Source organism: Caloenas nicobarica, chromosome 2 (genome assembly GCF_036013445.1).
Source record: "Caloenas nicobarica isolate bCalNic1 chromosome 2, bCalNic1.hap1, whole genome shotgun sequence".
NCBI classification, from domain to species: domain Eukaryota; kingdom Metazoa; phylum Chordata; class Aves; order Columbiformes; family Columbidae; genus Caloenas; species Caloenas nicobarica.
In genome coordinates this window covers 126,371,787-126,443,875 of record NC_088246.1, presented here as the reverse complement: position 1 = coordinate 126,443,875, position 72,089 = coordinate 126,371,787, and the positions used below count along the sequence as shown (strand labels likewise).

Genomic DNA, 72,089 nt, shown 5'->3' with positions numbered 1-72,089 from the left:
AGTTCTATGGTTCCCATAGGATCTGCAGGAATAAAGAGTATATAAAAAGAAACAGAAGCACAAAATTCTCAGCCTTTCAGCCTTTCATTTCCCTGTGACTTTCAGACAATTCTGACTTGCACACTGGAGGGATGCAGAGGTGGTTTATTTATTTTTTTTTTTCATGAGAAGCAGATTGAATGCACAGGTTTTCATTGATCTCAGTGCAGGTGAAGTTCACCTCTCTGAAGAAATCCCCGTAGAGTCTGATGCATGGTGCCAGACATGGTCAGGACCTTCTACTCCAGTCTGTTCTCTGCTGTACTTCCATTCTCCTCAGCAGGTCGTGGGAAGACCTCTTTATTTTCCCTTACTATGTTTTTAAGGGTTGCAAATGATTTTGACCATTCTAGCCTTACTTTAACTTAGGCTGCCAAAGTGGAGCCCTGAGATGCCCTTTAATCCTGAACTGAGAGCAAAGTGGGAGGAGAAGCTGCTTACACAATAGTGGGGAAATCCGGTCTCAGAGAAGGAATTCTCCACAGGTGTACGTGGCGTTGCCTGAACACATTCCTCACCAGCGCTGCAGCGATGCATAAACCTGAGCTGGGCTGAACAGCTTGCACTCTGTACACATCTGAATTTCCATTGTCACGGTGTGAGTGCAAAAAACCCCTCCCTTGGAGATGCTGGTGACTCTTGGATGGCCCCGTGTGCCTGGGGTGGGCTGCATGTGCCTGGCTTTTGCTGGTGTCCGTGGGTAGCTCATATTTTCCTTGATGTGGAAGAGCTGCAGCTGCACATCTGCAAGATACTCCATGAGCAGCAGGTCACAGTTTGATTTTTGTAAATAGCCTCTCAAATCCAAGATTTGTGAAAGAAAATGCTGTCAATGCTTTTACTTAAATTCTATCCTTATTTTAGAACTTCAATTTTAACAAAAAATAATAAATGTCCTCTATTCCCTTTAGCATACAAATATAACAATAAATTTGTGCAGTCCCACTGAAGTCTGTGGAATTGCATCAAATATTCCAGCAGAGAATTTGGCCCATGAAGGGAAAAGAAGCCTCAATAATACTGCGCTCTCAACATGGACATTCATTTTCCTCATTGCCTGTACCAAGAGATAATTTTCTCTAGTCAGAACTCCAACTGCATTTTTTTACTATCAAGAATATTGCTTTTAAATAGAAAAAGAAAAAGTAAACTAAAATAATTTTCAATAACCATACTACTGTAGCCTTAATTTTCAAGGAAAAACATTACCAAACTCAATTTCAGATAACATTCTATTATGTGCAAACCACTGTTGATATAATAACTTCTATTTTAGGTTGCCAGTAAAGAGAAGAACAATGTGACCCATTTAAAAATGGGCTCACAGAAAAATATTAGCAAGCCATTTATCATTTCTATTTAATATTGTTGATAAGAACCATTTGATAGAAACATTTCTTTGTTACAGAACTAACAGTAGCATAGGACATATTTGACATGCACTTTGCAATGGTACTGAGAAATGGACTTCCTGTTTGTTGTAAATTGTTTGGAAAAGAAACAAAAAAGGAAAATGCTCACCTTTGAATTCCTCAACGGGTGGAGCCTAAATTTTTAGAAATCTTCAAATAATGGGTAAATCACACTCACACAACTGAAGTGCTGCAGTGGCTGGATACAGGCTCTTTGGGAAGGCCAGGAGGGGATGGTGAGGAGGGGGGGATGGTGAGGAAGGATGGTTGCCCTGTGTTTGAGAGAGGGGCAGGGATGCCTGGAGTTCTGCCATGGGCCGGCTGAGACCTGATGGGTCTGGGCTGGCTGGCAGAGCAACGTGGATGACCTTGGTGCGGGTGTCTGCTGCAGACTGCCTGATCAGGCAGAATAAGCAGATCAGGCCTCCTTCAGGCAAGCAGAAGAAATTTCATGTTCGCTGTCCCAGGTCTTCACAGGAGCACTTAACAACTCTGGTATCTTTTGGAGGGAGAACACGGCAGGGCAAAAGCAATCCGGGAGGTTTCTGGAGTGCACTGATGACAATTGCCTGATACAGGTTGCTGAGGAGATGAAGAGGGGAGATGCTCTGTAGGAGCTGATTTTTACAAACAAAGAAGAACTGGTTGGAAATGTGAAGGTCAGGGCAGCCCTGGCTACCTTGACCATGGGATGGTTGAGCTCAGGATCCTGAGAAAAGGCAAATAGTGGGTTAACAACTCTGGATATCAGGAGAGCAAACACTGGATTGTTCAGGGATTTACTTGGAAGAATCCCATGCGAGACCATCAGAAGAAGAGAGGAGGAGGCCAGGAGAGCTGTCTGATTTTCAAGCATCACCTTCTCCGGACTCAAGAGTGGTCCATCCACATGTGCCAGAAGTCAAGCAATGGTGGCAGGAGGCCTGCATGGATGAAAAAGAAGCTATTGACAAAACTCAAAGATAGAAAAAGAAACATTCAAGATGTGGATGTAGGGTTAGGTGAGATAGGAGAAATATAGAGACACTACCCAAGAATGCAGAGATCCAGTTAGGAAAGTCAAAGCCTGCCTGAAGTTGAATCTGGTCAGGGATTTGAAGGGCAGCAAGAGACGTTTCTAAGGGTACATCAGCAGCAAAAGAGAGACTGGAGAAAATGTGTGCCCACTGCTGAATGAGTCAGGGGACCTAGTGACTGAGGAGACAGAAAAGTCCAATGTACTCAGTGCCCTTTTCTCATTGGTCTTGACTACTAAGACTGAACTTCAGGAGTCCCAGGCCTCTGAGACCTACAGGAACATCCAGAACAAAGAAGAATTACCATTGTTGGAGAGGGACCAGGTTATGGAACACTTAAACAACTTTGACACACACAAGTCCATGGGATCTGATGGAATGCAACTATGAGTGCTGAGGGAAGGCCACTCTTGATAATCTTTGAAAGGTCATTACAATCTGGGAAGTTTCCCGAGGACTGGAAGAAAGCAAATAATGCTCCTTTCTTCAAGAGGGGACTACAGACCTCAGTCCTTGGGGAAGAGATGGAGCAAATAATCCTGGATGCCATTTGCAAACACATGAAGTAGAAGAGGTGATTAGGAGTAGTCAGCATGGGTCTAGGAAGGCAAAATCACTCTTGACCAACCTGGTAGCCTTTTATGACAAAATGACTAGTTAGGTGCATGAGGGGAGTGCAGTGGATGTTGTTTGTCTTGAGTTTAGCAAGATTTTTGACACCATCTGCCACAACATCATCACTGGCAAACTGATGAAATACAGAGTAGGTAAGAGGAAGGTGAGCTGGACTGAAAACTGGCTGAACTGCTGGGCTGAAAGGATTGTGATCAGCCATACAAAGTCCATCCGGAGGCCAGTCTCCAGAGGTGTACACCGGGCGTCGATGCTGGGGCCAACATTGTTTAGCATCTTCATAAGCTACCTACATGGTAGAACAGAGTGCACCCTCAGTAGGTTTGCAGATGATACAAAACTGGGAGGAGTGTCTGCTTCACCAGATGTTTGTGCTGTCATTCAGAGGGACCTTGACAGGCTAGAGAAATGGGCTGGCAGGAATCTCATGAAGCTCAACAAAGGGAAATACCAAGTCCTGCCTCTGGAGAGGAACAACCCCCGGTGCCAGGCAGTGGGGTCAACCAGCTGGAGAGCGTCTTTAACAAAAAAGACCTGAGGGTCCTGGTGGAAACCAGGTTGAACATGAGCCAGAAATGCACCTATGCAATGAAGGCCAACTGCCTCCTGGGAATAGTGTTGTCAGCAGGCTGAGGGAGATGTTCCTGTCTCTGTACTCAACACTAGTGAGGCCAAACCTGGAATACTGTGTCCAGTTCTGGGCTCCCCAGTATAAGAGACACTTTGACATAATGGAGAGCGTCCAACATAGGGGACATGATTAAGAGACTAGAGCATCCTTCCTATGAAGAATGGCTGTGAGAGATGGGACTGTTCAGCTGGAAGAGAAGGCTCAGGAAGATCTCATCAACATGAATAAATACCAGATGGAGGTGAGTAGAGAGGATGGAGCCAGGCTCTTTTCAGTGGTGCTCTGTGAAGGGACAAGAGGCAATAGGGCAATTGAAATACAGGAAATTCCACTTAAATATACAGAAAACCTCCTTTTTTACTCTGAAGGTAGTTAACCACTGCCACAGGTTGCCCAGAGAGGTGGTAGAGTCTCCATCCTTGGAGATACTCAAAACTCAATGGGACATGGCCTTGAGCTATCTTGAGCAAGGTCAGATATAGGCCCTGCTTTGAGCAGGGTGTTTGGACTAGGTGATCTCTAGAGGTGCTTTCCAACCTCAGCCATTCTGTGAAATCGTTGCTTGTATAAAAATGAATAAATAAATAATAAAAAAAAAATATATAATTAAAAACTTCCTTCTCTGTAGGAAGCCCCATATTGTAGGCATGGGTACAGTCATGCATTTCTATGATTAATAAGTTTGATAGGAAAGAATTCCTGCATAAGCCTGTGGGATGTGGGAGGATCCTGGCAACCAAACAGAGAGACAGAAGGGACCTTTTGGTACCTGATTTTGGGGAAGATGGAAGGCGCTGTGCCACTTGTCACCAGCTGCAGTCCTTAGAGGGTTGGCTGTCCCATTCCCAGGTAGGGAGCACATTGAGCATCACGACCTTGGTCCATCCAGCATGCTGGAGAGGAGTGAGCTGAGAGTGGGGAACAGCTGGCTGTGCTGGCACTGAGGCAGCTGTGGAGCCCTTCTCTCAAGGAGAACCTGCAGCTGATTTTTCCATCCTACTTTCGAGACCTTTTGTGCTGATCCCACAAAGCACAAAGGGAATAGAGCAGGGCTGGGAATATGTGTGAAAAAATATCTTCCTCAGCCTTTTAGGTACGGAATGGAAGGAATACGTAACAGCATGACTTTTGCACCAATTCCACAGAGAAAAAAACGCTTCTGAGAGCAGTTTTTGGTAGTTCAGGAAAACTCATTTTCTTCACAGGTTTGAATTAGACAAGGTCATTTTATTTTTTCATTAGCTTCCTATTATTGCTATGATTATTATCATCAATGAATTGTTTCGAATATCAAGCATATGGAGCAAAGTGCACTTTTTTTTTTTTTTTTTTTTTACATCAACCTTGTAATAGTACGTTTTGGTCTGCATTTTAATAAATGAGGAACCACCACTTACTCTGTTTAGGATTAATGCATTCATGAGTCTTGTTTTCAGTGGCTATGAGGGAAAGACAACATTTTAAAGCAAATCGAGGTAGCTGATATCTTCCCTAATGCTTTTTTAATGTATAAGACATGGTAAGGACCACAAAAGCATTCAGCACTCTGTAATACAATTTGACAACAACAATAAAAAACCCAAAGAAAGATAAAAACAAGCTAACACACTGTATGGAAGAAGGAAAGATACAGTCATGCTATTAGTCTCCAGTTAGATAATTTTATTGAGACTTCTGGCATACGATGAATGAATATGATAACTGGTGGGGGGATGAGGATGTTGTGATATTAATAAAATGTAATTCCGTATGAAACCGTCCTGTGATTTATAGCTAATACTACTGTAATGAGGATAATGAAGCCAATCAATCCTATATAATCTTTTGTTTTTGTAAATCTGATTCTCAAAGAATTTCTGATAGAAAAAGTACAGATTTGTCTTCTTTTCCCAGCAACTCCTTCCCTGCTGACATGAGAAGTCCCACTGAAATCAACTGACAAGCACTCTGGGGAGTAAATAAAACTTTGTGGAGGTGCCTCTGTTCTGCTCTACTTCTGTAGTTCCTCTCTCATGACAATGTCCTTAGAGCCACATTTTCTTTGAGTCAGAACTTCTTACTGTCATATTTTCCCACTCCAGCCTGCTTTCATCTAAGTAACGAAAATCCATCTTCAGTGAGATTGGGTAGATCCCTGAAAACTTACAGAGACAGGCACTTTTTGCCCTATTTGTTCTCCTTGCCTCTTTCCACTGTAGGTTCATTACCCATTTTCCTGGGAAAGGAGAATGGGATTTAGAATATATGTCTTTATAGCACTTGGAAGAACACCTATTTCTTCAGATAAATGTCATGGGATATATTTAAGAACACAGATATGTAAGAAATACTTGAAGTAATTTTACTTTGCTTTGCTTTGCTTCAAGTACAGAACTCATAGCTGTCCTTAAAGAGGAATGCCTACAACAAAATTACTAATCTCGTGAATAATTTTGACCACCATTTTTGGCAGAATGTGAAGAGAAGCTCCCATACGTATTTATCTCCTCAAGTCCAACACCTTCCTCTCTAGGATTCTGGAAGTGGGCAGTGTAGCAGAGGTTGCTGTCTCTGTCAGCATGCTCATTTAAGTCAATGGCAATAACCTTTTTGATGCCAGTGAGGCAGGATAAGATCTTGTGTAAACAGCCAGCACTCACATCTTTGTTTGTCTCAAGAACCTTGTTGATATCTGATTTAACACCTTATGCATCCACCTCACCCGAATACATGAGTAGGCACAGATATGTGACAGCAAGGAGCTGTGATGGTGAAGAAAAGGATGTGAATATAAAGTTGGAATAAAAGTATGGCATTATGGACAAGATCATACCACATCTTTTTCTGTGCAAGGCTCTTTTTTTTCTGGATCTCAGCTCCAAGCAGCTGCTGAGGCTAGTGGCATCACGCACAGGAGATGATTGTCAAAAATGCGTTTGAAATATCAGATGGCAGGAATAGCTGACATTTCATCTTGGTGAGAACAGTCTGAGATATGACATGGACTGGAGAAACACCAGCAACACAGCAAGCAAGTGGATGGCTACTGGTTTTGAAAGAAAAACAGTTGATTATGTTCTGTCAGAAAACAAAAGATTTTAGTTAGAGTCCTCACTGGTTATTTGTGTTTGAGGTTACTTATGAAAACCACTTACCACAGAGCAAATTAGATCCTAGCACTGTTATGCTGTCATCATTGTAAATTCATTAATGCTTCACTGAACTGTTCTAATGCCATTAGACTGCCCCATGTCACATGTGTTGTGTCTATGAATGCTCTCTTTGTCTCCTTGCTTAGCGTGGAAGGTGAAAGGCACTGGAATTGAACTGATTTTTCAAGCCAAGAATCTTTGCAATCATAAATAAAATAAGTCCCTTCAGCTTAACAGTCATTGCCTCCTTTCTCACATAGAAACAGATGGCAGCAAAAAGAGAAAGCAAGTGCAGAGTGCCTCTTTCAGCTGCTTTTGATGGAAAACAGAAAGTGAACAAGTCACAGTGAGGTGTGTTGTAGGTATATTTAGAAAGGCACTTACAACTTCTAGATACATTTCTGCTAATGAGGGTGTGAGACGCCAGCTCTTTGGAAGTTACAGCATACATTGTTGTGCTCTCATCAGCTCTGATGGATGTGGTTTGTATGGGAATATAATTTAAACATGAGGATATAAGGAATGATTTCTTAAATTACCAGAGAAAGTACTCACAAAAAAAGGCCTAATACTAGAAAAAATTTCTGCCTTATTTGAATGCTATTAGAGCTATAGATTTGTTATAAGCTGGAATACCCTAAATGGAAACCCTCCATACATTGCAGCACTGCTTGAATCTGCATATAAATATCCTGAAGTAGTATTTTTAAAATACTGCCATTCACAACAGTTTCTTAACTCCTGAATCTAATGGAAGGCCACAATCTTATTGTTGCCAATCATATTATTGCTGTTACAGTGAACTGCAATGTAATCTGAGCGCATGTTATGTTTGGGTGGGTAGTGAGGATTTGGATACTGCCATTTTCCTGCTAGGCCATCCAACTCTCATGCAAAACATCATTGTCTGTTTCCAATAAGGGAAAGATTAGACCCAATATGATCCGTAGTCTCTACAAGAAGCCAGACCGAGGTGAGTATAAAGGAATAAACAGTGCCATAGCCTCTCTTCCCCCTCTTACCACAACTATCAAGCAGAGCTGGTCTGATGTGGGTGGAAACAGGCTGTTCTTTGTGAAGAGCTGGCACAATTTGCCCTCATTAGCAGAGCATGCCCACTTTTATTTGCCGCTCTTGCAGTACCTCATTTAAACACCATGCCGCGGGGATTTTTGTAGAATCTCTGGGATTTTAACTATGAAAGGAGAAGTTTTTTCTTGTAAACTTCTGCAGCTTCCTGGGCTTGGTGCACTGCATTGCCTGGCATGGATTTAACTTTCTCCATGACGCTGAAAAAGCGCTAGCCCTCCTGTCACAGAACAACTGGCTTCAATGCCCTATGCTAGCAAAGAAGCTCTGTGATAAACAAGCTTTTAATCTTGTATTTCCACACATCTAGTTTGTAATTTGCAACTTGACAAAGCTGTGCGTCAATGACTGTGCCAAAAGCTCAGCCCTGAACAGAGACGCTAAAAGAAGTGTGAGGGTAGGGGAGAAAGCGCTCACAGGAAACTCACAGAAGAATTGTACTTTTAGAAGCTTTGTAGATGCTTTGATTTAGTGCCATCAGTCTTATTGCTGCAGGTCTTCTACTTAGTGCCAATGTAGACAGTCCAGGAAAAGCTGCAAGAAACTAAAATGATGCCTTTCAACCTGAAAAGTATCTTCTGCCTCCCCGAATTCCAAGGAGGGATCTGCCAGAGTCAAAAATGCGTGGGGACTCACGAGGAGCCTGTCCTTCCATATGATAACGTCTCTCTGGAACGAATTGTTGTTTAATCAAAGCATATAGGTAGTCAAATCTCATGGAGCACCAAATTTTCAGCAAAAAGCCCTGCTGGCTCCTTTGTATGACGCCAGCCCAAGCGTGTCAGGTAGAACTGCTGGAGATGGGCCACATTCTGCGTGAAGGGAATACCCGGTGCTCCAATGGGTATGTTAACATACTCAAGACAGGGCTTTTCAGTGCCAAAATGAGACTTTCAGTGCTAAGCAGGAATAAAAATAGAATTCAGGAGAATTTCAGTTTGCTATGAGGAATACTGACCCACAGCAGGGAGCCAAAAATCAGCTATTTCAGAGAAAGTGCTTACACACAGATGAGCAGTTTGGGAAGAAGCACAGGAACATAAATAGCAGAGGACCTTTTCACAGAATGAATGGGGTTGGAAGGGACCTCTGGAGATCATCTAGCCCAACCCACCTGCTAAAGCAGGTTCATGTAGAGCAAATCACACAGGAATGTGTCCAGGTGGGTTTTGAATGTCTCCAGAGAAGGAGACTCCAGAACCTCTCTGGGGCAGCCTGTTCCAGGGCTCTGGCACCCTCAAAGTAAAGAAGTTTCTCCTCATATTCAGATGGAACCTCCTGTGCTTCAGTCTGTGCCTGTTGCCCCTCATCCTATCTTTGGGCACCACTGAAAGGAGTCTGGTCCCATCCTCTTGACACCCACCCTTGAGATATTTATAAACATAAATAACATCCCCTCTCAGCCTTCTCTTCTCCAGGCTTACCTGACAGTCGTTTTGTTCCCTGAAATCTTCACCATAATCCTGATGGACCGCACTGTCTCCGGGTGCTCCTTTTCCAGATGAAGAGAGGCTGAACTCGTCTGTTTTGCCGATGCAGATCCAACAAAGCACATTGTGCTATGAACTAACTCCCTTCCTGTGGAACAAACATGAGGAAGCAGCTGAAGAGATATTTAAGATTCAGTGTAAACCAGAAAAATGCCTGTTTTCAGATACATAAACAGGAAGGTTGAGACTGTGAAATACAAAATCTTATAGGAAAAAAATAAAAAGGGTTACATCAATCTCTCAATCTCTCTTCTTTTTTTTTTTTTTTTTTTCCTGAAGGAGTCTTCTCTGACACCTTTTTCTTCCCCTCTTTTATATAAAACTGCCATATATGGATGTATCACAGGACATCGATAAAATATTAGAGCCACTGAATAATACTGCAATTCAGGGCATTTCGAGCAAAGATTTTTTATTCAGCGTGTAAAGGGATTTTTATTTTTACTGGCAGCTGCCTGTTGTTGTTCAGTGACTTTGAAAGTTGCCAGTCCCTTTGCACTTGTGAATATGAACATTTTTGTGCCTGCGTAAGATCTCAGTTTTTTGAGGTTTGGGATACAAAGATCCCTTTACTGATGCTTTTTACAACACATCTAATCTAAGGCAGGTATGATGACATTATTTTTGATGATATCATCACCCTGGAAGACTACTAATTCAAGAAATCATTGTTCAGTATTCCTACTCCAAAGATTTCAATTAGAACAAAAACAGTTGCTTCTTCCTGGTTATCCACATTGAAACATGATTAATAAATGGTAAATTTAAATCTGAAGGGAAACATGTCCTGTTCCAAGGTTCCAGTTGAAACGTTTTGAATTGCAAAATTGAGGATGTGAGCTAAGAGTCTTTCAAGCAGCATTACAGTGTTATCTCACACCGTCCTCTATCAGTTACTGCCTGGTCTCCCTTTAAATACTTGCTCCTTCATAATTATTATCTGCAGTTGACCACTGGACTTTGAAACTGCAAACCAAACTGCTTTCCGTATCTTTTGCTTCTTGCCATATATACTTTGAAATCATATGGTTTGTTTTCTGTCACTAAGATTGCAGGTGACAAGACTTGAGAGGAAAAAGGTAGGCAACATTGAATGCAAATAGGGAGCCCTATGATTGCTATAAAATGTGACAAATTGTCACAACTCTGCAACTAAAAGAAAAAAGAGCAGCTCTGCTTAGGATCTAGTGCTGATTCAGTGGTGAATAGAAAAAATATTTAGAAATAAAAAATATACTAAGTGGAAAAAGAAATAAACAAATATTGACATGAAGTAGAAAATGTGGACTATAAAAATATTGGTCAATACTTCGGGAAAAAAATCCATAACTAGGTTTCACACAAATAAGTAATAGTTTTCTAACCACATTAGTAAGAAAAGAAACCAAAAGTCAATTACTGTCTGAGACTCTGAATTTGTTAATGATGATAAAGAAAGAAAATATTCATAAATATTTTGGAGGTTCCATGTTTGGAGAGGAGTCTGATCTGCTTACATCATGTGTGGATAAAGAATTTTGCAGTTTATTAATAGCTAAGTGGTATTATACAATGTCATAAAACTTAGAATTTTAAAATCTTATTTAAATCTATGTACTCACACTCTAGAGTTCTATAAGAATTGGCTGAATGGATCTTCTGTCTTTTCTGTAAATTTTTGACAAATCCAGGAAAATGTTACAAGACTTAAAGAATTGTAACATGGTGTAAATATTAAAGAAAAAAGAGATAAATGAGATAATCTAGGTAGTTACTGTCTGGTTAGCCTGACAACAGTTCCAGGAAAAATACAAAAGACATAGATATGGGATTACAGTCTTAAAAGCTTGATGGAGAGGAGTATAATTAATGCTAGTGACAATACTTTTACTGAAAACATGTCTTGTCAAACAAACATCTATAATGAGCTTAGAGATTTTTATGAGGTATATGATTTACTAGTGTACAAGATTGTAGTTAAAAATGGACACTAGGAATCTTTCAAATGAATGTCATTTTAGGTCAACTAAATGCAAACCGATAATGCAGGCTGTGTCCACATTCCATAGACTGGCTCCTGGATACCCTGACTCAGAAAGAGGATTTAATGTTTATACTAAACAGCAGCAGAACAAGAGCTCCAATGTCTCATTCAACAGCAAAGAAAGACTAATGTGGATCATCAATGTGCAGATAAAAAAAAGAAATTAATTAGAACACAGGAGTGAAAACATGAGCTATGCAGGAGAATTCTGGTGTCTGTATTTTTAATGTGGAAAATGGGAAAATATGTGGAAAAAAGCTAAAAAGATATCCTGGTCTTAGCCCTCTAGTGAGTGTTAATGAGCTCCTCTTGTTTAGACCACACAGAGGTGACCAGACCAAAGGCAGTGAGAAAACACAAAGCAATAAAGGCCCTTCTGTCAAGGCAAACAAGCATAACGTGAACCAGTGGCTGGAAGTTAAAGCCAGATAAATTCAAATTAGAATTGGCTATCCATTAGTTAACACTGAAGGGGACTAACCACTGGAACAAACTGTCAAAGTAATGAATTCTTCATTTCCTGATGTCTTTAAGTCATGCATTCCTGGAAAATGTGCTGTGGCAAAACGCAAATTATTATTTATTGAAAGCCAAATAATTAACTTAATACATGAGTAACTGCATGACATGTAATAGCCTGTGATATAGGAAGCCAGATTGCTCTCCAAATGTATGATTTCACAGCTTTGCCAGAATGGGGCATGTGAGCACTTTGTCATCCATGGGTGTTTACACATTGATAAGAAAAACTTAGTAGAATGAATGAAGAACTGACTTTCCTTTTGCCATCATTTTACAGACTCAAATATGTTGTTATTCCCTTGCCACTTCATCCTGATCAATGCTTCCTCTTTCTCATGAGCTTCCCAGGTGAAAATCTAACACCTTGAAGCCAATACCTGCTTTTGCTCTTCTAGTGAAAAACTGCTCAGGCTCATTATTTAGGTCATTCTCTCCTTTTATTTTAAACAGTAGAAGATATTATGCCTTTCCCTGATTCTGTGCTTCTTTTTTTAAACATTTAATTTGCAAGTAATGGATTTAATGTCTATCAGTTCCACTGCCAAAGAGCCACTTCATTTCAATAGGTATCAGATGAAACTCATAATCCTTCAGGGATCTCATCTAATGTTAAAGATCTCAAATTATTACAGTTAGGTAAATAAATATTTATCATCTCCTCATTGCAGATTTTTCCTCTAAGCTTCCCATCTTCTTCCTTGAAGTTGGGTCTGCGTATAGCTTTAGTTCTACTTCCTTCCTAAAGAAATAAAAAACTACTTACACAGGAGTTTTGCCATGCCAGGGCTCTTGATTATCATTTGCATTCTGTGTTTCAGAGAGATCCTATGTCATCCTTTATCACTTTTTTCCTTTTAGCACACTGGGTGGGAAAAAAAAAATCTCATTTCCTTTCTAAGCTTCTATTGTCTGCAGAATTTCACTTTAGTTTTGTACTTATTTTACTTCATCAGCAATTCCTGTTGTCTTCACCAGTTTTTGTAATTCTTTACAGATTTCTCCAGGGCTAGACCCTGATAGGGAAAAGAAAAACTCCAGTACACTACACTAGATTATTCTCTAATTTTTTTAGTGTGCCCTTGCTTATACTGTATCTTCTATTATTTCTTTGCTTCCCTTTTGATTGTGGCATTTTTAGTCCTTAGAAATGCCTTCCTATTCCCTGGGTTTTCTTTAAAGAACTTGAAACTATCCTGTCATAGTTTTAGTGTCCTCTAGCTGTAGGTGTGAATTCTCCTGGGCAGCCGTAACAGTCCTGTTTTACACATTTGAACACTGGGACAATATAAGACAATTATGCCCATTGATTTAGAAATATTAGCCTGTTCCCATTTTCCCTTCATCTCTGGTGCATTCTTATAGATGCAATTTTCCATGTAAGACTTTTATACTTGTACTGTAGAAAAACTTGTGTACACACTTTCAGATCAATATGTTGATCTTTAAATTCTCCCCAAAAACATGTATATTATGAAGTGAAACATGTAAAGTGTGCACAGGACCAACCTGCTACCCTATTAGCTGGCAAAGCCAAGAACACAAATTTACACTTACAGACCATAAAACACACAATGCCACTGAAACCACCCTTTGGTGTGGATGAGAGAGAAATTGGGATCCAGCTGACGTATTTTGCAATGTTTGCAGGACAGCATTTGCCAATGTAAACCTGACTTGCAAACACAAGGAGTAGTTCACTGGAAACAGTTTCTCTTTGCTATAAATGGTGCCTTTATTGAAAATCTTCTTTCTTTACCTTTTCATTCTGGACTATTTATACTACTCGACCATCCCTTTCCTTTTTGTAACACATTACTTCAGCTGCAGAAAAAATGAAAAATGATAGGCAAATAATATTATTCCAAGAATACTGAAATATTATTCCTTGTAATGAACGAGTTCCTTTTAAAATGTGCAGAGAGATTTTCAATTTTGTTATAGATAAGCTTCTATTTTAATGGTCATATGCAGAAACTTTCTGCTTATGATTCTAAGTTTGGAAATTATTTGAGAGAGTAACCTGGCAATAAATAAAGATAGAAACAAGATCACGTGAGATGTGATTGCTGGCAAACCTCATAGTCCAACACAGAACGCGAAATAGGAAGCTCTGTTCACTGATAAAGCTGGATGCTGCTGAACTCTTCAGTTGCCTATGTTGCTGTATGGACACTGCCTTGTCTTTCAGGGCACCTTGGCAAGAACTGAAGTCTCACTTAGAGAGGTATAAATGTACCCTGAATTGTCCCAAATGGAATAGTCTAATATCGCATAGAATATTTACCTCTAATATGAAGTCCTGTATGCCATCAGCTACTCTTCTCTGGTATCAAGGTAATAAAGAAAAAAGTGAATAAAAAGAGAAATATGATCCTCTCACAATCTGAATTTCTCATCCATCAAATCAGAGAAGTAACCATCAGTTCTGCGTCCTGCAGAGAATCCTGCAGGAAGACTTCATAGTTTAAAATAACTTGTATGGAATCCTGCTTTTATTTTTCCTACAGAGTTCTTTGTGACCTGTACAGTTCTCTGCATTGGACTCTCTTTCCCCTTCAGAGTAGTGAAAGCAGTAAGTACAGTTGTTGAAAATGAACGCCTTAAAAAAATCTTGCTAGTCATTAATGATAATTTATGTGTATAAATGTCACAGTGTTTGGATGCAGAATTTTGGTTCAGGCCTGGTTTTCCCAGTATATAAATTTTAAGGTGTTTAGGAAAGCTATATTGTCTTTTGAAAAAAATCAGTAACTGTATTAAAAAAAAAGTATATCTAGAGACAGGAAATACAAGAATTGTTCTTTGAAGTCTCACCAGGCCTAAGTACTATACCAAACACGTTTCAAAATGCCATTTCTTATTTTACAAAAGGGTATGTCAGAAGCTCTGCTGCTTCTGAACTACTGTCCTCTGAGTTTAAAGAGGAATTGCTAAGCCCTGGATCTGTGCCTGAGGTTTTTTGTTGTTGGTGGTGTTTGGGTGGTTTTTTTGTTTTTCTGTTTTTTTTTTTTCCCCCCGGTATCGTCAAAGGGTGTGATCATTAATCCCAGTTAAACAAGAAGTCAGCGTCTTGTACAGAATTAAAGGCCGAACTGGGATTCAGGAGAGAGGTGGTCTGCTCTTGTTTCTGCTGGTGAGGTGACATGTCACAAGGGTCATGCTGGGAGAGCTTCTCCTACTTTTCACCTATCAATTTGATACGAGCTTGAGGGCTGTAACTATGCCTCCCTACAGGTTTTTCAATATGCTGAGCCAATATAGCAAACAATATCTGAGGAAAAACACCACAAGCAGTGCATTTTTACAGAATAAAGAGTGTATTTATGTGCATTATAGTTATATATTTAACATATTTTTATAGTAAAGTCAACTATAGGGAGCTTCTGCACAAAACTAAGCTTTAGATATCTAGCAGTAATAAAGTTTCTGAAGATCAATATAAGATCAGTTTAAGAGAGGGATAGACAGCTGATATAAACTGTATGATCCCCACAAAGAGTGCACTTAATTGAAGAGGAAAGACCTGTAACGTGGAAGTGGATGCCTTGGGACAGCTACATCTGGTGACATAACACTACAACCAGATGATTGCACAGTGCAACATGTGGCAAAAGCCAGAGCATAGGGCACAGCCAGTATACTGGATGTGGGAACAAAAATGGACTGACAGAGAGCACAACACTTTCAAGAGTGCCTACAACACTAAAGGACACCAAATCCCACTGATCTTGAACAAAGCTTGGATCATGCCACTATCTCCATTTGATTGTCTTAATCCTTTTTCTTGAAGCTGGTTTGTGCAAAGATTGGTCAGGTCGATATCTGCATTTGTGGCTGGAGTTAAATGTGAGAGCTCTGTTCCATGCTCTGTTTCACTGTTGGGATATACCCTTGAACTCCTTTGTTACTTACGCACTTTACCATCCAATATGTTGTAGGAATCTTGAGCAGATCTAAACTGCTGATCAGTCATGCTATGCCTGACAGCAACTACAGAAGGATATTTGCACAGAAAATACTGAGCAGACGTATAACAATAAAGAAATGCCAATCATTCAGCAAGGCTTTACCTGCTATGCACAATTTTGCAGAGAGATTTGGAAAGAATTGGAAGGTTAAAGGGAAGGGCAACAAGTATCAAGTAGCTTAGTTCCTGAGTTATGAATGGAAGCCATGGAAAGTATGGAAAGCCATGAAAAGTATTTATTACAAAACAGGAACTTTCAGGTCTGATTATGTTGCCCCTCATAAGCGTGAAATTCTAGAACAGATGTCCCACAGGAAAGCTACTGCAGGAAAGGAATTAATAGAGGGCATGAATGAAGTACTTGTGCTTCAAAGAGCAAGGGAACAAACCCAGTCTCCTAGGACTGTTTTTTTCAAAATGTGTGACTGTTTGAAGAGGAAAATGAATTTCCAGTCAGACGGACCAGAGTCAGGGATGTTTAAAGGGAATATTTGGTGGTATTTTTCCTCCATGTGGCTAAGCAATGATTCAAAGTAACTGACATGAATAGGAACAACTAGTGTGTGTTTAACAAGTGATTAGGAGAGAAAACAGCAACCAATAAAGCCAGTTAGGTAGGGGAGACAGGTACGCATATACAACATATCTCATGTGACTACAGTTCATGTTAAAAAATCTGAGTCTTCTGTTGGTACTGATGTCAGGTGCTCACTATGTGAAGAAAAAGGTCTATTTGATTTCTTGCCTCAATAAGCTGCACCATGGTCATAGTTTGCTTGGGTAGTATATACTCCTTTCAATCATCAACAGTGAAGACAGTAACGAATGATCCTGCAGAAGGAAACTTGTGTTTCTCTTCTGATCTTGAAAAACCCCCAACCTAGTACATTCTACTTCTTTTGTCCTATTTTTGTTTCACCTTGCATGCCACTCATGGATCAGTACTCTCTTCCTTCAGTAATGAGGTTCCAGCTCAGCCCTCCTTCTCCTTCCATATCACTTTCACACTGATGACAATTTCTGCTCCAATGTCAGCCCTGCACAGGTACCACTGCTGAGATGGGAAATAGCGAAGCACAATGAGGTGCACACCTAGATCAAAGCCTGTGGATCAACTGCACAGGATCGGGATGTTTTCCTCTTGGGATACCAGAACGCAGGGAGGTCTGGCCAACTGTCATTAAGTGACCAAGGACGGTAAGCAAAGGGCACTTCCACTTACCATTGTAGCAACTCTATTTGACTGCCTTTTTTACCTTTCCTGGTTGCTGTCAGGGATTGCAGACGGTCAGTGCTGGGTTTCCATTCCCCTTGCTGTCACTGATGCAAGTGTTTGGGTCACTGCCTAGGGGAGATCCCTTTTACAGAGGTCCCTTCTGTCCTTTTTTCCCCTTGACAGAATGAATATTCTCCAAGTTCATATATGGCTGCTGGCAAGGAAGAAGGAAGAGTCCTTTCATATGCCCAAATTGAGGCTTCCTCTTGTTGGGGAGAGACTTTCCTGTATATTCTGCAGGAGGCTTTGCCTAAACGAAGGGCCGACTGTAAAGATTGTGGAGGCATTGACCATTCTTGACCCTCCTTCAGAACAGAAGGGACAGAGCAGGGCTCCCTTGCTTTTTCAGTGGCTCCCTTATCATCACTGAGGGCCTCCATCCCTCCATAGAATCACAGAATGGCTGAGGCTGGAAAGGACCTCTGGGGATCACCTTGTCCAAGTCCCCTGCTTAAGCAGGGCCACCCAGAGCAGGATGCCCTGGACCATGTCCACACGCCTTTTGAATATCTCCAAGGAAGAAGTCTCCACAACCTCCCTGGGCAACTTGTGCAGCACTTGCTCACCCCTACAGTGAAAAAGTATTTCCTGATGTTCAGAGGGACCCTCCTGTGTTTCAGTTTGTGCCCATTGCTTCTGGCTTGTCACTGGGCACCACCAAAAAGGGCCTGGCTCTGTCCTCTTTGCACTCTCCCTTCAGGTATTGGTACCTATTGATGAGATCCCCCTGAGCCTTCTCTTCTCCAGGCTGAACAGTCCCAGCTCTCTCAGCCTTTCCTCATGTGAAAGATGCTCTAGTCCCTTCATCACCTTCATGTTCATATGCTGGACGCTCTCCAGTAGCTCTACACCTCTCTTGTACTGGAGAGGCCAGAACTGGACCAAGCACCCCAGGTGTGGGCTCAGCAGTGCTGAACAGAAGGGAGGGATCATCTCCCTTGACCTGCTGGCAATACGTTGTCTAACGCAGCCCAAGATATCATTCACCTTTTTTTGTGGCAAGGGCACACGGCTGGCTCATATTTCACCAGGACTCACAGGTCCTTTCCTCCACAACTGCTTTCCAGCCAGTCGTCCCCCAGCCTGTGCTGGTGCCTGGGTTGGACTTTGCCCTTCCCCGTGTTGAACTTGCTCTCCCGGCTGTCCTCTGGCACACAGGCCGCCTGTGTCCAGCCCAGGGGGGCAGCGGGAGCTGCGGGGACACCCCCCTCCACCACGACGAGGCGAGGACACCGATGGCAGCGGGAAGGCGAAGGGGAAGACACGGGAGCAGCGGCGCACGGGGGAGGGCAGCCTGGGCCGCGGCTCCCGCGGCCGCCCGGTCCCCTCTCCCCGCTCCACCGGCTGCAGCCTCGCCCGCCCCACCGCTCTCCCGGGACAGCGAGCGGCTCCCGGGCCCGCCCGGCGGCTGCGCCGCGCCCCCTGCCCCGCCACACGACGGCACCCGCCGGCGGGGGCGGGAGGGCGGAGGGTGGGCCGGGACACGCTGCGGAGCTCCGGCAGCCCGGCTCGCCCCTCACTCACACTCACACTCACACGCAGACCTGCACTCACACAGACACACGCACTCACGCACACGCCGCCCGGCCGACGGGAGCGGGGGCCGCTCGCAGGACGCCCGCCCATGGCTGACAGGAGCCTGATCGAGGGCGACGAGCCCTTGCCGCGCCGGGAGGAGGCTCCGGAGTGGGGCTACGAGGAAGGTGAGGAGCGGGCGGCGTCTCCGGCGGGGAGAAACTTTGCCACGGGAGGAGGAGGTGGTGGCGGTGGGAGGATTTCGGTGACGGAGCGGAGGGAAAATCGCCCCCCGGCCGCCGCCAGCCACGGGAAGCGGGGAAGCGCCGGCCCGCAGCGGGCGGCCGGTCCGTCACCGCCCGCGGGAGAGCAGCGCCGCGGAGCCGCCCGGCAGCGGTCGGCGGGGCCGGGGGGACGAGGTGCGCGGAGCGGCCGCCCCTTCCCGCACCGGCGGGCAGCGGCGGGGCGGCCGGTGCGGGCGGGGAGGGTCCGGCTGGCGGGGCAGCCGAGTCTCCCCGTAACAGCCTTCCCTTGTGTCTCAGGAGTGGAGTGGGGGCTGATTTTCCCTGATGCTAACGGAGAGTACCAGTCGCCCATTAACCTGAACTCGAGAGAAGCTCAATACGACCCCTCGCTCCTGGAAGTGCGTTTGTCGCCGAACTACGTCGTGTGTCGTGACTGTGAAGTGATCAACGACGGGCATTCGATCCAGATTGCCCTGAAGTCAAAATCAGGTAACGCGGCCTTTGCTTTCCCTGCTAAAGCTTATCTTGCCTTCAGGGTGTACGTGTGTCCCGGGGCACTGGAACAGCAGGTGTGCCCAGCAGCGAGTGGTCGTGCTCACTGGGCACTAAAGGACACCAAATCCCACTGATCTTGAACAAAGCTTGGATCATGCCACTATCTCCATTTGATTGTCTCAATCCTTTTTCTTGAAGCTGGTTTGTGCAAAGATCGGTCAGGTCAATATCTGCATTTGTGGCTGGCCAGGGTGGTGCTGTTGACTTCAGTAGAAAAAGGAATAAGCTTTGCAATGAGAGCTCCAAGTTTTGACGCCGAACTGGATGGTCAGTCAGATTGCTTCAAAGCATGTCCAGAATTTCCTCTTGTGATGGTGTCCTCCAGTTCACCGGCATCAACAGTTGTCTGCATTCAGAAGCAGTCCAGACTATTGCTAAGGCACTGTCATGCCAACCTGGCAAAATTTACTTGGTCCAAAGACTATGTAATTTAAAAGAGCTTCTTCCATTAATTTGAGTGGGATGTGAATATAAACTACAGAATTGGGCAGCTTAAGATAGATACTCCAGGTATACATGCTTGCAGTATTGATGAAGAGCAGGTAGCAAGGCAGTCCCCATTTCTCAAAGCATTTTTTGCTGTCATTCATCAACTAAGAATTAGAAGCAAATAACAAACAAACAATTCCAACTTGAGTGAAATTGCAGTATCTCATCCAGACCTTTCATCTGGATAAACTATTCTGTATGAAGGAGACAAGTGCCAAGAAAGTAGGAAGAAAAAAAGTCCTTTGTGCTTTCCAGCACTGTGGTAGCTCTTACCATGTGTTTGGAAGAGCATCCAAGTTATTCTAACCACTCTTAGCTAGTAACAGCCTTTGGGGGGCATTTAAACAGCTGAACATTGTCAAACCATGAGACATTCCACTTGTGTTTCCTTCTGAGATCCCAGTAGTCCTGGGAGCTACAGATATGCTGGGAGTGAGGGACTCAGTCCAGTTTTACACTGAATTTTTAAAGAAGGAAGGGTTTGTTATTTTCATAATGGTACTTTTCTTTATAATTTCCTTTCCATGATAAATTATGTTTTTTTCCACAGAATTTTTCAGATTTTCAATAGAACAGAAATTTCTTACTTTCAGTCAGCTTTACTGCCTTCATCAGGAGCAAAGCTCTTTTCCAAAAGAGTCAGGTTCTGTCCGCAGGGTCAGGAAGGTTCTTGAATTCTGCCATGGAGGAAGTGAGAGTGACCAAAAATGCTGTCATCACTTGCATGCCACAATGCAACTGTTCAACCCTACCTTTCCCAAGGGCAGGTTGTAACTTAGTAGTAATAGTTACTAAGTTGCGACCAGCACACCTAAATGCATTTGCAAAAACCATTGGAGACCTAGAAGGAAAGACTTGATTGCGGTGTGATGCCAGACTGATGAGTCTTGAAATACGAGAAAATGTGAAGTAGAATAAAAGCGTATGACTGAAGTATGGAATTATGATTTAGGAAATCTTGGTTTAGTTTCAGCTTTTCCTTAGTTTTCATGTTACATAATTTCCCATTTTCCATTTCTAAACTGGGGATAATTTTTTCTGTTTTTGGGAGGGGGAAGACAACATTTGTTATCCCTGCCAAGAGGAGAAAAGAGTTAATAAGTTGTGTTTGACCTAGTCGTCTGGCCAATTTTCAGGAATTGCAGAAACTCCTGCGGCTTCTTTTCCTCGCAAGGGATCTCTGATGACAAATACATTTAGCCAGATTATTTTAATGGGAACTGTTGAGCGCTAAATGCTTTTGAAACTCTGTGCAATTATGTGCAAGAGATCCTCATCTTCTGTAATGTTAACAGTCAAAGAAAAACTTTATGGAAAAAAGTAAACTGATTAAGACACATATTTAAAAATCAATTTGTCATTACTGGTGATTGGTTTTATCCTTTAATTCAGGACATGCAGTCCATCTGGAATTCCCAAATTCTTATTATTTAATTGCAAACATTTTCCCAGGCTGCTTCAAGTTTGATCGTTGTACATATGTTATGCATTAGGTGGAAGAAGCATGACCAACTGTGTAACGTAATTGTATATTTAAAAATGCTTTAGAGGATATCCTGTTAACAGTGAGACTTCTCTTAAGACAGCAGTGGATTGCACAGTGGATGATGGTTTCAGAATAATTTTCTAATGAGGATCAAATACTGCTGAAAGGCAAAGCAAAGTTAAATGTGTTTCATGCATTGAGAAGGATCAAGATTGGATGAAAGGCAAAGGAAGGATAAACGTGCTTCATGCATTGAAATACTTTTATCGTTATATCAATGTTATAACTTAAGCCTCAGAAATAAACTCTTTGAAGCTCCTGCAGATCCAGAACTGCATCATATAGATAATATCTGTTCTAGTTACACTTTCTCTAAGAGCAACATTTTAAAACAGAGAAAAAAAAAGCTTAATTTTCCTAAGAAACAGCACTAATTAAGTATCGTGTTTCTTTTTATTTGTCCAGATTTCCCTAAATACTTTAATTGGTTGTTTCCCCACAATGTTCACCAGATTTGTAGATTTTCCTTGTAGGACATAGGTATAGATAGAACACAGATAAAGCAAGTTTAAGAAGCAAATCTGATCTTTAACTACATTTCAGACATTTCGTTTTAGAAACCTTAATGGCTCTTAGATTAGTTATGAAGAATTACTAAAGGAGGATTAATCAGTATATTTTACTTTTTTCTCCAATGTAATTGCTTATGAAAACCATAACTGATCAGCTTCCTTTCAGATTTTTTGTAGTTCTGTAGTTTTGTTTTTGTGTTTGTACAGTTGCAATATGATTCAATTGCTGAATTATGTTTTTAGTGTTACACTATGTCTTGTGCTCCAAACAAAGGCTGTTTACTTTGTGTGTCAAAATAACTGTGTATTATGGAATTGTAATTCCTTGAAGCCATAGGTTATGCCGTTAAATAATCCTAATCAATTAGCAGAGATTGTAAAAGATTCATTCAAAGTCTATGAATTGTAAGCTAGAATTTACTGGATTCTAGGGAAGACTGTAATTGCCCTTAAGTAAAATCTGGCCCTGCCTAGGAGCCAATATTCAATGATTTCAGTGGGAAGTTACCTACAGGTTGTGGAGTAATATTTGATCTGAAGCATATTCACAAATCCCTGGGCAAAATATTTCCATTGATTAATTCCAAAGTAGATTGGGCCTCACGACGTACAATTGCTTTCTTTTGCTACTTATCGTGGAAGTCTCTATTAATGCAAAAGTATTGAGCTATTATATGACTTTTTTGTGTATGTTGCAATTGAGGATAGGTGCTTTTAAGAAATTCCTACTGTTTAAATAACTGAAGGAAAAAACCAAGTCATGGCTGCCTAGAAGCTGTTTTTAAGTAAATGAGGTATGTTGTTGCTCCTGTGTGTAGGTTTGATTATTTGTGGACATGAAGGCATTCTGTATTGCAGAAGCCTGACAGATGGTATATAACTGAACACCTAGCAGAATATTGGTATTCAAAAGTTTTCTGTCGGTTTCTGTGACTCATAGCAAATACAGGTGACAGAGATTAAGCATTCGGACAAGCTGGAGGTAGTTACCAGTTCAATTCAGAACCCCCGCCATCTGTTTAGAGCACACGGCTACTGTCTTGATAAGAGCAATAAACTTATTCACTCTTCTGGCTGTTAAAGGTACAGTGTTTTTATTTTGTGTTGTGACCAGCTGTTCTGCCTCATAAAACAGCACCTGAAGTTGCCTTCTGTACTTGCACGGTACTTCAAAAGTAAAGATGTCAAGTCTGTCAACTTTTCTCCTCTCTAGTATCGCTGATAATAAAGAAGCTTGCAACAATCTCCCCATTGTATTTGGAGAATATATTCAGTGGCCTGTCGGCTTTGGAAAGCCAAGTTCATTGCCATTTGTCTTCTTTCCCAGTGTTAATAGGGGGGCCATTACCTCGAGGACATGAGTATGAACTACACGATGTTCGATTTCACTGGGGGAGAGAAAACCAGCGTGGTTCTGAACACACGGTTAATTTTAAGGCCTTTCCCATGGAGGTAAGAGTGATGCTGCATTGCATAACACCTGCTACATGCAAAAGATTTTATTTCATAGCCTGGATTCCTGGTAGTCCAAAAGAGAGTTTCTTTGAGCTCAGCGTTTTATTGCTTTATATTTCAACCACAAAGCTATCTTGCTGAGGTGTGCTTTAGTGCAGGTAAATTAGGATATGCATCTGGAATAGAATGCCTCCAGCACTCATCACATTGTGTCATTAATTGGTCATAAAGTTAACTTGCAGAATTATTAACTTCTGTCTTAATAATATTAGTGTTCTAACAAGATCTGCTGTTTCAACACTTCCTATGTCACCTTGACTAATAGCTATAGATGGGGAGAACTAGCCACTGGAAATATTTCTATGATGAATAATAACAACTTAGATAAATTTGGAGTAAGCGTGGAGCGATTTGTTCATGAAATAGCTTTACATACCTGAAAATTGAAGATTATACGATATTCAAGGGTATGTTCTGTACTATCGCAGTGAATTACAAAATTTTGAAACACAAAGTCATAATTCAGCCTGAAAACATCCAGCTGTTCATGGGGTGTCAGTCTGGGCTCCTAGGCAACCCAAAATGCTGGGACCTACTTTTCCTGCCCCCTAGTAGCTGTTCATCATGTTACTTCACTTTCCACTGTACCATTGCTTACACTTGTAAAGTGGCCTGGAGTATCCCTTAGACCCTGTGCTGCAAGATTGGTTTTAACGGATGCCAACCCTGATGTTTGGTGACTTCAGCTTTGCATCTTTTATTTGTTGTGTGCTATTGGTTTCAAAGAAACTCAAGATTTTTTCAGAGTTCTTTGGGTTATTTTTGTTTTATCTGTCTATCATCTATCTATCTATCTGTCTATCTATCTATGTATCTTTTTATCTGTCTATCAATCAATGATAATCCCTCATGAGCCTGAAACTCGGTTGCCGTTTTCTTTCTGTTGTTTGGTGCTAGGAAATTTGTTATTGTAGCGTCATATTCATGAATGCCAGACTACTGGAATAGAACTGCTTTACAGAAAAGGGTATAAAGAGATTAGAGCAACTACTGCAGAGCTAAGTGTGAAAAGCTTGTGCACTTACACCATCAATCTAATTCTTAGCATTGTTCAGGTACTTTTTTTAAGAGTTGTGGGTCAGATCTTGGTCTCTGCTGTTTGCTATTTTTGCATTGTCCCTTGAAAAAACCCATGAAGTGACTTACAGGGGCTTTGCAGGTTGATTAGAGGCAGATCCTCTTTGCAGGTTTATTTGAGGCAGATCCTGGCAACTCAGGAGAATTACTTGGATGGGGAGGACTCTTCAACCAAAGGGAAAGTACAGGAATCACCTCTGCATCCTGGTTACCTGGCATAAGATATATAATGTGATTTATACGGGCAGTAAGACGTTCAGGATACTGCAGTGTTCCCCTGAGGCAGGTAGTAGCTTGTTCATTATGAAACAGCTCTGCGTAGCACTTTTCTTCAAGGTTGATCCAGTGTGTGATGATCGAGAAATACTGACATGAACTATGTCAAGAACTGTACTTGGGAGTCTATGAGGTTCTCCTGTCTCCTTTTTTATTAATGATCATTTTGCAAACAGTCTTGGTGGTGTATGGGAACAGTCTATTGATGATCTGTAGAAACCCCAGAATTCTCTACTCCAAATGAGTCCAGAGAAAAATATACTTGACCCAGATATGCAAAACAACAAACTTAGTCAGTCATGAAGGGATTTCATTCTTCACCTACTTTAAAAGCAGCACGGCAGCTGCACAAACAGAATTCTGGCACAGTTGAAGAACATCACCTGGAGGTGCGCAAGCCCGTGTTATCCTGTCTCTTGCATCTAAGCAGCTTTCAGCTAGACGGATCTCCAAGAAATAATTACTGATGCAAAAATTCTGTAGCAGAAAAAAATTGACTTGTAGATCCTTATGCAGATGATTTCTTCTGGCAGAAAATGACAGCAGAGCTTGTCGTGTCCAAGGTCAGTTGCACACAGGTGTATTGACTGAGCCAGTTCATCATCTTCTGCCCCATGTTGCAAGTAAGGAAGAGGCAGTTTGTTTGACGGCTGAGCTGCATTTCCTTCTGCTATATGCACAAAGAGCTGCTCTATTAAATCCATCTCCAGTTGTCCAAATCAAATATTATACCTGAGCAAAAATGAAACAGGTGCTTGTGACCGCTATAAATGTTTATGAAGTACATCTGAGACTCCAGAATGCAAGATTTTCAGTTTCCATTCCAGGGATTGCCTCACTTTTTTTTTTTTTTTGTGGATAACAATCCGTTTGATCAAGGGACCAGAGAATCTATTTTCTTAACTGTTGACATTAGCATTGGTTTATACAGTTGTTGGAAATCAGCATATTCTGAACATATATTTGGCTTGATTTTCACTGGCTTTGTTAGTTACTGAACACAAACAACAATAGGTGCCTATTTTGGCTATATACAAGCAGTTTGTGCTTTTGTCCTGTACTAAATGCAAAATAAACTGGCACTTGTGCACAAATGCTTGCCTAGAAATACACTGAACACTAAGCGTGTAAATTGGGATCTTGTGCCAGTGGAACAAATCTAGTAGAACATTTTCCTAAGAAACTAGAAAAGATGTATGAAGCAAATGATGGGGATTTTAAATTCTCCTCTCTTTGTGGGAGAAAGACAAGTCAAGGGGATAAGCAGTAGTATGAGAACATAAGTGCTTGGTTTAAGTGTGTACATTAACAATACAACAAACTAGGTCCAGATTATATACTCCATTACACTAGTACTGTAACACCTGAGCAGTTCTACAGAAATCAACTTTGACTTTGAAGAGGTCTATTTGAGATTACTGTCTAAGACTCTTTATTGACGTGAGCAGTAGTCGTTTGTTTTTTTTTTTTAGGACTGGAGACTGTAAGGCTTTAGTTTATTACATTGGATCAAATAGTTGTGGAACAGCTTCAGATTATCAGTTTAATGTTCTTTTTAAAGCCTGACTTTAAAAAAGAGTGTTATTTTTCAAAATTTGGAAGAGCACTCTTCAATTACTTCCATAGTCGCTTCACCTTTGATACCATAACTGCTTTTATAGAAATTAGGCAATATCCTGTATTACTTGGGTAATATCCTGTGTCTCTTAGTTCAAAAATCTATTATTTCTTACTAGACAGCTGGTTAAGATATATAGGTTCATGGTGAAATAGGTTAGACTACTAAACTTATGTAACCTCTGGAACAGGTTCTTGAAATAATTCACACTGTTGAAAAATGTTGTTCATGTGGCTTTGAGGCTGAGTTCACCGTTATTTTTGTTATTATACGAAGTTCAGCAAAGATGTGTTTTCCAGTTTCCTTGACTGAAGAAACCAGAATGTTGACACTAATACAACAGTGTTATAATTTTCACTGAAACATCTGTGTTTGCAATCAGTCAGGAAAGCAGGACAAAATAAATAGTTGTCAAAGGTAGATACTGTAGCACATATTTTTAAACAAAGGAGAAGCAGAGGGCTTTATGTGTCGGTACAACACTCATCTCTCTGTTCCATGAAAACAAGAGCATGAAGTCTGTTCTTGCCTTTTGGCCAGAAATTGGAAGGAGACATTTGTACAACCTTCTCCAGAAATCTTTCTCACCAAGTGCTTCTGCCGCACATAAACAGTGTTACTTTGCCGTTTGGCCAAAGTTACTCTGGCCACCGTTTGTGCTAAATATTTAGTCATGGTCTTAATATCAAGAGGCTGCTTCTTGCCAGCAAATGAAACAAGGTACCAAGGTACAAGATTGCGCTTTACAGTACACATTTCCACAGAGCAGTAGAATCCACACCCACATGTGAGTTACCCGAACCTGATTTAGGTGTAAGAAAGAGAAGAACTATTTGACATCTTTATTGCTTTTTTTTCATGCCAAGGATATGGATTGGAGAAGGAGGAAGAACAAATGAAGAACTTAAAAAGCTCTGGCTCTCTCCCTTACCTTTGATAGATAAGAGGGAGATAGAGTGGGACAGAAACAGCAAAGACTGCTGTTTATTTTTGTTATTAACAAAGTTAAAATAGAGGTAGCTAAAAATGAAAAATGGAGGCCCATTGTACCTGGTCTCTGTATAAACACAGCATACTATAGTGCCAGGCCAAATCAATTTACAGTCAAAAAAGTCAGGAAAGACAACAGGAGAAAATGAGCTGTATGATGGCATCAGTGCTGTTTTATGAGAAAAAAAAAGTTTTCACTGTTTTTACAGTGAAGAGAAACAGGGAATATTATGCGTTAAAGATGTCTCTTCCTCTTAGTTACTGAAGTGGTGGTGTGACCAAAGGCACAATCTGGCCATGAGAGAACAGTTGTTTCCAGGCTCCTGCTCTGAAATAAACTGTATCTGAGAAAATAAAAAGGTTCCTTTCACCACTCGTAATATGACCAGGAGGATAATTCTCTGTAATCTATCCTCTTTAAAATGCGGGATTATATTAGCTGTGAACCATGTGAAAGCTCTCAGTAGAAGAGGATTGGCAGAAGATCATTTAAAAAAATGTTTCCAAGATGTGCAGGAAGATTAATAATTGTATTATTGTCTGTCCTACTGTTTTGAGTAGAACAGAAGAAAATCCAGTTGCCTGAAGGGCCAGAATCAGTTCTGTACAGAAAAAAAGATGTTCCTTTCTATTGTGTAATGAAGAGCAGACTAATTCATTCTGTAGACTCAGAGTTACTGAAATACCTGCTGCAATAATGTTAAATATAATACAAAAAACATATCCTACCCTCTATCTGATTTAAACCATTAAGTTTTCCTTTGTTCATGTGAAATGGTGCCTGCCTAAGGATGTCATCAAACAGAGTTAAGAGCTTTAGAGCCTCAGGTTAGGCTGTTAATATTATGCTCACCTACTCAAGTGTTTTCAGTCTTTGCTGTGGGGATTTCTCTGTGCCCTGCTCTGAAATCAGATACCTGCACACTGTGCATCCCCTTTCTGTCATTTCTTGATAGAAGGTGTCATGCTTTCATCATGGAAATTTTATTCTTTGCCAGCTTTTAATATTCTTTGCCAACGTTATTTGATCTTGCTGTTTTAATCAGTTTCTTATTAGCTTGTTAGCAAATTATTTAGGTTAAAAAATAGAACAGTATTTGTAATTGTGATAGAAGGCGTGGGAGATAGTGTGTCTCTCCCTCTTTACCCAGAATCTTACAAACTGCAGGGGGGCTGGATTGGTGTGAAGAGCAAGCAGGATTTAATCTGTAATGACAGTAGTTTCTAATATGTGAGTTCAGTTCTAGTATTTGTGGATTTTTGCCAGTAGCTTTAAAGGGACTATGATCCTGATCATAAACCCTAAAAGAAAAGGTCTAAAGGACTAACACCTGCTGCCTTATCTGATTGCATTGATTACCTGTTTGTGAAAAAACAAAAATTCATTCCCCTCTCTTTGGCAGCACAAGAGCTATGAATTAAGAATATCTTGCATAGCCAGTCATGAATTTAACAGGAGGCAAAAATAACAGATTCCAAAAAAGTTTATGTAGTTTCATGCTGGGGTCTGGAACTGCTCAGAAATTGTCCAAGTTTTCTGGTGGAAAATTATCTTGTTACTCAGAGGCTTGGCTGGTTTTCTAAATTTTGGACTAATTGCAGATGAATACTGTGAGCCATGATTAAAACAATGTGTCTTATAAGAAAATGCTGACATTCATGTAATAACTATAGCCTTGACAGGTTATGAATAACAGATCAGTAACAGTTTAAAGTAGATATGCCCATTGGACTTTATCTAATTTTTGAGGACAGAATTGTGGAAAAACACAGGAAAATCAGGCCAATATCTAAGCAGATGTTTTCGGTTTTGTTTTCTGAATCTGCACTGATTTATACAGAAGCAGAATCTCTTACTCATTATGTAGATGCCATTTACAAACATAACAATAATACTTAGCTTTACACAGTGCTCTGTGGGCAAAATTGGTCCTAGCACCAGTTCTAGGGCTGCCAGTGAATTGTATTATGTGGGATCCTAGCCCCATACGTGCAGGTGCTTAAGTACTTTTCTGCATTTTTCTGTATACTATACACTCTGTGGTCCCCTAATTGATGTGACCTCTGTTGGGGTTTTTTTATGGTGGTACAAAGCCGGAAGGTCTCCATCCCCTCCATATACTGGGAAAAAGAAAACCAACAACAAGCTAAAACAAAATTATCGTCATTGTAAAAGCACACATGAGCAACTTATGACTCTTGAGATTGCTCGTTGCTAAGCTCTTTCTGTATTATATTTTTATTGTGGTTGAGGGTTAATTTGACCTAAATAAGCACATGAAGTCTCTGAAGTATGCTTTGTTTCTAGGTAATTTGTCAAGATGAGCTTGGATTGGCCCTTGTTTTGCTCAGTCACATGTAGTTCGAATTTTTCAGAGAATTTATCTATGTGGACTTGTGAAAAAGAGCTGGTGCAAAAATAGCCTGATTTGCTGGCACAAACATGCTTTTAGCTTGACTAGTGCCTGAGAAATGCTCAGTTAAGCTCTGTGGAAGAGCTGTACACATCTTCAGAGAGAGGCAGCAAAGGTGATTTCCCTTCTGTGTAAAACTGCAATTTATTTATTGGATTTTGTGGAAGACATACAAGCTGCCAGACACTAGGTCAAAGAAAAGTGGCATTAACAGTCTATATTGAAGCTTCTTTATCCTTTTGTCTCTCTTTTAAGAGTTATCTTATTTACAGTCAGTCATGTGTGGAGAAGCTTTGTGGCTCGTATGCACCTACAACTCTTTTGATGTGGCAGTTGCAATAGTTTGTGATTTGTATCTTCTACCAGGATGGAGAATGTCAGTATTCTTTTAAGAAATAAACGGTCCAAACTACAAATGACTGAGCAGAATAAGAAAAACTCTTCTAATGAGAAAAACTCTTCTAATGAAGTTGGGTGAAGGAAATGAGAATAAGAAAATGAGGACTGACTTAAGAGGGGAGCCCTTCTGTGGGCTTCCTGTTCCATCTTACCTCAGCTTATTGGTTTATTTCTTCTGGGAGTTGAGGACAGTCTTTGCACTTTGCCTCTAAGAAACATTTTGCACAAAATTTTCTTGCAGTCATGCTGGCCTAAGATGCAATGTTCGGTTGTGGTAACAGGTTTGGTAGTGCTGCAACCTCATTGAGACAGGCAAGTAATCTTGAAAGCAAAATAGCCCTTAGCAATCCTTGTCTGCAGTGGAAACAATGTAGCCTCTTATACTTTTTTAAAAGATGTGAATCTTTTCTATTTGAGCAGAATTACAGCTTCGCCTTCTTCTTACTCTGCTTTTTCACGGAAGAGTCTTGGTGTCTTCAGGCTAGACACAAGGAAGACATTTTTCACAATGAGAGTGGTGAAACACTGGTCCAGGTTGCCCAGAGAGGTGGTAGATGCCCCATCCCTGGAGACATTCCAGGCCAGGCTGGATGGGGCTCTGAGCAACCTGATCTAGTTGAAGATGTCCTTGCTCATTGCAGGGGGGTGTACTAGATGACCTTTGAAGGTCCCTACCAACCCAAACTATTCAATGGTTCTATTCAATGATTCTATGGTGACACTGCCTGTACACATGGATACAGATGTTGCTATCATGACATCCTTTATTGCAAACCTCATTTCCAATTCTAACAAGGTTGCTACTTAGATTTTCACTCTTCTGTGGGAGAAGAGCTTCTGTAGTCACTTAGAAGATAGGACTTCTGAAGATGAGGTAAGCCCAAGGTTAAGCACAACAAGATGGCTGCTGAAGTCTTTTCCTTGCTATTTTGCTTGGCTGCGTGCCCTTGATGTGAATTGCTTCAGCAGTACATTATTTTCTAATTTCTGCCATGATTTTTTGCTGGCACTCTGCTCGCATCTTGCCTCGGTTTCCTGGTGCCTTGGTTTTCCTGTTTGGTTTTCCTTGGCACTTTGCCCCAGCCACTAGACCTGCTTTTCTATCTAAGACCTGTCACTTGTGGATTAAGCTGGGAGATTCCTTATTTTCTCCCTTTCCACTTCGTATGCTTCTGTCAGGACCAGTTCCTAGGTTGGCCCCAGTGCATCAGTGAATACTCTAAGAGGGAGATAATAACTTTCTGATGCTCACCGCCAAATTTTATGTTCTTTGTGCTAATGGTGCACACAAATCTCTTAAGAGGTAGAGGATAAAACTTACAGATCATCTAAGAGCTGAAAACCTTTGAAGGCTTCAACAAGTATTTGTTGTCATGCCTGAGTGCTTCACAAGGGGAAATCATGTAATCCTTAAGACATCAGTGCAAGGGAGACGAGTTTTGCTGTTGCCAATGAACTGGTAGAAAACAAGTTCGAAGAGATTAAATTGTTTGGCCATGGTCACACATGATGCCTTTTTCAGAACTGACAGAGAACTGACTCATAATTCCTGGATGCTTGAATTCTAGTAAGACTTTCAGACACTGTACTACTGAAATACCTAATTTATGTTGTAAATCCCAGTACAGCAATTTAACCACAGGGCTATCTGATGCCGTTCCATAGGCCACGCTGTCGCCAGTGAGATGGTCTCACTGGTCATTCCCGCCTTTTTGCTGTGCCAGCATTAGGCCATGTAATGAACTGGACGGGGAAACAAAGTTTAATACAATTTGGAGATTTTAAGGAACTATGGGAGCCCACTTTGCCTCGTGTTCGGTCTTTATATAGGTATTGTTTTTCTATTAAGTTCATGTTACATTATGCCTAATCTTGTTACATTAGGCCTAGTCTTGTTACATTATGCCTAGGGGTTTCTAAAACACTTTTTTTTCTTCTTATGGAGAGGAGAAAAGTAATGCTATTGGGCAGTCTACGAACTTGCAGGTCAAGAGAAAACTGCTGGAGATGCATAACAAGGTTTATTATTTCAGTGGAAGCTTAGCCAACATTTCAGAAAAAAACCCTGACAGTTTCCTAGAGGAGTGTAATATGAAAGAGCAACTCTTCACTGGAGACCAGTCAAGATTATGATTTAAGATGATAATACGCAGCTGCAGATTCTCAGCTCTTTAGAGAGACCCTTAGCTTTGAAACACAGAGAACTGTGGGATTCAAATCAGTTATTAATAAAACTTACTAAATTAGCAGGGAAGGAGAGTTTTTTATTCTGCCTTTGTTAGAGAATCTTTTATTGAAATTTAAATCAGAGATTTAAATCCTTCTGCATACAAACAGCCTGGTTTTAAATCCAGGACAACAGATTGCAGCAACAGTTTGTGGAATTGGACATGCCTATGTTAAATGCTTAGTCATATAAATACTTCCAGAATTAAGTACTTAACCCATAGCACTTTGTGTTTTCTGTCTTCTTGATGGCATTGCTAGCCTGTAATATCAACTATTTGTCATGGGCCAGTCCTTTTTCCAGGCTTCACTCTTTCTAACTGTAGAGCTATAAAACCACGTGCAGACTCACACATACACCCACTCAGGGTGGCAAGAATCCAGAGTAAAAGCAGGATGGGTCCTGCACTAAAATCCTTGCTTTTTACTTCCTGGCCTTCATAGTTCAACAGAAGGAAAAAGAAAGGCTTGAATGTGTATTTGTTGCTGTTAGCACAGGTAAGAGCAGACCCTGGACACCTCAGCCTACATGTTTGCTGGGGCCAGATGTGGTATCAGGGAACAATAAGCTGCTCTGTGGTGCTCCTGGCTTCACATGCTGAGCAGAAACTTGGCACAGTGAAAGGCCTGACCCTGTGAATGATGGTAATAACTGTGGAGCTTTTCATTTTCTTACTGATTGGGTTGATAGTGAAAGTCAGCAATCTAGAAACTAGGGTGTTCTGGCTTTTCATTACTTTTCTTAGCCTGTATAATTTTGTTATAGTTGGAAAAATGTTCATTTTTTATTAATTCCTGTTTTCTTTTTGGAAAAATGTTCATTTTTTAGTAATTCCTGTTTTCTTTTCATCTTCTGTGCATGCCAGTAGAAATAGGCAGTGTTGGTGCTTTCGAACGGGAATAAAAAATAAATACACACAAATTACAAATTACAGCATCCTCAGTTTCCCCCACACCCTTCAATGTTTTGCCAATGGTTTTCCTAAGCAACCAAGCTGATGTCACATGCCAGCAGCCTCTGTGAGCAAACGAGGAAATATTCTGATCTTCTGTTCAAGGCCTGGACAAAGCGGGTCTAGGTGGCGTTCGCAAAGGCGTCTGCCAATTGATGTCCTTCACAAAAACTGGGATGGGTAAAGACATTGGTGTTGTGGTTGCATTAAGCATGAAGATTTATGAAGTTTGTGCCCATGTCTTGCCTCCCCATGAGTGCTGAGAGAACTGCTGTGGTGTTTGGGTTTGTGTCAGCCTCCTTGCATCCCCCTTCTGTTTCTTAACCTTGTATACTGTGGAAATGAAGCCTCTCCCTTAAGAGTTAGTCTGTCTCTGGTTAGAAGAGGGACACAGGATCCATTTTCCCCTTTTTTATTATGTTTAAATTAATTTTGTTTTATTTTAGCCTTTTAGCTTCTTCTGCCAGAACAGAAAGAAGAACACTTGGTTGATATTTTATGGTTCTCATTATTTTTTTTTCAGCTTGCTGTTCGTGACTGTAGTCTTTTGAATCTCTGCATATACATGTGTACTTCCACTGTTAATTTCATTTCTTCAATGGACCAACAGTTCTTTGTCTTACATGAAACGAGGCTACTGTATGTGATTGGACTGTTCAAAGGGAACACGGATCCCTCGTTAATATGTTATTATTATTCTTTTTCAGTATGGCTTACCAATGTAGATACTTCTTTAGCACAAGTGATTTAGAATCATACAATCATTGAATGTCCTGAGTTGGAAGGGCCCCACAATGAGTCCATTTTCCTGTCCCTGCATGTGACAACCCTGCAGTTCACAGCATGTGTCTGAAGGTGTTGTCCAGTCTCTTCTTGAACACTGTCAGGCTTGGGGCTGTGACACCTCCCTGGGGAGCCTGTTCCAGTGTCCACCACCCTCTGGGGGAAGAACCTTTTCCTAATGTCCAACCTAAACCTCCCCTGGCACGTCTTCCTGGCATTCTCTCGGGTTCTGCCATTGATCACCAGAGAGAAGAGATCAGCGCCTCCCCCTCCTCCTCCCCCTGTGAGGAAGGCATAGACCGCGATGGGGTCACCCCTCAGTCTCCTCTTCTCCAGGCTGAACAAACCAAGTGACTTTAGCTGCTCCTCATTTGGCTTCCTCTCCAGACCGTTCACCAACTTTGTAGCCCTCTTCTGGACACTCTCCAGTAGCTTTATATCCTTTTTATGCTGTGGTGCCTAGAACTGCACACAGTGCTCCAGGTGAGGCCGCACCAGTGCAGAGCAGAGCGGGACAATCCCCTCCCTGCCCGGCTGGCGATGCTGTGCTTGATGCACCCCAGGTCATGGTTGGGCCTCTTGGCTGCCAGGCACACTGTTGGCTCATGTTCAACTTGCTATTGACCAGAAACCCCAGTTCCCTCTCCACAGAGCTGCTCTCCAGCATCTCATCCTCCAGTCTGTATGTACAGCCAGGGTTGCCGTGTCGCAGGTCACAGCAACTGTGAGAGCATTTCCTGAGATGCTGCAAATAATTCAGTAGACCCGCTATTTCTCACCTTTTCAGTGGCACACCTAAAGGCATGCCACACAATTTCCTAGACTACTTTTGCCATTGCTTGGCTAGCTTTTTGGAAAGAGAATAGATTTTGGAAGGTGTCTTTGCAACTCTTCCTTTTATGATCCAACTATAATTCTATTTACAGCCACATTACAGTTCAGCCCTCTTTCAAAGATGTTCACGGAGAGGAGAGCACCAGTCAGCAAGTGTTCTGGACTACCCAGATGTTGCAGTCGACCGTTTGTTCTGCATGTTTTAGCTGTGAATTTAGCTTCTGACCTGAGACATATAGTATCTCACACTGTGACTGTGAAGTTGTTTAAACAGTATCTCCAGGATACCTTGTACTGTGCTCCAAATTTATTTCTTTGCATTTAATTTCTCTGATTTTAGATTACAGACTTCTTTGTTTGGGGAATGTCATCTTGTTCTATATGTACTTGGAGCCTGACAGTTAAACCCACAGACTAGACCTGCTAGGTCTTCATCGCTTCCAATAAATTGCAACAAGCAGAAGTTCAGCGGAAGCTATGCTTTCCCTTCTCCCACATTACTTTAATCAGGCGTTTTTAATGCTAGCAGTCTTGTCATCTGTTTTTCTTGGCACTGCTTTCAGCTTGTCTCAGTGCTGAAATTAGCTTTACTTTCAAAGATAGGCACAGGGTTCCCTTTATGTCATTTTTATGACAATGATCTATGTATGAAGTTTTAAAGAAGATTTAATATCTACTGAAACTCAGTGCCATTTTGGCACCTATCCACCTATCCACAATTGAAAAATTCCAGTCTAGGGTATAAACCAAGTACGCTGATTAAAACCAAACTCCCTGGGCTACTTCATCATCCTTTTCTTGATTTTGCCCAGAGTTCATGATCTAGTAATTTGCTTTTATTTATATTTGCACTTTTAAAGGAAGTATATTTACCTTGACTGAACTGTAATGTTCAACCATGCAGGCTTTGTTACTTTATGGGTTTTGTTTCTTTTTTTTTGGTGGCATGGAGTATGTGCCTGTACTCTGCTTCTCCTAAGATATTTTCAAGCAACTTCTCTATCAATTCCATTAACTTCAATTTCCTAAACCTCTCCTTCAGGCTGTTAATAACTAACTTTCTATTTTTCTAATCACTTTTCTTGAAGCTATGTGCCCTGGCCGTATTCTTGGTTCAGTCCCCTTATGGGGGGACTTAATTACTCTGTGTTATGGTCACTGCCAACGGCTTAGTCAATTGCTTCCTGAAACAATCTGGTACCAAGTCAAGTATCAACTCATAAATTCTTGTGCACATGTATAATAGCGAGACACAATTTTTCCACATTTTGTCCTCATGAGATTTTTTTTGTGCAATACTTGTGCTGTTGAAATTACACATCATTATTGTACAACTAGGCTGTGTTGCCTTCCATTATTACTAGCTGAAATCCTCAGCTTCTTTTCATCCCTTTCAAACCAGGAAAAAGACTTTCTGCTGGCCCTAGTTTGGTAGCCAGAGTTTCCCATTTGTACTGTTCCCTCTTCAGCTTTTGTGGCATGTTGGGAATGAGACTGGAATATACTGGTCTCTGACAAACCTGGGTGAGTCCAGGAGAACAGTTCTTAGCTCTACAGTTGTTAGCGGAACAGTGCTAAAGCTGCTTTACTCTACCTTAAGGATATAGATTCGTCCCTGAGATGGCGTTTATGTGGAATCAAACCAGTTTCAACTCCACTTGTTTTCTCAGCAGTGACAGAAATATGACAAATGGCAATATGCTCAAAATTCCCAGACTAACAGGTTTTAGATGCAACTCTGGTTAAGATGTGGTGATGCAATATTCTTTAATAATAACTTTCAATCTTTTGAGGTGCAGCCTGTATGAATTGAAATAGGAGTTGGGAAGATATGAGAGCAATAACGTATCTCTCATCCTTAAATGCCTTCTTGTCCCGTAATATTCCTAGACTGAGCAGACTTTTCTGGTGCTTGTAATTGCTAGTTGCACAGCTAACAAGAAATAGCTGTATAACCTAGTTCTGACCAAGGAACAAAGCTTTCCAGAAGATTAATTTACACATGATGCAGCATTCATTGAAGAAAGAAGCTTTTGTAATAATTAGCTCCTTAGTAAAGAGCTAAGAGTGTAGAGAGTGGAGAAAGTACAATAGGCAATTGTAACAGCAGCATGGATTCAAGCAAAGCTAGTGACAATGGTGTCGCAGTCTGATTTCTCTTAGTTTAACACGCAGATCTAAAGAGACATTATTTAAAAATGATGGTCTGCCACTGTTTGTAGAGCACAAACAGAAGCCTGTTCAACAGAAGGATACCCCATATCACCACCTCCTGCAAAATGGGCTCTGGTTGCCAATTAGATTGAGGTAAGATCCAGACCCAGGTTGGGCAGGTGTTTCATGTTGCCTCCAGCTGCCTCAGCTGCTGGTCATTTTATAGTGCATAAAGTCCCTTGTAGAGTCTGGTTTTGGCATTAGGGGGGTTAGGAAGGGTTTGGCTGTTGCTACAATTCCCTTTTGTTCTGGTGAGGCGTGGGCTTGGTGCTTTGTTCCAAACTGCCTGGCTTAGCCAGTGGAAAAACTGCACATTGAACAGTGTTTTATAGGGATCCCAAAAACAAATTAGGAATTTAGTAGTGTAGCAGTAAGTATTCACAAAGAAAGCAGTTATAGGGTATGGACTCTTCTGGTAGCAAGTCATTCCAGATTGTGCAGGTTTATAGCAAATCTGTAACATTAGATCATGTAAGAGTGCAGAAATGTTGGAGCAGAGAGACCTTCTTTTCCCCTTAGCATTAATCGGATATGTCATAACAAAAGATGAGCTGTGATTTCTTTCAGAGTGTATTTTCCTATAAGGAATGAGCCCATCTTATGTTTGGTCTGACACGTGGGTGAGAGATGTGCACCTGCCTATCACAGTAAGGCACAGAGCTGGTAGTGACTTGCCAGATATTGCAAGCATCAGGTAAGCTGAGGTGAAACGTGTTCACTCACATAGGTGGATGACTGAGAGGGTCTGAGAAAGATGTGTCATTCAGGAGTCCCTCAAGAAGTGTCACTCTGGTGATCATGGGCAATTCATGCCTGGGCTCCTGAACAGGGACTCCTGGGGAGCGTGAAAGGGTGGGAGACAAGGGACACAGGTTACAACAAGAGAGATTCTGATTAGGTACAAAGTGAGAAAAGTTCTTAGCTGCAGGGGAGGTCAAACATAGAACAGATTACCCAGAGAGGCTGTGGGGTCTCCATCCTTGGAGATATGCAAAACTTAGTCTGACAAGGCCTTGAGCAACCTGATCTGACTTGGAATTAGTAGCTGACTTTGGAGTTGGTGCTGCTGTGAATGGGGGAAGGAGATGTTTGAACTTCAGAGGCCACTTCCAACCTAAATTTTCCTGTCATTATATGTTCTTATGTGTGAGCTGGGAATAAAGTAAGGTCAGCAACAGAACTTAAAATATCATTTTTGTTCTCAGTGAGCTTAAGACCCTGCAGATTTCCACAGAGCAGTCAGTGCCCCAGGCAGGGGAAAAATATACATGTTTTTTATGGAGAGAAACTGGCTTCCAGAACTGATAAATATGCTAGGTCATATACAGTGACTCTGATTCCTACCAGAATCTGCCATCCCAGGGACTATGATTCTGTGTAAAAAAAAAAAAAAAAAAAGTACCATCCCAGGCCATTGCTTTTTGTATTGACATAAAGGATATTTCTGTGTTAGAGAAAGGAATGTATTTAAGTGGAGGGTTTTCATTTGTTGATCATTTTTAAAGTCAGAATCTCAGGTCCTTACTCAATTTCGAGAAAGTCTTGATTTGAGACAAGCCCCTTTTTAATGTCAGTGTCAACCTTTCCTAAGCAAGGACATCAGGAATGGGATCAATAGTCTTTTGGTGGGGGAGGACTGAATGAAAATTGGGAAGATCCTCAGAATTTGTTCCATACAGAATAATCCATCTGCGGGGTTTGCTCTGGAATAATTTCTTAATCTTCCTTCTGAAGGAGAGTCTCTCCAGCTGTTCACAGAACGAATCAACTTCATCAGCACTTTATTATCATTTGCCTTCAGGAGTTTTCAGTTTATCTGATTTTAATGAAGTCACTGCTGCAATTCTTTGATTTACAGCTGGAATATTAAAAGGCTCCAAATTATTTTTTTTTCTCCAAGAAAAAAATGTATTTTTGGGTGCTAAGGAGTTTCTCACAGATTTCTGATTATTTTGTAAAAATATACTGCCTGGCATGGCAAGGCAGCCTCTGATAATTGGTAACAATATAGCTGATTCATTTTGGTTGTATAGAACCGTCATAACTATGGAAAATCAAAACATTAGCTAACAAGTTGAGCAGAGCCTCTCCTGCGTTACTGACATGTGCATCTTGTTTGTACTCCAAATGAAAACCACACAATAGTAAGCTGCCAGTACACTGCAGCTGATTATTAAAAAAAACAAAACCAAAAAAAACCAAAACCACATGGCTGCGTTCATATCAGAGACTGACACCCCTTGTGAGTGTGCACTTTTTATATAGCTGTCTCAAATCAATGTAAAACAGAATGTTACCAAAATACAGAGCGTTAATCTAATTAATCTAATTAATCTCTCTGGCTATTGCTACTTGTAACATACAGATGCCTGGGTATGAAGTTGTCAATGTACACAGGCATTATATTCTATTGACTATTTCAAGATTTGTAAAAGCACTGGGGTCTTTTGTCTGTGCACATTTGATTCCTATAAATATTAACAGGAGTTACAGGCCATGTTGTTTCTGTACTGTACTCTCCAGAGTTCAAATTTTGTAATGTTTGTAGACCTTTTGCCATTTTTTTAACTGTTGTCTGATGTTTTCATCTGATGTTGTATTACAAATAAAAAAAGAGCAGACAAAAGGGAGAAGAGCTACAGAGAACCACAAAATCACACAGGATAAACCATGATTTGAAAGCAATGCTTTTGCTACAAATACTGCAGCCTTACTCGTTCCTTGCTAATATTTCACTTTCTGAATCACTTTTTCACTTACTTACCCAGCTCCTGTCTGAGCTGCGTTTTTCCTACTCACTAGAAGAATTCATTTGATTTGAGTTCCATTTATTTAAGTGCATATTGACATCCGTTCATTTATTTAAATGTGCGTGCATGGGTTTATCACAGAGCAGAAGATGTGGGGCCTGTTGTTAGGTAACATTATGGTATTAATTATTATTTTTCTGTTAGGTTGCTTGTCTAATTTCACTTTGTAAATCCCTAATGACAGAACCTTTTCTGTGAATAGCTATTCTGAGTATCACCTTGATTCAGAACCCGGGAACATAATACGCTGCTGAATCAGGCCAGCAGTCCATCATAGAATCATAGAACAGTTTGGGCTGGAAGAGACCTTCAAAGGTCATCTAGTCCAACCTACCTGCAATGAGCAGGGACATCTTCAACTGGACCAGGTTGCTCAGAGCCCTGTCCGCCTGGCCTTGAATGTCTCCAGGGATGAGGCATCTACCACCTCTCTGGGCAACCTGGGCCAGTGTTTTACCACCCTCACTGTGAAAAATTTCTTCCTCATATCTAGCCTGAATCTCCCCTCTTCTAGTTTAAAACCATTAGCCCTTGTCCTATCACAACAGGCCCTTCTAAAAAGTCTGTCCCCATCCTTCTTATAGGCTCATTTTAAGTCTGAAAGGCTGCAATAAGGTCTCCCCAGAGCCTTCTCTTCTCCAGGCTGAACAACCCCAACTCAGCGTGTCCTCATAGCAGAGCTGTTCCAGCCCTCTGATCATTTTTGTGGCCTCCTCTGGACCCTCTCCAACAGGACCATGTGTTTCCTGTGCTGAGGGCTCCAGAGCTCGACACAGGACTCCAGATGGGGTCTCATCAGACCAGACAGGGGCAGAATCACCTCCCTAGACCTGCTGGCCATGTTCCTTTTGATGCAGCCCAAGATACGTTTGGCTTTCTGGGCTGCAAGCGCACATTGCTGGTTCATGTCCAATCTTTCATCCACCAGTACCCCCAAGTCCTTCTCCGCAGGGCTGCTTTCAATCCCTTCATCTCCCATCCTGGATTGATACTGGGGGTTGCCTCGACCCAGATGCAGGACCTTGCACTTGACCTGTGCTCTCTCCCTAGCAGTGCCAGTAGGAGATGCTGTGTAGGGAGAGCACACAAGCCTGACCACTTCTTGTTCTACTCCCCAGTCATATACAGTCGTAGGATGAGGAGTGCTAGAGGCTACAGCTCTGCCTGCTCTCTTCAGTGCCTGCTTTTGGACTTCTTGTCCATAATTTGTCCAATCCATTTATGAACCTGCTGATACTATTTGGCACCACAGTGTTTATGAGAGTGGATTTACAACCTGCTGTAATAAAAAAAGATAACTAATCTACTGTAACTATTGCCACCTCTGATGAAGTGACACGGTAGCATCTTAAACGGGGAAGTCAGTTCTACCTTGGGCTTTAGAAACCCAGTACAAAATGATGATTCTTGTTCCAAGGAGCCTACTGGGTATTTAAAGCCTCCTTCAGCAGAACCTCAAAGTTATAGGAAGCTTTGGACCAGAAGTGCTGGGTGCCCCTTTCAGTACCTTTAGTAGTGTTGATTACTACACCTGAACCTAGTCAAAGGGTGTCTACATTAGCCTTAAGTACATCCATTCTTTGCCTTTGTGTTATGTTTTTGTTGTTTGTGGTGTGTGGGGTTTTTTTAATTTTTTTTTTCTGTAGACCATCCTGACCTCTGTTGAGTGGATAGAAAGGATGGATACCCAGAGAGGATGCAGAGACCTAAAGATACTCCTAAAATGGGTAGCTAATACTTAACTTACTCTCCCAATGCCCCTGTAGATGTGGGAAGAGGTGCTGGCTAGTGAGTCCTTGGAAAACAGTTCCAGCTGCAGGACGTTTGGCACTGTGTTCCTCCTTGCATGCAGCAGCCAAGTGTATTTTGCAGCATATCTTCCTGTCAGGTTGCTCATGCTGCTCCACAGACTAATTCTAAACCTCTCAATGTTTTATAGTATTACACAGAGGTTTTGCTGTCATTTTTCTAGCCGATAGATCGCTGTATCTCCCTGATAGTTGTCTCTCCCCTGATGATCCTGCTGCCTAAGACAGGACAACAACCTGTTTCTGGATAAACTGGGGTCATTGCTGGTACGTTCTGAAGCTCTTGCTCATTTTCCTCATGCTGAGGCTCGGCATTTTCCTTTCAAATCTTCAGAAAAACCCCACTGTTGTCAGAATGTAGACAAATGCCAGATTAAACTTCACCTCCAAAGGAGCGTAACACGCTGCTGAATGCCATGGCAGCTTTAGCCAAGACTCGCCTGTTGACACAGCCAAAGTCATGGTCTCTTTACATTGGGCGATCGCCCTCAACGCTATTGTCCCAGCCGCCAAAGGACAAGCTTGCTTTGACATTTCCAACCAGCCGAGTCACGGTGCCCTGCGGTGCTGTTCTCGCTGCACCAAGGACATTGCCATCCCCACTGCAGTCACCCCAGCCTTATTTTTTCCCCTTTTCTTCCAACGTCAGGATTTTGGGGAGGCTTGTGGGACTCTGTGAGTCCCCTCTAGTGGATAGCTGATGCAAACTCCAGTCTTTCTCTTTATCTCCATGCTTTCTTTTTATCGTCTTGGGTGGTGGTAGTTCCGTGTCTGCTAAAGTGAGCGTCGGAGATCGAAATATCATTATTTGATCCTGTGGTTTTGTTACTTTAAAAGCCAAAGGCAAATCAAATGTGTAACAGAGCTTTTTATTGATGATATAATACCTGGCACCAAGTAAATCCATCAGTGATAGTGAGATGGCTTCATTCTTACAAGGGGAATTTGTATGTCTAGAAGCTTTGTAGTGGTGGGCAAGTACATTTGTATTAGACTTCTCATGTGCAAACGAATTGCTATATTTTTTTAAGAAAAAGATTTCATGTTTTTACTGCAGCTGATGCCTTTGATCAGCATGAATAGAATTATTTGTATGATAATTTGGAATTTAATTTGATTTACAATACATTCATTTAAAATTTTGTATTGATTTTTGAAATGACAGTCATCAAGAGGAGTGCCCAAAATTCTCATCAGGGATTAAATAAGGGGAGAGTGGTCACTTGAGGAACTGATCTTCTGAAAAGGTGCCTGAGTGAACTCCTGCTGTATATGGCAATACGGCCATTACTGGCCAGAAATGAAACACAGAATAAGAAGAGACACTATCTGTTTTAAAAAGTAATTTTGCTGATGAAGAAACAATGTTAGGTAACAGGGTGACAATTTTAACTCCTTAGACCAGGGGTGTCAAATATAATATAATTACTCCTACATTTATACAGTCCTAAAATTACCTTCGGCCCTTTGAAAGCAACCGTGAGGCTGATGTGGCCCCCGGTGAAAATGAGTTTGACACCCCTGGCTTAGACACGTGACTGAGCAAAACATTTATCACAATTTTACAATGGGAGTTGAATCTAAGAACTTGTACTTTTTTAACTGTTTTATCTATGTGGAATGTGCAAAAATTGTTGGCAGATAAACTGCAAAGCAGCTGTGCTTCGGCTTTTGAAGCTTTGCAATGTTATCAGACCCAGCCACAGCGATTACATTTTAGTATTGGTACTGGAAAAACTCATGTTTGAAATGCCTGTTACCTCTCAGTAAATAGTGCTGTCCCTTCTTTCCTTTCCTTTCCTTTCCTTTCCTTTCCTTTCCTTTCCTTTCCTTTCCTTTCCTTTCCTTTCCTTTCCTTTCCTTTCCTTTCCTTTCCTTTCCTTTCCTTTCCTTTCCTTTCCTTTCCTTTCCTTTCCTTTCCTTTCCTTTCCTTTCCTTTCCTTTCCTTTCCTTTCCTTTCCTTTCCTTTCCTTTCCTTTCCTTTCCTTTCCCTTCCCTTCCCTTCCCTTCCCTTCCCTTCCCTTCCCTTCCCTTCCCTTCCCTTCCCTTCCCTTCCCTTCCCTTCCCTTCCCTTCCCTTCCCTTCCCTCCCCTTTCCCTTCCCTCCCCTTCCCTCTCCTTCCCCTTCCCCTTTCCTCCCCTTCCCCTTCCCCTTTCCCCTCTCTCTTCCTCTCTCTTTCTCTCTCTCTTTCTCTCCAGCCGTCATTCTGTTTTCCAGCACTTTTCTCTTTCCTCTCCTCCCGCTGTCTCCCTTCCCACTCTCCTCCCTCCCTCCCCCCCGCCCTCCTTTCCTCCCTTTCCAACCTCCTGCTGGTCTGTCTTCCAGCCCTTTTCTCAGACACCACTTCCCAAGTCAGCTGTGACACCTCACCAGAACAGACTCTGTGTTTGCCAGCTGGTGCCCGCTGCCTGGCCTGTATTCATGCATTAAATCCTACAGGCCCTGTTACCCTGCAGAAGAAGGCAGTTGAGGGCTCGTGTTTTACTCTTTAGCATCCCTTTCACTGCTGTCCCTCAGGTGGTCCTCCAGCCATTCTACTCTGCTTGACTTTATGTTTAACCTTTCCTGAAATCACTTCTCCTACTCTTACTACCGACATTTGAGTGACTCATCTTGGGAGGTGATATGTAAGACAAGTGACATTAAGATAGTACAGTCAGCCAGTCAGACCTGTGTTTGGACAGCCGGTGTGCATAATCATGCCCCTGCTGTGGAAGAGAGCTGGTTGGCAGAGAGGCAACACTGGTGGCTTTCTTTCGCTGAAGTCATTTCAGTATTGAAAGTGAGTGAGCTGGTAAATGGTCATTAGCATCATTGGCATAGTTATCCACACCTTTGTTGTAGATATTTGGTAAATGGCTATACATCCCTTTCTCTGCAGCTTTTTTTTGGAGGGGATTCCTGATGTTTATAATAGGAATCCACTTATGCCATAGGCATGCACATATGTATATTCACGCATGCACATGCACATGCTGGAGCCTTTGTTAATTGAAGGTAATTGCTGGTGTTTTTTTAATAACAAAACATGTTTCTCAATTTGTCTATTTGCACTGCTTTGTTTTAGCTTCATCTAATGCACTGGAACTCCACACTGTACAGCAGCATTGATGAGGCCGTAGGGAAGAAGCACGGCATAGCTATTATTGCTTTGTTTGTGCAGGTAAGTTTCCTGTGTTGCACTTCTTATCATGCACTGTCATTTGTCTGAGGAAAATGTGATCTCTTTGATTTTCTTTCATTTTTAATGATTTCATAAAATAAAACAACGTATGACTGGTGGTACTCTATTTAAAAGATACTTCTCAAGTCCCATCTTCTGTGTATGTGCTATGTACGTAATTCTTGTTTAAACCAGATATGGAAAATATGTTAGTTAAAGAAGGGGTAATACGTAGTGGGCAATCTCTCTCTGTGACTCTGGCTATAAGGAGACATCCACTGTTCTTTCCTCTGAGGGCAGAATGAGGGCTGTCAGGAGGTACAGATGCTTCACTACCTCTGTAGTGTGTTCTTCTCCCTTCCTGACCTGGCCTGCTGTCCAGGGATTCAGGAAATGTACTGAGGAGAGAAAGAAAGAGGATAAAAAAACCCTTTCTAACCCATCGGCACAGCCAAAAACTGGTAGTGTAATAGGATTGTGCTTTTCTGAACACATGGACAATGTGAGGTGGGGTCATATTACTTCAGAGACAACAGAGTGTAATGTGTTTCACCACAGACTCTCAGAAAAGACTCCAACAAGGAGGCTAGGAGCTTGCTGGGGGGGAAGGTGTGATGCAGTCTGGGAAGTTAGCCCCATAAACTAATTGCTGTTAAAGGTTTATCAAGGGCTGCACCCCATAGTGGAGATTTTTGGTTTTAGTCCTCAAACATCAGTTTCTTATTCTCTTCGTGAGAAATACAAACTGCTCTATTTAAATGGGTTTGGAGGAAGAGGTTTAGAGTTTGTGCATAGATCAAATGGATTTTCTTTCCCAGTGATATTATTAATTTGTTGTATTTCATAACGAGTTTGAGTGCCTTTGAGCTTTACCTCTGTTTAAATTTAAAGGTACATTGGTTACAGCTCCAATGCTCAGACCTGCTAAAAATGGAAGTTAGAAAGTCTTTGGTTTTGTATCCTAGAGGGCTGTGTGATAATTGCTTGTGTAAGTCACCTTCTAATTCCAGCAGAGGTAACCTTCGAGTTAGTTAGAAAGTTATATATAAGTTCTTAAATAAATCTCAAACTTCAATGATACATTTTCCATTTCTGGTCTCACCTTCATCAAGAGTTCTTAAGCATTCCAAAGGGCTTTTTCATTAGCCAAGAAAGGCATCCTATAGTTACAGTTGACCAAGAAAAAATAGTATTTATGCTATTTATTAAAGGAACAGGGAGAGAAAATGCGATGACCATTTTTTCCTGCTAAAAGCATGGAATTATAATAGTTTTATACTACTGTTATCCAACACATCATTGTAAGGTCAGTGAAAACATTTTCGCTGATCTAAGTGACAGCCCTTGCTGATTATTAATTTAGAAACAGCATCTTTCAAATGATTTCAATATCTTTTACACACTTCAAAGATTTTAAATTAAAATCCCATTCTGAAACAAAATATTCTTAAATTCCTAGAAATAACAAATATGTTTTGTTGACATTCAATTGTTTCCTTCCAGTGACTACTGTGCCATTCTATTCCAAGACAAACAAAGAGCAAACACATTTTTCAGCATCCAGCTCTCCTGTTCTCACTCATGCCTGCTTCGTTCCTCACCTCATATATGTACGCACTGGCAAAGAAATCGAGTGGAAGGAGTACTTTCCCTGTTTCTTTAATACACAGTATAAATATATTTTTTCCATTCTTTCTATTTTGACAATGTTCTGAAGGTAAAAGCTAGGGTCCTAGGATGCGTGACTTATACTGGAAGCAGCTGAAGTCAGTGGGCAGAGTGGACACCGTTCATGGAAAAGAAGAATCTCTTATTTCAATAGCAGGTTTCTTTTGAAAACCTCATCTTCTGTGCCGTAAAGGTGCTTGGTAAAGGCAGTGCTAGAGGCTGCCGGGAGACCGGCTTTCACCAGCAGCATCCCAGAGATGCCATGAGGGAGAGGATCTGCCGTTCCACACTCTGCAGGCAGGAAAAAACACCCCCAAGACACCTAGGGCCAGATTAGCAATGCTGTGGGAACAAATTCAAAAAAATGTCTGTCGTGCTTGTTCACTCTGTTCCTTTCTGTGTACTTTTCTGACAAAAACTGGTAAGGACAAACTGTATCTTTGGCATTTATATGCCATAATGCTGCATGATTTTCATTCTACATGCAGTATATGCTGCAAAACAGGGTTAGTCAAAACTTACCAGCATTAACTATGACTCTTTGTTGTTCTCTGGGTTTCTGTCTCTGCATTACAGTTGTCTGCACCTCAATTACTTCTGACTGGTGGCTTTATAATGATTTAATTATTTGGAGTTGCCATCTATCAGTGTATTTGGTTAACACAAGGTTGTGTAGCTTAACTAAAAACAACTACAGAACTTACTGTTCTGATTGACCTCTGTCTTGCCTCGCAGTTTCTGAAATAGCACAATACTGAAACTCATCTTCGCTTGCTGTATTTCAGATAGGAAAAGAGCATGTGGGCCTAAAGGCTGTGACTGAAATTCTCCAGGACATCCAGTACAAGGTAAGGCATTGTCTGAAGAAATGCTTCCTTCACTGACCAGAGAGAAAGTGAGCGAAGGGTCTATATGGAGCCAAGAGAAGGTTTTCGGATGTACCTGTTGTAAAACCATGTGTGAAAACCATCATTTGGTGTTCTGCATGAGAACCTCAGCGTTTTACAGTATTCAGATAAAATACAGTCTTTGTTGTTACTTCCTTTTCTGGTGGCCAAAAAACTTAATCTCCTATGCTAGTAACTGGTTGCAAATACTGCCTTTTTGGTGATTATGACGGAGTCAGTGTGAATGCAAGCACTGCACCATGCTTAGTGAACACCAGCAGCAGTATCTTCAAACTTATCTGGTTTTAATTTGTAGTGGAAAAGAATAGATGAACTGAGCACCCATATTAACTCACAGTGGGTAATCAGCAAAAACACAATGCTGCCTTGTCAGGTGGATTATGTCTGGTGATTCTGAAGGACAGATAATAAGCCTAGCAGCACTAAGGAGATATGAGTGCTCTCCAGAATGTTGATACTATCTTAAATGACCTTGGGCAAGTTACTTCCATCTCTCTGCTTCATGGTCTCTGTCTGTGACATAGAAATAATCATACTTACCTCTGATTTCAGAGGATTTTGAAATGTATTAATGAGACATTCTGTATTGGTCTGGAGAGATTAGCCATGCACTTAAGTGGATGCTGAAGTGTAGAAAAATTAGAAGCTATTATTAGAAGGGAACTGAAAATCTGCATTTAGTCAAATAATATATGTTAAACTTCAGGCATGATGCTTAATATTATAAACTCATTTTTTATGAAGGTGTCAGAGAAAACAATAGTGTATGAAACTCTGTAGTTTTATTACTGAAAGGACAGCCAAGTAGAGGAGAGTCATGAAAGGTCTTGTCATTGTGAGCCTGTTATACAAATGACTTTCAGAAGGTCAGCATCAAACATAGTTTTGGCACACATAAAATTTTATTGCATTAAATATGTGGAACCAGCTTTATTTATTAAGTGTTATCCATGTCAGTCAAGGAAAAGCTCACTTTGGCCCTTGTTTTTTAATCTAATTTTGTATGGAGCCCCTGAATTTAATGTAGAGAATTTCAAGGCTGGGACCTAGAAGGAGCCCAGGTACTAAAGGCAGAAAGTTAACAAGTTGCTGAGATAATCTTAGAAGTAAAATATAAAATAGAATTAAAAAAAAGAGGTGTCTGTGTAGCTGCAAGGACAAATGCAATGATGATTAAATAGGGGCTATTAATGACGTTGCTTTGCCACAGGAACTCAAGGTTTAATGTTATAAGAAGACACAGTGTGTTTTACCTCTCAATTCAACATCATTCTAATAAGAAACTAGAGATGAGATTGATCTGTATTCATTTTTTCAGGGAAAGTCCAAAACAATACCCTGTTTTAATCCCAACTCTTTATTGCCAGGTAGGTGCCTTTGCTTCCTTTTGTGTGGGTGGATTACTAGCTGATTGCAGAGGCTGAGACAATCTTGGTCTAAAGCATAGCCTAATTGCAAGCCTAAGAGCGTGTCCCTTAAGGCAGTAATGCATTTTGCACCTAGTGCTGCTAAGAGGGATAGAGATGAAGTGCCTTTGGAATTTAGGATGAATCTGCACCTTCATGTTATGAATGGGATGTGATGCTGTAGTCCCTGCACTGCTGGCAATGCTGCATCTATTAATAGCTTTCTTGAGAATTTATCATCCCACCTAGAGGGGGAGCTCTGTGTCCTCCTTTCTCTACTTCAGCATACAATAGGAAGTGTAAGGTTACCTGCTTACCAAGGTAGCTTTTTGGCAGCATCAAAAGACAAGCCATAATGCAATGACAGTTGTATTGCATACAATGAGTAGTGACAATGGGAGGCAAATTCAAGTTAATATAGCTAAAAATTAAAGAGTAACAGAAAGAAGCAACCAGTTTCTCTACCTCGTCTTGAAAAAAAATAACACTTTAAAAAAAAAGTGTTTCTATGAGGCAAATGTTTCAGCAAGGAATCCTTCTGAGCTGAATTCCATGGCAAGATCTTTAATTTTCCAAATTATCTAGGTCTGCATTAAACTCTATTAATTATATTGAAAGAATATTGTTTACGTTGCAAAGTCAAGTGCTCAGCAATTAGGAATTGCAGGAATTAAGGCTGCCTGTGCCCTTTCATGCATATACATTATAAAAAATATTTTCGATTGTGTGACCTTAAGTTATTTTTTACAGGACCCCTGCCTTGCTGTTCCTGTTTGATGCTGATCAAGTCACCTAAACCAAAATTTTCATAAATCATGTCTAACTATGTGTTCCTCATTTTCTAGGTGCCCGACTTGAGATCATGGGGTCTGATTTGCAGAAGTGCTGAGTGCTAACACCTCCAGCTGAAGTCAATGGGAGCAGTGCTCTGACTGCATTAAGTGCTATAGAAAGTTAACTACTCTGAGAAATCAGGTTCTAAGCATCTCATATTGAACACCTCAGATGAATAGATGCATTTGACCTTAACTCCTCCGTGCCTCAGTTCCCCAGCTTTAAAGTGTGGGGGTAATCTGTCCTTCCTCACCAAGCTGGGGTGTTGGAAGGATAAATTAATTCATGTTTGTGAAGCACTCAGACACTGAAGAAATGAGTGCATTAGAAATATGAAAAATGAGAAAACGTGGTCTTTCTAACAAGCAGGATTTGAATAGCATGGGAAAAAGAAGACCAAGGACCGCATTTCTTACTGAGAAATCCAAGTGTTATTAGATGCTTTTCAGAAGAAAATCATCCATCTTTGCAAGTAAATGATGAAAGATTCTCTAGAAAAGACATACGTGATCATATAATGAGACAGTGTCACAATGCATGCACAGGATGGGCTGAATTAATTCTTGCAGTTCTTAACTTTTGAGTGTTTGATAATGCAACTTGCTTTCAATGGATTTGCTGTGTAACTCCCTGAGAAGGAAAATTACACCAACAAACCAAAATCCATTCACTGGCAATCACAGGGTTCACTACCAAGACTTAATTGTACTGATATTCCTCTGAGCTAGTAGTGAAATGGCAGTAACAGCTTAGGTCAACCAAGCAAGTTTATTCCTTTCCAGTCTCCCATTCTGTCCTGGTCAAGCTAGTCACAACCTTCCTCTTAGCTGTCCGTGCCATGATTAACCACCCTTTGCCTCTCGTTCCTCTCTAGGTTTGTTTCTTGTTCCCTCTTTTACAACCAGGCAGTTTCCTCTCTGTACTCCTTTAGCTGTGTCAGGGAGTCATTTGTGAGTATGGCCTCCAGCAAAGGGCAGCCCTGTGTAGTCTCACTTATGAAGTGTGGTGTGACTGGAATCTTTGAGGAACTAAAATTAAAATAGTTAAAATGAAACTTGTACATAGAGGTAAACTCTGCTTGGACAAACAATTGCATGTTTTCTTGAGAGGCAACTGTTTATTCTAACAGTTATTCTATTTATACACCTATCAATAAGTTTGTAAACTTTATTCTTAAATAAACCTTGATTTTTTCCCCCTGTGAAATTCAACTCACTTTTCCAAACCTAGGAGGCACTAGTGGATCTCAAAAAATATGTCACAAGAATTGCAAACTGAAAAGTTTGGCTTGAGCTGTTTTCACTGATTTTTATAAAAAATTAAATAAATTCGTCCTTGAGACAAATACTAAATGTAGAAGTCAGTTAAAATTTCGTGACCGCAGCCTCTCTGCATTCAAAATGGGATATCTCTTGGAGCTTTTGACACAGAGTTCTTTCCCACTATATTATTACATCTATTTGCTGTGTTAGTTTAAGGAGTTGTGCACGTGTTATTTTTCCTATCTATAAAGTGGCATTTTCATCTTTTAAGTACTTATCTGCAGGGGGTAATTACTGTAATATAATGACCACAAACTCATGTACATTCACATGAGAAAGTAGTGGACAAAATTTGGCAGGTTATCAATTCACACCTTAGCTGACTGCCTACTAACTTCACCATATGAGCAAGCCCATGGCTATCATAAGCTGTCATAATTGAAAGGCATAATTACCTTCCTTAATGTCATTAAAATTCCACATTTCTTTTAATTTCAGATCCTCTTCTGCGTGACTACTGGGTGTATGAGGGCTCTCTGACCATTCCACCCTGCAGTGAAGGTGTCACCTGGATATTATTTCGTTATCCTCTGACTGTGTCCCAAGTGCAGGTAACAGCTACGCTTAAAGTGACCTTGGAATATGGTTATGAGCTAAAGGTTATAGCGTGCAAATACATATATCAGGACATATATCTGTTCCTCTTGAAGATCCCATTAGATCAGTACATGGCTTTTCAAATAAAGGTTAAGCCTTTTGAGTCACTGAAAGCAATGCAAAGGTCAGAGATGAAAACCCTTGTTACCATTTATCATCTGCATTTAAAATAATTCTTTATTTAAGTGAAAGAAAAAGAAAGAACTAAGTCAATGGGCAAAAGAAGTTCAGTTCTTTGTAATTGTAAGCTTTCAAATATCACTGCTTTTTGATGTTAAAGGAACTAAAAAGCACAGGAGGACACTATGTCCTGGAGAATGAAAAATATTAACATAGTACAGGCTAGCTATATTGCATTGAACTATATTTAACACTTACCTTGCTCTTTTTAAATTCTGTTTTATAATAAATGTCAAATGGAAACTACGTATTTAAATTTGATTTCACACGTATGTATTCTAAAGGGGTTTTTTTAAATTATATCTGACAGTCATGTGAACCTTTCTATAGAAAATATTTGAAATCTCTCTACAAATAAGCCCAGTAAAACCAGTGAAAACTCTTGATGAATATTTTCCCACAGTCTGTGAATCCCGGCTGGAGGAATGTGGGTTTAATTTAAGTGAAGCTATCTGGAATCCCTGAAGCTGAATGCATTAATTTTCATTGCCTGTTCTGAAGCATGTGCAAACAGAAGGGAAAAAAGTGTAAAAGGTGATAATTTAGATTTAAATTATTTCAGTTTTAATAACCTGAAATTTTGCTAGGAATCCCAGCACAATATTTAAAAAAAATTAACTGTCTGAAATTGGCAGTGTTTCTTTTCATATGAAGAACAAATTCTTATCATAGGATAATAGCAATAGCTCCCAATAAGCTTATCGGTATGGTAGCTGCAAGTTCTATGTGTCTCATCATGAATCTGGTATTTATTTGCTTATGAAAGGATAAGTCTTGTGGCCGCTTACTACTGAGTAAATGGAAATGGAACTCCGTTGGCATTATTAGATTCGGAATAACTTTTAAAGACAGAATGCATTTTGTAACTTGGCAGCTAGTTGTCCAGATATGATATGGATAAATAAGAGGACTTGATCAGAAGTGTAAAGACCATAGCGATTACACTGAGATATTGTATGATATTTTATTTCATGCTAGTTGCAGATTTTGTAGTCCCTATTCCATTTTAATCCAGTCAATGCATGGAGGATGGCACAGTTCAAGCCATCCATGTGGTGGGAGACAGCGAGGGCGTGAAAGGAAGGGGAATTAAACAGAGAGGTGCAACTGTAGTTAATAGTATTATGTACTCATTTACCACAAGAAAACAAGATATTGGAATGTAATGTGAAGGGAATAAGTCTCCAGAAGACAATATTGTGCCTACGAAAAAAAGTGGCCCATAGTGCCTGGGTAAAAGAGCATGATTCATAACGATGGCTGCCTTGGGGTGAGGGATAGCTGGTTTCTGTTGCTGCATTACTTTGACTGGTATAAACCAATCCAACAAGAACATTGCAGTGATGAAGGGCACACAAGTCACGGAGGGGCTTTTTTTCCTGCCACTGACACAGTATGTGGGTGAGACGTGGCACCAGAGCAGGGAGAGATTGGACCGGATTTATGCCAAGATGATCCACAATACTTTGTACTTGTAGATCAGCATCAATTAGAAGAAAAACCCTCACTGGTAGCTATGAATGCAGCAGCATTAAAGTTAAGGCTGTGCAGAAAAAAACTTATTAAGCACATGAAGGACTTTGGCCAAGGTGGGATAAAATTTTTACTTGTATCAGATACTGCTTTCAGATGTCAAATGATAATAAATATGGGGACAAGTAAGTGAGAGATGGTGATTCTGGGATTCTAAAGTCAAAAGGGACTGAGGGTTCTCCAGGATGCCTAAAACAAGATTTTGGGGGTGCCAGAATATTTTGTTGTAGCGTAGACATCCAAGATTTTAACTTGTAATTAGCATTTTGCCTGCAATTAAGTATCGGGTCTCTTTTGTGCATGTGAGCATTAGTGCCTATGAGGGATTCCATTTAAGGGGAGATTAGAAATGCAAGGGGTTTTGTCTGTGGAAAATAAGAGGATGTAATATAGCATATACCATTCTGAATCATCCATGGAAGGCTGGTAAAGGCATTTAATTTTATTAAGCTTGCTTGTAGTATTAAAGCATAGATTTCAGTGCAAATGCATTTCTAATGGATTTAAATACATTATTTTTACATGTGTCATTAACTCGTAGAACTTTCTTATGTGGGATACTAATGAACATAGCTTATGAAACTTCAAGTGATTTCTATAAATACTAGTAGCATCTGTGGTTGTCGCCAGTAAGAGACAAATTCTAGGCTTTCTATTTTCATTTTTCAGTCCATAAAATAACAAACTTTGGAGTGTCAATAACAAGTAACATTAAAGAAGAACACAGTCTGATATGGAAGGCGTTTTATTACCTTCCTCTGATGAAGCTAGCTAATATATTGGATCTAAGATACTTATTCACGTTCTCATTTTCTGTAATTAACATAGCAGTATTGATTAGCTTAACAAACTGTGGGTCATAAGGGGAAAAAATGAATAAAATTGCAATTCTGGTTCATAGTCACACATTTATTTTCACATTTGCTTATTTTGAAATAATGCAGAAGGAACTAGAGGGTGTTTCAAAAAGATGGACCACATTTGAAATCACTGTATCTCTGCAACCATGAACCACCCACGAATGAAACTTACAGTCCGTACAGCAGGTGGAGGGAACATAGAGCCTTTATAAAAAGGTTACTAAAACATGATAACTCATTAAACCACCTGTAAATTTTTGTGTAATTGTAACATGTTGGGTCCATCTTTTTGACTTGACATAGGCATAATGGGCTGACCATTGCAAAGTAGAGAATCTTCTTCTGTTTCTCTCGAAGGCATTTGTAGACAGTAAAGTTCAACTCATTAGTTGATTTTCTACTGATCTAGGTCAATGTTAAGTGAAAAGAGATTCATCTCCTTATTGCACCTCACTTCAGCAGCTGGGATCTGAGTGTGTTGGTTATATGAGTAGCAAAAGAGCAAGCCAGGACTGTAGCGTCAGGATGTGCTTTGCTGGAGTCATTTTCTTTGACATGAGGCTTCACTTCCACCAAAGAGCCGTTTTTTTCATGGGTCCTTCTGTGAGGTCTGGATAAAGTGTGCAGCTGGCTCTTCTCCCCTGGAGAATAAGGACTTTGCAAATCTGCTTCTTGGAGTTCTATTACTGACCTAATTGGAAAGGTGCTTATCTGGAAAGCTGTACCCTGCAGTGCTCTTTTTGCATATTCCTGCCATATTTTGTGTTTTTTATCATTCTCACTTTTCTTGTGTTGAAATATCCAGCCCAGAAGGAACTGTGTTGACTGCTTTTGTGAGACACCTCGCCCATGCATGTACGCTGCTGAATTGCAATGGGAGAAAATAGAAAACTCCCTCCTATTAGGCCAGTAAAGAGCGGGAAATAATGGAAAAGACTTGCTTGTGCTTCTCTCTGCTAATTTTTTTTAAAAATTGGACATACATGAATAATGTGCTTTGTGATTCACTGAAATACAGATGAAGTGCATGGTCTGAGCCACTCAGAGTAGGGATTTTAAACGATGATGCAGCGCGGAGCTGTTGTTCTGAGGTACTCATTGTCAGAGTTAACTGGTTTTGTACTGAACAGCGAGGTCTCTGGTCCTTTTGTCCAACTCATTCACAATCGAGACCTCCTAAAGGACAGAAATAGTAACTAGCATACAGAGCTGGAATTGTGCAAAATTTATGTAGTTTGTGAAATGAAGCCACTGAGAAGTTCATGGTATTCTGTTCACTGGGAAGCAGGTCTGTGGCCTGGGAAGGTATCATGGAGGCACGTGAAATTTTCAAGCAGAAGGATAATGCTTCTATCCCTCATATAGAAGAAACCTTTGTATAGAAAACATGCAAATTCTTTGTTTTGTGTGTTCTGTTATTCAGCAAATATTTAAGTGAAAAAGAAGAATGCAGTATTCAGGATCTGAATACAGGGAAGTGGTAAATGCACTCTCACAAAGTTCTACAAAATATAAACTAAATGCTTTTACTTCATAGAAATGTGACTGTTAACATTGTGGATTTACCTCTTCATTGTTTGGAATTTGATCCTGAATTTCGATGTGAACAGGCCTAGGTCATCCTTACTGTCTTCTGAGCATGAGAAAAGCTTTTATAAATGGCTGTTCCCGTGGAAAGTGGGTGAATATCCAAGGGTGCTTAGCAGTTTGCCTCTAAAGTATCTATTCCTTGGCAGTCCTACAGGGTGTACTTCACAGCTCTGACTTGTAAGGGGTTGGGAGGTGATGATAAGTGCTCTATATGAGATGAAGAAGGATGAATGGGGCACACATATTGCCTAATCGTGTGGAAATTTAATGGGGGAAGTAGTGTCAGCACAGTTAGTATCTTTTTCTGACAGAAGCACTTCTCAAGGGTGAGGCAGAGCACCATGTGTATAGAGGATCAGTGTCACAGGGGTCTGAACCATGATGTGAAGGACTGAACGAGGAGGCTGATGATCTCAGGAGCAATTTCCCCTTGGAGTAGGGCTGCATTTCTTGACTTCATTGAAGACTAAAGAGCAGGCATGGGGATCGGGTCAGTCCTACTTTCCTGACTGGAAGCTGCTTTCTCCTGGAGAAATATTTCACTATGGGGACTGAGGCGGAGCATTTGTAGTTACAGCAGGAAACAGCTCTCAGACGCCAGCTTTGCAGACAGTCTGCTCTTCCCTCTCCTTCATCTGTGCTTGTTTGAAGTCTCTCATTCTCAGAAGATCAAACAAAAGCCACATTTTTGTAAAGAGCTCCTTCCTAAACTACAATTATCTCAGACTTTCCAGAGTTGATTCAGATGGTAAAAGACAGTATCTTTACAAAACCCATTCAGCAATTTACCAGCACTTGACTCCTGAAGACTTTTTCAATTTCTAGCCTGTAGTGGGTTTGTTTTCAGTTTGCTTTAAATAAACATAAAAAACCCCCAACCTTCCAAAATAAGGATCTGCCTCTAAAAGCACATTCAAGGAGCTTTACAGTTTGTTCTGCTTTTATCTTTTGAGTCTAAGCTGTTGCCTTATATCTCAGCTGCAGGAAGCTGAGTGTTGATTTCTAAGCACACTGGTTTTTAGGAAGACCTGAACTAGTTAGCCTCTAAATCAAGTAAATCAGTCTGGATCAATTCTGCTGTAGAGCAGAAAACAATGAAGGCAGTTGTCTTCCAGGTTGCAGTAAGAAAGTGTTCTCTGCAGGCAATATGAGAATAAAAATACCATTACCTGCTGTTTAGTACCTAATTTCTTTTAATTGTGGAATCACACTTCCATTCTCCCAGTAATCCTTCATAGGATGTTTTTCATGGAGAAATTCACTCTCTGTAATTTCTTACATGATAAAATGATTAAATACTTCAGGCTCCACTTCGCTTTCTGTGTAGCTTCAGCTTCCAGTGACAGCTGAGCTGGATAGAGAGGCATCCCAGGGCCAGTACAAGAGCAGAGGCTCAGGCCAGGGAAGCCTCTCAGCCTTCAGGCAGATTTGCTGTATCCAGCTAAGAGAGTTTGCCAATATGCCACAGGAAAAACAATCACAATTTTGTTAGTAGTTTAACTACTTATTTAGAATACCAGGCTCTTAAAGATGGCACTGTTGAACAATAAGGTCTATGTTACTGAGCTACACATTGATTTTCTTAGTTTTTTATCACACGGAGCTTGATGCTGATATGCTGATACCAGGGATGGAGATGGAAGCTGCTCACATTCTTCCCTACAACAGATTAGGTTTAGAAAAATCTAAAAGGAGTCTATAAACCAGAAATATTTTCAATTTGGACCAATTGAAATGTTTTATGTTGATTTTTGACCGTATTTGATTTTCTGAGTATACTCAGCACCCACATCTACAGAAATTTTGGAGTGGTATTTTGTTTTGATTGGACAAACCACATTTTCCATATAAGATGTCAATGGACTTCTTCTAAAGCTGAGAGTCTTTTCAGAATTCTCCTGACTTAGAAAATAGTTTTTATTTAATTGAAGCAAGAATTTTAGGCAATAAATAAATCACTGGAAGAAATTCAAAACAATTTATAGTCGACTAAATTATTCCTGAAATGCACTTCTTTGATGAAGTCCAGAATGATTACTCTCATGTCACAACTGTGAAATTGATTCATAGGATGTAATCTACAATGGCTAAGAAGGTTATAGATCCCAAAAGAAGTTACGCAAAAGAAAGGGTGTTTACCAAACCATGTGCATGAAAATTCTTATTTTTCTCTACATGTTAAATGTTTTGACAGTGCTGACAACTATTTAAAAATGTTATTAATGATGTTTATTGACCTTAGTATATGGTGCCTGAAGACTCCAATTTTCAAAGCTGCAGAAGTGGCTGGGCGGGGCTTATTTTGATCATTAATCCCATAGTGAAGCATGTGTCTCAGCTTCTTCATGTCTGTTTTTCTGCCTTTCAGATAGAGGAATTTCGTAGGCTGAGGACCCATGTTAAAGGTGCAGAACTTTTAGAGGGCTGTGATGGAATCCTAGGAGATAACTTCAGACCAACTCAGCCACTTAGCGATAGAGTCATCAGAGCTGCATTTCAGTAGCAGAAGAGGAAAAACAAGAGAAATAAATCTTTATTCAGGTAAGTAGAAGCTTAGTGGAAAAATCAAAACATTTAAATAATTTTTCATAGGGGAGATTTAGCTAAAGGAGGAAATGCACTGAGTTCATTTCAGCTGATGTTATGATATATTGTCACAATCTAAATTTTTACACTGTACTGTTTTATTTTATCCTCTGGTATAATAGGTTGGTTACTATTTGTTCTTTAGTGGCTGGAATAGTTTGGTTACTATTACGTTCTTTAGTGGTTGGAATATAATATGTGATTTAGTTCATTAAAATGTTTGTATTGATTTCAGTAGGCAGTGGATCACGCAGTTAGATCACAGTTACTTCTTATAACTTCAAATTTCTACCACTGCAGTGAGCAACAGCACAGCATGCTTAGGTTATGTGACAGATTCCCCCACGAAGTGAGGTTCACTGTTTGATTTCGTACCATGTTTTTAGAAGACCAGTCACAGGTGAATCTTTCTTCTGTTATCTTTTGAAAACCACAGTAGTAGCTCTGGAAGGACACCTTTCATTCTCAAAGGAGGCCCTTTTTTTTGGATCCCTTCTCCCTGCTTCACAATGCTGCTCTTTCCCAATCAGATCAAATCTTGGGCAAAATGAGTGCAGATACAAGAGGAAACTAATTAACTTCTGTCATGGTTAATTTTAAGTATTTCATTCATTGAAGTAGTTGCTACTTCTCAGTGGTGTTTTCAGCCTTAATTGGCTCAGAGAGCAAGAATTTAAGGATGATGTTGTATTCAGTGCCCGATAGTTATTCCTAAACCTCATTATACTTAGTCAGTCAATGTTTTACTATAGTGAAAAACATAGTAATGAGATTCTTAGAGAGTTAAAGAAAATTTGCTACCAAGACAACTAGTTACCTTGAAAGCAGTGAGACAAGACATCAACATTCATGGCTGATTTTGTAATGAAGTGGCCTTACCTTGATACACATAGTAAGACACCTAATGTGTGAAGTCTTCAAGAAAAGAACAAATCTGTTCACTTGCTTTCTTTAATAAGTCCTGCTACTTTTTAACATTGCAAAATTTTTCATCTACCATCCTACAACAAACTTTATTTAAATAATAAAAACATTGGGTACTCTCCATTACCCTATTTTGCTGGTAGGATCCATTATATAAAAGCATCAGTTTCTCAATCTGCACATTTCTTCAAAGTCATATGCTCACAAGAGAACCAATCCATCCAGAGTTTCACCTGGAAGCATGCTGCTGAAAGGTTTTTGATATACACTTTTGGGTAAGGACCTTTATTTGTACTTTAAATTTCTCCCTTGTCTATGTTAACGATGGAACTCCTTAGTTCACGTCAGGCTCTGTTGTGGAGTTAAGCCTCTTCAGAGCATGCTCTGGGTCTGGCCCTCAACTTTGTATGAAGTTAACAAATGATCAGGCAGCAGATAACCCCTAAAAGAGATTAATAATTCAATGCTTCCAAAAATTGATCCATTAAAACCAAGGGGGAAGATTATCGTTCCTCCTGCATGTGACAGAAATTATTAAATGGGCTGAGACAGTGGCCAACAATTTCATGGTCTTTCCATACAGCATAAGCATTCAATATACATCTAAACATTTCTAAAGTAAGGGTTTATTTGTATTTTATAACCTTATTTAATATCTGCATTCCAGAATTTAATCTAAGAAAGTGAAACATTAGTCCCTGTATTAATATTGTTTTCTCATTCCCATATTTAATTTTGGACACATCCCTAAGCCCAATTCTCAATTACATGGTTCTCTGCAGTCACCAAATGTCGTCACTTTAATCTTGAAATGGATGATTCAAATTCATCCCGGCTTCTGCATAAAAATTACTTGGGAAAATCATAGCAATATTAAAGTACAGTTTTTCTCAGAGGGTGAATAATGCTCTCAGGCCAGTGCAGGTAATTCAAGTTTGTAACAGTGAAATTACTTGACATGCTGAGTTTGATTTTTAAGCATGAAAGAGTTTCCTTTACAGTGCTGGAATTGAAATGTAAAAATTTCCCTTTTGCTTTCATGTTTGAAATTTTATTACATTTGTCAATACTTAAAAGTTTTGTTTTAAATAATAAGATTTATCTTGGCCATGCTTCACAAAATAATCTGCAGTTTTAATTCCCAAATGATAGAATTTTTAATGTAAAATGATAGTCCTCACTGTAAGGCTATGCTAATTGTGGACTCTCAAGCACTGAGAAAGAACTGTGACTCCTGGCTTTGTGTAGCCCACAGAAGAAATGGCACTTGGCTCTCTACACCTGATTGAGTTATTTATCAGAAATTCATTTGGCCAGGTCTTCTTTTTAGTTTTGGATGCATCAGTCCAAATAGCACTGAACCAATCAAGGGTTCACAATATGTCCTTGGTATTGGGTTTATCTCTGGGGAGCTGGAAACTAGATATATGAAGCGTGAAAAGAAATCATGTGGCTTTGATTACCTTTCTTCTATGCAAAAATGGAGAAAGAGAAGAAAACAGTCCTGCCTATTCGTAGTGATTTTTTCAGAGTTCTCTCCAGGAGGAAGATGTTGAGGAGCAGGAGATGCTCACACAGACCTCAGACATCCTCAGAAAAGACACTTGTCCTAATTCATGGGAATGGGTAATGGTCCTTAAACTGGGACTGCTGATATGGGCTGTATATTTCTGTGAAGACTCAGTAGCAGATGTGGAGGTAATAGTTTGCAGGGTGGCATCTGCATAGTGATCCAAGAGGGAGCATGTCTTCCTTTCAAAGAGGAGATTACCTTTTATTCTAAAGGTCTGGCATGTCTTGAATATTACAATTACAAATACACTGGTGGACTTCTTTTCTGACATGATGTCCCTCTGCCAAGGCTGCTGGAACTCCTGTCAATAGAGTTTTCAATATTTTCTTTTATTCCAAGCCAGTGTGGTACAGCCACTTGAAGAACCTTGAGGAACATTAGTTTTCCATAGCCTCATCATTCTGTTTGGGAAAGAAGAAGACAAATATTTCCAGAAGTGTTCAATAGACAAGAGTAGAAAGAGGTTGCTTGAAAGGTCTAATTCGTTTTGATGGAATCAAAATGCAGGCTCTATGCATGCTGTGCTCAAAATCTTCAGAACATCTGCTCTTCAGCATTGGTTTAAACTGTGATGGAACTGAACCCTTTGTAGCTCATGATCAAGTGGCTTATGTTGATCTTTGATGAAATTTATGGTAATTTGTTGAATCGAAAGCAGAGATGACACAAATGTGATATATCATGGTGTGTAATCTCAGGTAAAGAACTGATTTTTTTTTTTTTTTAATGTTCCTCTATTGTGGGAAAGCCTGGGTCTGAAAATAGTGCCCTCTGGTTCTAGAACAAAGTTTGACCGGGCTCTAGAGGGAGCCTTCAGGAGGATGAAACAGGTAGAACTTTGTAGCTTCACTGCTCTCTTTAATGCAGTGGGATTTGTAATAAGTTTGTTGCTACCTAGTTGGCCTCTTTTGGCTCTGATTTTTCTGCTAAAAATGCATCTGTCTCCTTTAGCCCGGGGTTAATGCAACTTTAAAGTCTCTTGTATGGGTGGTTTTGAAATATATCCCTTATAGAACAGTCTTTACATCCTTTTTCTCCTGCAGTTGCCAAAGTTTTCACTTATGTTTCCCTCCAAAAAGCTATTATTTTTCTCATTTCTAACCTCTTTAAATCATATCCAGTAGTGACAGAATAAGTCAGGTGTTAAGGAATTTGGAGGGAAAGCTCAGTACAGATTTGCTTTCAGACATGCAACGTGCAAAAATTGAGTTCAGTTTTAGACAGTGAAGAACAACAGAATCACATAATAGTTGTGGTTGAAAGGTGCCCCTCGAGACCTACTAGTCCAATCCTCTGCTCAAAGCAGCATTAACTACAGCAGGTTGTTCAGGGCCACAGGGTTTTGAATATTGTACGGATGAAGACTCCACCACCTCTTTGAGCAACCTGTACTGGTGTTTGACCACCCTTGGAGGGAAAAAGATTTTTCTTAATTTTAAATGAAATTTCCTGTATTTAAGTCTGTACACATTGCCTCTTCTCCTTTCACTGGATACCACTGAAGAGTCTGGCACCATCTTGTATTCGTGTTCTCATAAAGTATTTGTACACATTGATGAGATCCCTCTTGAAACACCTCTTCTTGAGGCTGAACAGTCCCAGCTCTCTCATCTTAATCATCTTTGTGGCCTGTTGCTGGACTCACTCCAGTGTGTCCATGTTTCTTTTGAATCAGGGAACCCAGAACTGGACCCGGTACTCCAAATGCTTCATCATTGCTGAATAGAAGTGAAGAATCATCTCCTTCTACCTGCTGGCAATGCTTTTCCTAGCGCAGCCCAGGAGGCTGTTGGCCTTCTTTGTTGTGTGGGTGCATTACTGACTCATGTTCAATTTGTTGTTTACAAGGGCTCCCAGATCCTTTTCTGAAGGAAAAAAGAGAAAGGATAACATTGTGACTTCCTCAGTGTTACCACAGATACTTCATACTTGACTCAGAGCCATTGCTATGGGCATCAGGCTATATCTTAATAATCTCAGGAGATGTTGGAAAAAGATTTGTAATTCTTATTGTTATGCAGCAAAGCTCACCCACGGAGAAAACAAATGCTACCACTCCTAGAAATCAAATAAGGAGAACCTTAACTCTTCTATTTTATTAAAGCCTAATATTTTGGCAATTTGAGTCCTGACTCACTATTTTTTAACATGTGAATTGTGAGTATTCCAGCAGGCTATTATATTTTGGGGCTTGCCACCTTACCTAATGTGTAAGTTCTTTTCCAGTGGCACAGAAGACAGCATTATTTGTGGTTTCCAATGGATTTTTACCCTCTCTTTAATCCTTGTTGCTTCATATCTAACTGATTTGATAGATATCCCTTTCTCCTCTGTTATATCAATGGAACAGCTTTATCTCTGAATGAGCAAGGTGTCTGATATCAAACACCTGAGTATCAACTTGAATTGATAGTGATACTGAATTCAGTATGACATGCCTCCATGTCTTCATCCCTTTATAAATCAGGGTGTATAAGCATGATTCCATGCATAGGGTAATTAAATGGCATTGCTCCTATTTACTATGAGGAGGTCAGATAAGTGCCTGGTACAGAAGTCATTGAAATCAATGAAATTATTTTAATAGAAGGCAGTAAGACCTAGTTCTAAAAAATAACTAGCTAAAATAATATTGTAAGAATATTATCTTTTGAAAGTGATAAACTTTCATTTCCTTTCCACTAAGCATAATTAATAAACTAAAGAATTTTATTTCCAGTGTCTTGTCTGAAAAGTGCACATCTCAGACACAATTTATTTTGTATCTGTGAATAAAGAATTGTCCTCCAATTGTGATGACGGCTTATACCTACTCCATCTGTCTATGTACATTACTCCAGTTCTCCTGAACATTTTTTTGAGACTGATTCAGAAACTCCTGAAAAAGCATCAGTTTATATATATACAAATGCATGTACACGTTCATACATACACATACATATTTGGTAGACTTCAGCTTGTAAGTAGCTCCAAGTTTATCCAATGTCCTGTAACTTAGGATAGCAGAAATTAATTTGGATTAAAAACCATTCTTAATATAATTACCATTTTCCCAGTCGTACATTCAAGATTAGAGGAAAACAAATAAATGACATCATTAAAATACCAAGCTTGTGCTAGGCCTGAGGAACAGGAAGGAGTAATTTAGGGTGAGAGGAACAGAGACTGATACTGCAGAGACTGTCTGCGTGATATTGAGAGCTCTGAGCAGAGAATCAGAAATTGGCACAGCATTAGTTTCACAGTGAGGAGAGAGGGCAATGTGGTGACTGTAGCTGGTGCATTTAGCGTGTGAACAGTGCAGATAACTTGCTTTTGAAGCTGCTGAGCTGCTTTTGTGGCACAGAACTACACTGCTCTTTCTGTAGGACATTGAACAGGGGATCCGTGTTGCCAGTGGGAATGAGCTGGTACTAAACAGGTAGTGGTGCCCTCTCCTCTGTCTGGCACTGCATATTGTATGGTAACTACATTATAGAATATGAAGGGAAATTAAAATACAGAGTAAGCTATGGAGCTGTGCCTTGCCTTTGAGAAACAGAGGGAAGAGTAGCAGGATGCTCTGGTCTGTATTTCTTTGCCTAAGCAGATCTCAGTGAACTTTGCATTTCAGTGGAGGTTTTACTTTACCAGTCAATGTATACCTTTATTCTCAGTTTACTAGTAGCCTTTGTAGTTCACAAAGAAGTTTCTCTGCTGACGTTCCAGTACTTGGGGATTTTATGCTTTCCTGTTGCGTAGATCCAGAGCCAGAGTGAGCTTTCAGCAGCCATCATTAGGCTACTATGACCATTCTTCTCTTCTTCCTGGTTTAAAAAAAACAACACAAAAAACCAAAAACCAACACAAAGATTATCAACACTAGTTCTTTAGAAATACAAACATCAATTTCCTAGATTTGATAAAATACTAGTATTTATGCTGCTTCTCAGCAAGTGATTTTTCATCAGTCATTGTTTGTCTCCATGAGTTTAGGTTTTGTGCTTAAAAGGTGCTTGGCTTAATTGTTAGGTTTCAGTCTTTGAAAGAAACTGAGCTTTGTGTTATCAACAAAGCTGACTATTGTTCTCCTGTTTTTAAGAGCTCATGTATAGTGCCCAGCACTCTGCTGCCACTTCAGAGTACTTGAGAATGTGCTCACCTTTGAGTGTGAGACTATAGGACAGAGGGCCAAATGCCTTTGGCTTTTGACCCACACACCATAATCAGAGACCTACTGGAAACACACCAAAACTTTTGGAGCGTTCAGGGGACCAAGAGCTTCAGGAATGGCTGAAAGATGGTGCGTTTTCAGGTTGCTTCCCACTACTTCATTGTAATGGGAGGGGGGTGCGCACTGAGATTTTAGGCTACCCCTGTGATGTCAGTCTGACTTGTTTTCCCTCTGCTGAGGATTCAAATTCGTGAGCAGCAAAACACTTACGTTGCTTATGTGACATATCTCTGACACAGGAGCCACAATTTAGGCCTATGGTAGACCAGGCAAACAAGAGTTGGTTGGCTGGTTGCTGGTTTCGTAGGGATTTACGCTATGTCCTGGCCAGAGCATCAGTATAGGGAGTGATCAAGGCCTAAATGAGGAAGAAAACCATTTTGAGTTGTATTTATTTGTAGAATGAGTACCACATTGGAATTGCCCGTGTTCAGTCCTTTACTCAGCTCTTCTAGAAAGAGACAAATATTGGTGGAGGAATGGAAAACAGTTGGAATTCCTTAGCATGTAAAGAAGAAGCCAAGAAGAAATAAAATACTGTGATTCCTTTTCAAGGCTAAAAAAATCATAAGATAGCTGAGGAATCAGACCCTGCTTATGCTTCAAATAAGATACTTCATGATGACAAGGGCTCCCAAATTTCTTCACTTGTGACTCTCTATTGGCATCACACATTCTTTGCTATCCACAATGCATTGTTAATCATCAGCCTTTTTATTTAAAGCATTCTGAGAGTGTAATTTCCAGCTGCTTACTAGAAACCATGTACGATTTGTACACTGCTATGTGGGATGTGATGATGTGGCTGGGAGTGCCCGTCATAAAAACCACCCTCAGAGCACATTTATTGGCAATTTCAACACAAAAGCTGGAGCCCGAATGCAAACTGAAGCTCCACCATGTTATTTTCATTTGAGGGGAACATGCTCCACATTAGTGCTGAAGCAAAATGGTCAGAAGCTTAAATCGTCTTTGATAAAACTACACCTGTTTTTTAAAACATAGAGACTCTAGATTAGTACATGTAAAATATAGTAGTGTAACAGCTCTCAAATGTCAAGGACATTATTACTCCATTGGAACTGAGGATCCGGGTAGTTACAGAATTTGTTATTCTAATTATTTCCTATGGATGAAAACAATGCAGTGAAAGTATGCAAACAAACTCTTGCTAAGCAGACAGCAATGGTTTGAAAATAAATAGCAAACCAAACCAACAAAGTTATTTGGGTTACTGAAAACATTTTTTGCAATCGATAATTGTCACTCAAGGAAGAGAATACCAGCAGTGACAGTTCGCAGCTTTATATGACTAACACAACAGTTTATGATAGAGCAGGGCTACAAAGCAAAACCTGCTGTAATTTTTAAAAGATGTTTCTGCATCCCAGAGCTCAAGAGAAACAAAGGTAAACTCTAGTTTGGTGTTGTTAAATGCACACAGAAATAGATGTAGATTCAATAAATTGTGACCTTTTAATGGAAGGAATGTGAAGTGCTTCAGGAAAGATAAGGATTCATAAGGTAGTCAGGTTTGTTTTTTTTTTTTTTTCTGAGAGACTATGAATCCATGCCTGACCATACTTTGAGGTGCTGTTTTGGGAAAAGTATCAGATAAGGGTGATGTGTAGTCAGTGTGAAAGTGGTTTTGCCACCCATGTCCTTTGATTTTTTTAAGCTCTTAAACTTTTTGGTTTAACCTGCTGTTAAGGAAAAGGAGGCAAGATGCTTCTACAAGGGAAAAAACAGAGACATTATGTGAGACAATAATGATAAGGAACATGGTAAGACAAAAGAAGTGGTGGAAAAGCTCCTCAGAAAGCAAATTGACTACTTTTAAGCAGCGGAACAGTTTTTGATCTCGTATAGTGATTTTGACCTAAGGCTGCTGCGGTGGGACATCTTAGAGTATTTCCTTCCTATCAGAGGGAAAAGCAGGTTATCATGGCCATCCTATTTCATTTGCACTTTCTCAACACTTTTGCAAGACTTTGAAAAATAATCCTTTTTACTGAAGATTTCTTATATCTTCTCTTTTAAATGTATTCTGTCTATTACTATGGGAACATTGGGACTTTAGGTTCTTAAAATTATACCAGCTTGGGCCTATCTTTGCTCCTGCCACTGCTCCTTGTTTCTGAGATAAAGTTACAGTCTTGCATTTATCCCAGCTTTGTACAAGGAAATTTATTCTCTGTGAGGAATCTAAGTATATAAATATATATACGCACACCATATATATTTTTTATATATATGAAAAATTATTATATGAAGGAATTAGAAAGAAATATTCTTGGAAGCATAATGGGTTTTTTACATTCTGATGACAATTTCTGAATTTTGATTGACCTTGTTAATATTTCTTTTTTTCTTTTTAAACCATGGGTATTGAAATAATAGCTGTCACATTTCCCAGGTATTTACACATTATGGCACTGATCCTGAAAGCGTTTCTTTGAGGATGGTTGTCTGATCTGTAGAAGTCTCCACCAGAAGCAGTGAGGCTCTATTTAATATATGTAGGACTCAACTCAAGCAAAGGAGATTTCAGAGGCAGAAATACAATCCATAAACAAGCAAGGCATCTAGGCAATTTTCTGATTATAATACACATGCACATTTGTACAATTGTAACTCAAATATTACATTTCCGAAACTTTTCAGAAGACTAAGAGAAGCAGGCATATTAGTATCTACATAGATCTTTAGCCTAAATAGTGTGTTACTTGACTACGTATATTATGGAACAGTGCTATTAATTTAACATGGTAGAAAAATTACTCTTAAACAAGAATAAAGGGTAAACATGAATAACGACACTACCAATAAATACAATCAGTCTTTTGCCAGACAATACATTAAAAATTTCTGTAACAAACACAACTGAAATCTTCAGACTGGCTCATAATTAGGCTCCTTTCCAAAAGTAATCCATTAATAGAATAGCTGCCCAAATCCCAGTTCAACTTAATTTCACTGACTTTGATTTTTGGACCAAAAGCATTAAACTCGAACTAGTGAAAAACATACAAAATGTGCATTCAATTAAGGAGTAATTAGATACTCAGTCACCCTTACATCACACTAGGGATTATCCAAGAAAGAAGAGAGATACTACTCACTGCAGTGTATAAAACAGTTTTGTTAATTAGTTCAGTGCTAATTGAGATTGAGAAAGTGTCATTGTGTCACAGCATTAGCTTGCCTACACAGAACCTTAAGAACACAAAGTTTATTGTTTCTTTGAGCTTACTTGGTCAGATTTTTCAGTCTAATTCCCTGATCCAGTATCTTCTGTCCATGCAAGAGGAACCTTTCTTTTCACTTAAGGTTGGGGGTTGGTCCCTGCACCCTCATATCAGCAGCCCTCAGAGAAACACACCAAGAGTTTGTTCCAGAGATGGAGAATAACTTATTCTTATTACCTGTTCTTTAACGTTACACCTTTATACCAAACTCTGGGTAGATAAACATGAACTGTAACTGTGGCTAAAACCAGCCACTCTGTGAAGGGCGTACAGCCTCCCTTAGAAGGTAGCTGGTAGAAAGTTCTTCAAGTTGACCATCAAATGGTCCTGCTGCCAGACACCATTACTTTTGGGGGTACTGGACAATAACCAGGAGGCACATGGAAATCATGGCACAGGTTGTTTCATGGGTAGATTGCTGAGTTCTTAACAGCGCTGCTGGTGACTGACAGCCTCTACACACCCTTCCTCTTTAAGAAGAAGAGTGGGAACTCTCTAGAAATGTGTTGACCCTGCAAGCAATTGTAGTCCCAGGTGACCATTTGCACCCAAGCACTAATGGATTTTTTGTCTGTACGTACTGAGCTACAGTTGGCACTAAAATAACCTCAGGAGCCTGAGGCAACCTGAGCAGCTGATTTCGTACGGTTGTGCTGAAGCATGTGAATACGTGTTAGCATGTGAATACGTGTTTGCATGAAACCAAGTATTGATTTATCTCTGCTGCTAATGAATATTACTGCCATTAGGAGGGACAAATTAGGTGATTGGTTTTTATCTCCTGAGCCCACCTGACTCCCATGAGAGCTGTGTACTCAGTACTTCACTTGGTAGGGCCCCTAAAATAGTACATGGTAAAAATTTCTCTGTGACAAGTGTATTTTGCTTTCTATAACAGTTTACCACCATGATCTCCAAATTAGCATCAATTACCTATTGATTCAGAAAGCCAATTGTAAAGCTTTGTTTCAACTTACTGCTGCATCTAATTAGTTGTTTTTATTGCCATTTCCTCCATTGCTAGTAAATCTTCCAGCGCTGGCTTTACCCTAAAAAAGAAGAATCAGGACCATTATGTCACTGAAGTACATATCCTGAAACTGCCCCCACCTGCTGTCATGAAACCCCTGCTTTTAGTTTTCCCTGTCTCCCTGGCTGGACATAAACAGTCTTTCAAACCCACTGCGGAGGAATTTCAGTAACATAATTGTTCCATTCTCTTTTCAGAGTGGGGGAGGACAATGCTCCCACAGTGCCCTCGGATGAGAAATGGAAACTTTTGAGGCTGCTGCTTCAGTTGAACCACAAAGCCTGTATTGTTCATCTTCGTCTAATTCAGCCTTGATAGACAGCTGTGACAGTTGGTCTGTCCACACGGTCCAGTGAAATTCTGGGAATGGGTCTGTACATTAAAGGAAGAAAACACATTAAATCTTCCACTTCACACTATTAACTATTTTAAAATGGTAATTATCATTGCTTATATCGTTTCTTTGCCATAGCATTCCATAGTGGTCTGTGATCTGAATAGTACGAATTTTAAGCTTGGTATGAATATTAATACGTACGAATACTCATTATTGTTTTGAATGCTAGATTTAATTTTTTCTGTATCATCTCTTGTGCTGTCAGTAACCATCTTTTCTGTAGAGGGCAGATGCATTCTATAAAGCTAATAAAAACATTGTTTGTTCACAGAGAGTATTCCACAAATTTAGAATTAGTTTTGGGGCAGAAAGGAGCACTTCTCTGCCAAACCTATGTACTTAATGTGGTTTATCTGAATAAAGCTGAATGACATTTGCATGACTAGGAAGTTTAGTGAAAAAAAGGACAATTTTGAAATAAGGAAAATTAACCAGTATAACAATAAACAGAATCATCTGGATTATTTTCTACTTGGCGAGCCATGGAACTTTGGAAAGAAATGTTTAATTCAGGCAGAAAATGATTGGCCTTTGTTCTCCTGTGGATTATGACAGTTTCATTTGTTCTGTACGTTGGTGAGGATGGTGGTCTGGGAACCTGCTCTGCATGTCCTGAGCTCACTGCACAGCATGGGGATTGCCACGCAGGGCCACAGTGACATATCTGATAGAACAGATAAGGGAACGGTAGTCCAAGCCAGCTAGTCAAGCTCATAGCTTCTGATTCCTGCAAAACACCAAGATCCGAAGGACAGAGTCAGTAATGTGATGGGCTATAGCTTTGGTCACCATAGCTGTTGGTGAGGCCCACTTTACTAGCATGAGGAAGGCAGGTTGATGCAGAGACCTGTGTGAATAGAAGAACACCAGAGGGACAGATGGCAAGCTCCAGGCCAGGGCACAATGGAGGTGCAATCTGGGGGTTCACAAAGGGGAGGTTACTCCCTTGGTGCAGATCTGTGAGTCATTGATCACAAAGTCATCACCAGGCCATGGTAAGTGCTGTGTCAGAGGACATGCCTAATCCACCTCGTCAAGGGCTGTGGGGAGAGCTGCTGCTGAATAATGAGTTCTCTGAGTCATTGATGTGTATATTAGGGACAGCAGAAACAACAGATTCATAGAATCACAGAGTACCAGGTTGGAAGGAACCACAAGGATCGGCTGGCCCAACCTTTCTTGGCAAAAGCACAGTCTAGACAAGATGGTCCAACACTCTGTCCAGCTGAATCTTAAAAGTGTCCAATGTTGGGGAATCCAACACTTTCCTGGGGAGATTATTCCAATGGCTGATTGTGACAAACCCACACACCACACGTGAGCTGGGTGAGGGGCAAGGGATACTGCTGAATACTCACTTATTCATAACTGTGTGTATTGCAGAAACATATTTCCTTTGGAGAGACACACAGTTTCCCATGACAGTATGTGTTGCAATAAATGGGTAGAAAATGTATAGCAAGCAGCCCACCATGAAGTCCTCTGTTTATTTTGGGCTTAACAGAGTAGCAATTGCCAAATTGCTCCTTGGGCCTATACAAACTTGTATTGCTTGCATTATGTTTAAGGAAGTCCCTCTCTACCTTCTGCCCAAATATAATGAAATACAACAGTATACAGACTGGGGAATGACAGGCTGAAGAGCAGCTCTGTGGAGAGGGAACTGGGGTTTCTGGTCAATGGCAAGTTGAACATGAGCCAGCAGTGTGCCCTGGAAGCCAAGAGGACCAACTGTGTCCTGGGTGCATCAAGCACAGCATGGCCAGCCGGGCAGGGAGGGGATTGTCCCGCTCTGCTCTGCACTGGTGCGGCCTCACCTGGAGCACTGGGTGCAGTTCTGGGCGCCACAGCATAAAAAGGATATAAAGCTACTGGAGAGTGTCCAGAAGAGGGCTACAAAGTTGGTGAAGGGTTTGGAGAGGAAGCCAAATGAGGAGTGGCTAAAGTCACTTGATTTGTTCAGCCTGGAGGAGACTGAGGCGAGACCTCATTGCGGTCTACGGCTTCCTCACAAGGGGAGGAGGAGGGGCAGGTGCTGATCTCTCTGGC

At 40.5% G+C, this 72,089-nt stretch overlaps 1 protein-coding gene across 1 annotated transcript; it reads left to right on the top strand.

Annotated features, from left to right (window-relative positions):
- Positions 1-18,705: 18,705 nt before the first annotated feature.
- Positions 18,706-70,308, top strand: CA8 (carbonic anhydrase 8). The gene is made up of 9 exons (XM_065628575.1): positions 18,706-18,932; positions 19,287-19,478; positions 23,419-23,543; positions 45,076-45,171; positions 47,625-47,687; positions 49,066-49,114; positions 51,748-51,860; positions 58,438-58,610; positions 69,841-70,308. Exons 1-8 carry the CDS (start codon positions 18,854-18,856, stop codon positions 58,570-58,572), a joined length of 852 nt encoding a protein of 283 aa, XP_065484647.1. The 5' UTR covers positions 18,706-18,853; the 3' UTR covers positions 58,573-58,610; positions 69,841-70,308.
- Positions 70,309-72,089: the final 1,781 nt, after the last annotated feature.

Coding starts and splice junctions, on each gene's coding strand:
- CA8 (XM_065628575.1), top strand. CDS start 18,854: ATGGCTGACAGGAGCCTGATCGAGGGCGACGAGCCCTTGCCGCGCCGG. Junction 45,172..47,624: donor TTATTGCTTTGTTTGTGCAG/GTAAGTTTCCTG, acceptor GCTGTATTTCAG/ATAGGAAAAGAGCATGTGGG. Junction 47,688..49,065: donor TCCAGGACATCCAGTACAAG/GTAAGGCATTGT, acceptor TCATTTTTTCAG/GGAAAGTCCAAAACAATACC.